Genomic DNA, 72,089 nt, shown 5'->3' on the forward strand with positions numbered 1-72,089 from the left:
TTTCTCCATGTCTTCATCATTTCTACACTTCATATCTACTTCACTTCACATCTTTCACTTCTAAATTATCATTCTACTTGATTTGACCTAATTTTCATACTTTATCCTTCGTGATCAATTATGGTCAAACTGGGGCATTCTGTCATTTCCTTATGGTCACTCTTTGGTCCTAATATATATATATATATTCATCATGAACTTTTCTATATCCCGATTTACTCATATGTAGCTCATTTTTGCATACCCTTTACCTCATTTTGATTTTGACCCTAAGGGGGCAAAAATACTCTATCATCGCTTACTACAACTATCTATTTCTTAGGAGCATATATGTTTGATCTTTTCATTTGCTCTCAGTCTATCTACTTTTCTTGGTGTTAGTATTCTTCTTGAGTTCTAACATCACCTATTTCCTAGTGTTCAATACTACTACTATCATGTTGTACATTCAGGATCTGCTATCTCTTTTTGCATTTCGTTCTTCAGAATCAGAGATCTCTATCTATTGTTGCCTACTTAGCTTTTGTATTCTTTGACATCATGTGTTCCTAGATCGATCACACATAAGTCAAAGAGGGGCAAATTTAATCACCTAAAAATAGTCACCTAGACTATTAGCACCCTTCTCAACATTTTGGCTGAATTAGTTAATCATTTGCTTAGACCAAATTGCTAAAAATTAATTAATTTGATTATAACCTATAGTTTGACTATGCTATCCTAAGTTCATTATTTGATTAAAAGAGCATGTCCCCTTTTAATTAAAGAAAAGGCCCCATTCTTCTAACCCACTAAATGTGCAGACATAAAACATTATTCCTATTTCAAAATTTTTTTAAAAGGCTCTTTTTGTCTCACATGTAATATCAACTCTTTGTTTATTGGTTGAATTGTTTGTGCACGTGGATCACTCCTATTTTCAAACTTCACCCTTGATCATTCATCATTTGAACTCAATCTCCATCGTCGATACATCTTTAAAAGAAAGAGCTCTCCCCTTGTCAAAGGATCCACACTCTTGAGTATGGTTATGTTGCAGGTTTCTCGTTTGAATCCTTGAGAGCTTTGTGGAGAACTTCTACTTCTTATCTACTTTCTATCATCCATGACATTTTTAATGTAGTTTCATATAACATAACTTCCATTTCTTGCAATAATCTAGATCACATAGCTTACATAGTTGGTTTTGTAATACTCTCATCTTGTTCAATATAGTTGTATTTTTTATTTCAAACTAGTTTAATCCATACTTACATTGCATAATTGAGGAACTCATTATAGAAACTTGCATTCTTGCTCTTGTCTCGAAGAACCTCCCATTGCATGGTTTACTAGTAAGAAATGTGTTCTTGAGGCTTAATTGAGAGCCCATTATATGCTAAAACACACTTCTTGCACTCCATGGATAGAAAGCTCTAAGCTAGCTACCAAGCATTCTGATCTCATGGAATCAGTTGAATAGAAGGGTTTAGAGTGTAACACATTTTGAGTGTATAGTGTTGACCAATCTTCTCTTTCCTAGCTTGTGTAGCCTTTGATGTGTCCTGCAACCTATACATGCAAACTTTGAAATGTGTTAGAAATATGTTAGATTATATAAATATAAAGATCACTAATTTATGCATAATTAAAATAATACCACCACATACCTATTTTTGTCGGGTGGTGGGTTAATTCATTTATCTCTTAGTCTTATCTCTTTTGCATCTTCAATGATTTTATTCCACTCTAGCTCTAAAACCATAGGAGGACACTCGTACTTTGGGTTGAGCTTTAGAGCCCTTTTGTATTGGTCTATCATAGTCTTTAGATGTTTGCAATCTTTTTTAAGAATTTGGACTCTGTTCAAAATATTTTGACCAAAGAGTTCCTCCATAGTTTTTATGATCTGATCTTTTGATTAAGGGCCTTGCTCATTCCACATTTTAACAAAAAACAAAATTGTTAGATAAAAAAATTAGTTCAAGCTATGTACCTTGAACATATTACAAAAAATAGATGAACGAAAAAATGTAGCAACCAATTATATCAAGCTACATACCTTTTACATAATGTAGGCCCAAATATCTTCAATGTTAAATCATAAAAAAGTTCCATAAAAATGATTGTTTCCTGCAAAATCGTCTATTGAAAATGAGTCATGAATAAGTAAACTACAATTGCACTCTAAATAATTACAATTTTAAAGTACTCGAAAGCTTAGGCAATTTCAATGGAATCATATCTTTCTCGGTCATCAACGATGATGCCTCCAATGATCCAGTAGAAGTAATGCGGGCTGCTCTAGGAAAGGCTAGTAAATTATCACCAGTAGTGATATCTATTATATCATCATGAGAAGGTGTACTTGTCCCTACACAAAGTTAATCAATGTCATACTATGATCAAATGAATAAGACAGTACAAATCAAATCATATTTAACACATAACAAAATGTAGCAAAACAAGGATTTACCAGCTCTAGTTGCAACAAGTGTGGATGTTTGCATGCTCCTTGTTGTTGATCCTACAGTGGTGATCTTGGAGTGTTGGCTGACCTTGTAGAAGGAGGCATATGCACATTATCATTATCTAGAAAAAATCACACACACACACACACAATGTATTGTCTTTTTCAAATATAGATTGCAAAAACATGACAATAGTAATATAAATCTGTCAATAATAATTGTGAAGAAAATAATATCATTTCTGATGATTGAAAATTGAAATCACATAACTATAGGAGCTATATTGGTACCCTTATCAGGTGGAACAACTCAGTGAGTTATTTGACAATGAATATAACTAGTTTGAAGGAATTAAAATCACACTCAACTATATCATCCAAAATGCGATAGTATATGTTTTCATATTGTTGAGGATGCATGTCATTTCTAGAAAAAATATTGGTGACCAGAAAGATTGCACTTACCCTAGAATCACAAGTTCTCTTAGTGTCATCCACCTTTTTAATGCAAAATTTGCGTTCATTGTAATACATAGCTTTGTGGTGCTTGATCTATTATTTTGCAAACATGTCAAAATTATGCATCCATCTATGAGTTGATATTAAACAAATGGACCCTGATAGATTAACACTTACATAACTTTCTAACTCTTAAAGCATTTGCTAGATGAATTACCATTGGTGTAACATTGGGATCTCCATTACGGTGAGCTTCTTTAACCAATAAATAAACACCTTCCCATGTTAATGAGTGACCATTTTGTTGAGATTGTTCAATTCATACCATCATCCAATCAAATTTGTTTGCAATATACAAATGAAGTGCATACCACTCATTAGTAACTGCATAAAATAAATAGACTAGTTCGAAACAACTTATATTGATGATGGATAAGAATTAATTAACTACAATAACATCTTATAAGTACCTCTACTTTCCTCAATCTACCTTTCCCCATCAAGTAATCCCCTTCGAATATGTTAATGGAGTTGGGATCCCAAATGTGATCTACATGAATCTTTGATGCAAACTTGGGAAGATATTCACTAATGTACACTGCGATCTAGTATACCATATATCCCTTGACCATGGAACCCTCAGGATGTGCTCTTTGTCGAACCAAGCCCTTCAAAAATTTCACGTATCTCTCAACCATCCACATTGACCTAGTTGGTATAAGTCCACACAATTCAATCTCCTCAACTAGATGTATGAGGTAGCGTTCTTGTGCATTGAAAAAAGTTGAAGGTAGACACTTTTGCATCTCACCCAAAAGCTGGGGAATTTTTCTCTTCCAATGTTTTATGTCTTTTTTTTAATCAATTTCTTTAGATGACAACCACCGAGAAGATATTCATCATGCAAAAAACATATTAACTAGACTTTGCAAAAAATTATACAATAAATTATAGGAAAAGAAGAGCAAGACAGAAAAATAATATCTATGCAACAAATCTAACAAATAATACTTCTAACCTCATGTATTTCTCAAGATCATATATAACGTGTTTGACACTCATGTTGTGGAAGTTGTGTGGGCGTGGTAGAGGTAGAACGTACTGCAATAATAAAAAAATGATATTTTCAATATATTATAAAATAAAACAATCAAAAGTACATGTTATTGTAAATAGAGAAGAACATGACTTACCTTGACGAAGGTTTGCCAATCATGTGTTTTCAACCCTAACCCAAAATAACCTTTCTTTAATATGAGATTGCTTATGTTTGCAGCAAATCGTGTGGGAAATTTAGTTTTTTTTATGGCATCAATTTGCTGCTGCGTTAATAACCAAGGAATGCCACTCATATTAATCCAATTTCCATTGCTATTTGATTCAAGGAAAAACTTCAATGCATGATTGGATTCATCAATGTAATTACAAATTTTGACCAATTTTTCTTTGTCACACCGCTCATCCAATATTTTCCATAGTGTCTCTATTACATTCTTTCCAATATGCCTAGCATCAAACAAATGCACGATTGGAAGGTGCTTGGAGTACAAACTAAATTGTCTAGGATATATTTTAAGTCCTTTTGGAAGTTGCTCATCAATGCCTTGACAACCTTCATGAACATCAATTAAATCATTACTAAACAAAAGACAATATCCAAATTTTAATTTCATACAAAAACTTGCATAAGATGGAATGACAATACCTCGATGATTCATTCTATTATATTTAAACTTCCACATGTGAGGTGTCATTCTTTGTGGCTTTGATGTTGTATCTTCTTTTCCATTGAAAATATGTTTTTTCAGCAATTTGATACTTTTCATTTTTGTAGAGAAAGTGTTTATGCTCATTGAACACCTACTTTCCTTAACTTTTTGAATGACGAGATTTCATCTTTAAACCATAAATTGGACATGAAAATTTTCTCTTTGTCTGAAGACCTACAAGATTGTGTATAATTGGATGACATGTTACTAGAAGATTCATATTTACAATTATCACACACAACTTAAACATACAACGAAAATGTGTTAGCACTATTACATACCAAAAATATGTGTTAACAGTTTTACATACCACAAAAATATGTTAGTCCAGGTGCATCATGTTTTGTCCATACAAGCATTACACAAAATTGAAATTGTCTTTCATCAATTGGTCTAGAGATGTCGTACATAGTGACCCCATTCCATAACTCCAACAACTCATCAATCAAGGGCTCAATATATACATTCATATTTTTCACTTGGTACTTACCTAATTGAATGAACATAAACAAAATATAATTATTATGGCCATTTTGATACTATATTTATAAATTAATTTATATGACTATTAAATGGAAAAATACCTAGTACAATCATTGCCAACATTATGTGCTCCCTCTTTACAGACATCCAAGGAGGAATGTTATTGTTAATAACAAAAACATGCTAGACCGAGTATACAGATCTCATCTCTCCAAATGGATTGACACCGTCTGCAGCCAATGAAAGCTTCAGATTATGAGGTTCTTCTTTAAATATTGACCACCTATATTCTATGTCCTTAAATGCAGAACCATCTGCATGCATTCACATAATGTCATCTCTACTTTTATTGTATGCATGGTAATTCATAAATTGTGTCAAGCTAGTGTAGCTCAATAATCCTTGCAGACATGGAATAATGAAAATGTATCAAAAAACCTTGCAAGGCTCCTTTTTGGTTATTTGATTTGATCAATATCTACTAATGTGACAATCAGGGAATTGTGTAGCAAATTCATGTTGTTTATGATATATAATATGATCATTGGGACATGCATGTATTGTTTGATACTCCATTCCAATATCTTTCATAATGGCCGATAATTCTTGATAAGAGCGAGGTAGAATATTTGATGGTGGTAACAAACACTCACTTATAAACCTATGGAAAAAAATGTTAATATAAAGAACATTAACAGTACATTAACATAGAAGATGAGACAAATGACACTATACCTTAGCATACGTGAGATTGCTACATTGGATATACCATTCATAACCTTGAAGTTTATCATCAATGATACAGTGGAGATAAGTGTTGTTTGGGAGCCTTTGTATAGGGGATCATATGCCTTTTCAATTATAGGTATATCAAGGTTCTCTTCATCATCATAATTAGATGTGCAACTATCATCATCTTCATCATCTTCATCAATTGCACCAGTAACATCATCTTTAATCCTGTTCTCTGGCACATTATTAGTTGCACTAATACCAACATCTTTAATTATGTTCTTCTGCCTCAGGATCATCTTCTTCTATGGGAGCATTAACTTCCAGTTTGATATTCACACCTCCATGTTCCACCAGTTTGAAATCCACATTCACCAAAGGACAAAAATCCTTTCCCCCTTCAATGTGATCATGTATCCTACAATGTCTTTGAGCTGTTGTATTAGAATTCTTTGATTCTTTAAACCCTTGCATTTTTTGCAAGGACAATAACATTTTCCATCAGCTTTTCTTTTGAATCGAGACCACAATCTAGCAATTGTCACCTTATTTTTTTTCTGGATTCATATTGTTAGGCATGGACTTTATTCACAGGCAAATATTCGGGCTATAAAATTATATCAAATCTAAACATACAAGCATTAGCAGTATCTTGTATATAATAAAAAATAATAAAATAATAAAATATTAATATCTCTGCAGTAAGGGTGGCATCTAAAAAAATCAAATGAAATATACAATATAAATAGATACAATAATAAGAAAAGCTTTCATTAAAAAAAAAAAACTATTCAGACTTGGATATTCCACTTTGCATTAAGAAATAGGTAGTATCTTCATGGAAAATCATTCGCACACATAGATGTCATATGTTTTCTTTGTAGTAAATATCATTGGTACACATATACGTTGATGTAATAAGGATGTGTTGGCACCATCCATTTTCATGTCTTGTGTTGGTTTTATCCTTTTGTGTGGACAAGGATCTTTGTGGCCATCTTATAAACCAAAAGTGTCCTTAGTTCACTAGGATGTGCTTTCTTGATCTTTGTGTGTTTTGAAGTCTAATAAATGCAATTTTTTAGTTAGATATGTATTCACCACCATTCCCAAGGGTTTGGAACCATTTGACATTTATTTAGGAGTCGTAATGCAAAAGTTGTCATGTTTTGCAAAATGTTGCCAATGTAATTTTTTAAAAACTTGTCATGAAAGTGCATTTCAGCTTCCCAACATTCATAAGCACTAGAATTCAATTTCAATAGATTAATTGAAGAAATTTTAAGATATATGACATCCTACCATAGGAGAACATCAGATTGTATAGACCGTGACAACATTTTATGAAAGAAAACCTATTTTTTGGAGGAAAGCTTGTTCTGCACATACTTGTACGGATTGATTGGATCAAATAAGTTTATGTTAATTTGGAGTCTTGAATCAGCTTTCATTTGCATCTAGTTTGATCCAATTTGGTTTTGGTTCGAGGAAGTTACTGCATTTTGCTTGAGTGTAGGTCTGAAACCATCAAATTTAGGGTTTGAAACAAATATGTGGCCCTAACTTGCAAGTTCATCATTGGAATCCAATGCTACTTGATGAAATACAATTTATGACACTGTATTTTATGATTCCAAAAGGCAAGGTTAGAAAAAGCTTGTTTTCTATTTATAATCTGATGCCCTAGGCTAAATAAGCCCATGTATTTAGCCTAAAATGAACTATTTTGAGCATGGTATCATCATAGGGAGGTTGTGTGTTCTAATATTTAGATGTATTGGATCAAATGAAGTCTTTAGAAGATCACCAAGCCACTGGATCCATTTCATGGACCCAATTTGAAACATGTCTATCAAGCCCTAGCTTAACTTGATTAATTAGGCTAAAGCGTTGTTTGTAAGTGTTCGTGTTGCAAGAGTGAGATTGGTTCTTGGTATTTGGGGAAGTGAAAGTGTTGGACCTGAGTAGGTTGAATCCACCACACAAATTTCAGAGTCCACAACCTTACCCTTGTTTTTGAGGAAAAGTTGTTAGGAGAGACCTAGTTGGAAAGAAGGCTTAAAGCCACAAAATTGTAGTTTGTGTGTCCAAACTTTGCAAGGATTTTTGATTGTTGATATTTGTGATAAATCCATCATTTGAACAAGTCTAGAGTGCCCTAGGACTTCAGTCATCACTTTGAGTGTTGTTTTGACTATCATGGAAGGCATACCCTAGGAGCAGAAGGGAAACCTAGGAAAAGAAAAGTGAAAATTTAAATTAATATTGGAGTTGCATGTTTAGTGTTCATTGTTCCACTTAATGGCATACTTGTGCATGTTGGAAGATTGACCAAGGTCATAGAAGTTTCTGTTGTGTGCACTCTGCATCAATCTGCCTAACTAATACATAACATTGAATAGTTATGATGTCTCAATCATAACTATTGGTCAAGATATGGGTTAGTCAATGCTAGGGTTTGACAAATTCATGCATTTTTATGTTTATTAGGAGTCTTCTATGTTTTGACATGCATCTGTAGGTATTTGAAGGCATTTAGAGTGAGAATTAATAAAAGTTGCAAAATTAACAAAGAAAGTTGTCACACAACAATTTTTGTTGCTCAACAACTTTTGCAACTTATTCTATGCATCGATTCTATCAAACAATTTTTTTAACAGAATCAAACAAAACTTACCTTCAACAACGCTAATCAACAATGATTCTCTTCAACTCGCCCGCACACCCATAATTTGCCACGTCAAAATGAAGTTTCACTTTTCTTTTTTTCTTTATACCCCAACAACGTGAAAATTTTGACAAAAGTACTTAAGTGTTGTCGACATTTTGACAACAAACTTAAGTTGTGTCAAAATTTTGACAAACAATTCAAGTATTGTCAAAATTTTGATTTTTTGGGATCATATTTAAAAAAAAGTGAATTTGTCAAGCCAAATTGACCAGTTGTCAAAAATTTAGGTCGAAAAGGGGACCCAAATGTGTGCACACACATGTATATACACGTGTGTATATATACATACGTATGTGTATACATGTATATATACACATGTATACGTATATACATATATACATATACATGTATACACACACACACACACATATATATACACACATGTCTATGTGTTTACATATATACACATGTCTATGTGTCTACATATATACATATAGACATGTGTATATATACACATAGACATGTGTTTACATATATACACATGTCTATGTGTCTACATATATACACATAGACATGTGTATATAGACATATATACATATAGACATGTGTATATATACACATAGACATGTGTTTACATATATACACATGTCTATGTGTCTACATATATACACATAGACATGTGTATATATGTAGACACATAGACATGTGTATATATACACATACATATACATATATACATATACATATACACACACATAAGATTTTTTCAAATTTAATAACAAAAATTAAATATTAATACAATAAATACAAGCTATAGTTTGTGAGGCAATGGTGCAAACATATTAAATATATATAATTTTTCTTCAATTTTAATAAAATAAAATAAAATATCAATACAATAAATTAAATAAACTATAGTAACATTATATTTATATAGTAAATTACAAATTATATTTTATGTTAAATATTTCTTATATTAAAAATATGTAATTTAAAAAATATTTAAATATGAAATAATTTTAAAACATAGATTAATAAATTTTTAGATCTTTCTAAATTCAATTTTATGAAAAATATCAAAATACTAATTAAACTATGTTAAATATTATTACGAGTATACTTAATTAAACTATGTTAAATATTACCATTGGTTGATTTTTCTATAATTATTAAATTTATTGTATTCTCTAATTAACTAACTATTATGACTTAGGACAAATACAAGCCATTATGTGATACATAATTGAAGTTTTAAGATTAAATATGATGTCACATTTTGTTGAGATGTATGAAACAAAAATTTAGATTAAGTAGTTATATTAGAGATATTTTTATTAGTCTATTAATATGTTTAAATACTTGTATCTTTTATGGGATAACATTCATAGTGTACAAGTAATGTTTTGTTAGCATTCTAATATGTCATATGATTTGTTAGAACATGCATTTTATTCAATTAGAGTACTCATGATACCAATTTTAATCTCACAATTCTTAATTTTTTATTATGAAAAATATTAGACTTTAAATTAGCAAATGTAATTAGAATCCGGAATATTTCATCTCATATATTATCTCTTTAAGATCTTTTTGAATTTAATTTGATAAAAGTATATTTTTATTTAGAAATTTTTTAAAAGTGACATTATTTTTACATTTAATTTTTTTTTATATTGTATTTCATCAAACATAATTTTAAATTTTAAATTTTAAATGAAGTGAACATGTATGATATAAATAATTATTAATTGACACTTTATCATATGCGAACAAAATAAACAATATAGTAAAATATATATTTTCTAAATATATAATTTATAACTGATTTTGAAAAATATTATCCTTCGCAATGCAATCATGTTTATTATTTAGCTCCCTTCTCCAGCGTGCTCGACCCATGTGCCCAAGCGCTTATGTCGCATATATTTTTCAAGTGAATGATCAGGAGAGTTCTCTTTTCAAATTTAATTTTTGTTCAGCTTCTTTCGCAGAAGCTCCATAAGACATTTTGTCAAACAGGTGACACACGAGCTACCCTGTAGCGTACCTGGCACGAAAATTTGGCATACCCATAGCCAAATTTTGGCAGCCATTAGAAAGCTGCAGAAATGGGAGCTTAAGTTTTTTCCTTTTGGGTTTCGAACCCAATCTGTACAAAACGAATTAACAAACGAATTACTTCTTGGTTTAACCCTAGCGTGTACGAGAACGTTAGGGTTCTGAGCATGGAGTCGCCTGGGAATGGTGAATTCGTGATCGGATGGCGGCTGTCCATTAAAACAACGCTGGGCGAGGAGTTAGAAGGCCAAGTTGTCACTTACGACAGAGGTTCCAATATGGTTGTTCTTCATATCCTTCTCAAATTTCTCTGATTCATTGTAGATTTTTACTTTATCTGAATTTAGACTTTCAGGGGTTTATTTTGTATTATTTGACATTAGATGCTAATTTATTTTACAAAATAATTACCAGCTTACTTCATAAGAGTTGATTCGTTTTTATTTGTATGATTGGTTATTTTCTGTTTAAATAACGATTCATCAAAATCTATGTTCGTTAATCCAGGGATATGAGACATTTTTTTATGGTGGGAAATAAAGGGTTTCAGTATGGAAACTACATAATATAGAAGTCTATGTTGTTTAGTGTATTGTGATTTCCGAAAGTCATTTCGTATCAAGGTTGCTATTAGGAATGGCTAAGTGCAACTGACTAGGTGCTTTAAGCTTATATGTGATTAGTTTCTGCACAGAAGGATTGCAGAATATCAAACAGTATCTGTGACTGCAAAATTTAAAAGAGTCAGTAATTGATTTGGAAAGTTTAGAGAAATTAGAAAATTGTACTTGTGGATGTTTGCAGAGATGCGAGTTATGGTTTAACAGGATGATTCTATGCAGCCGATTGTTGTGTAGTTTTTTGAGTTTTAGGAGGTCCTGTGTAGTTTTTAAAACCAGCTTATTGTATGATTTGTAATTAGTGGAACATCGGTAGTTTGGAATTTGAAATTCAGTTATAGTTGAGAGAAAGCGGCTGTGAGGGCATGCGGATCTATGCATGTGGGTTGGTGCTGAACTTATGCAACCAATGCTTAACTTAAATTTGCCACATGTCTGAACATTTTGTTTTCCCCTTTTTTTAATACATCGTTTGAACTTTTTGGTTCAAAATTTTGTAATCAAAGAGTGAAAATACTTTGCTAATCACGTGGAATAGACAGAATTATTTTCAAAGACCAGTCATTACACCACATCTCCAAAAAAACAACGGGTACTAAAATAATTTCTTAACGGCTCACAGGACCATCTTGTGAAACTGGATTTTGGATTGTAGGGCTCGAAGTTTCTGTAACATTTTCATAAGTTTTGACTTCGGAAATTAAATGATATAAATTATGCTACCTAACAATCTGTGGGACCAAGAGCACTACAACTGCCACTCAAGTGAAGAGGTCAATATTGGGAGAGTGCTGCTTTCTCGTGGAGTCTAATTTGTTTTTCATGAATTTTGGTCATTAATTCTTTGAGCTCTTGTGGTTTTAAGATTGTGTTTAGGGTCTGGGGATTTTAAGATCCGTACTAGAAATTATAGTTTCTTGAATGAAAGCTAGAGTTAATAAGATCTATAGAAAGATTGTCAATCAGGGAAAAATGCTATTATATAGTTATTTTACTGTACAAAATAACTTGTAAATTAAGGGATGACACTTAGATAAGATAAGATCAATTTATTGATGTCTAACAAGAGATCAACAAAAGGGTCAAAGGGACTGAAAACACAGAAACAGGGAAACACAACCCAGCAGGAGCACCAAGTGGTGTCCTGGGAAAGAGCAAACAACAAAGCAACAAAAGGGAACAACAAAAGAACTAGAGGTCCTTTCTCTGCGAAAAGAAATCCAGCAGCGAAGGGTAAGGCCCAGGACGACCAATAGTCCTGGTCTGTTTCTGAGTACCACTGGAGGCAGATTGCCGCTGTCTGGTGAGCCCATGACGGGGTCTCACTTAGATAACAACCAAAACTTGAGCAGGTCACAAAGTGCATTGAAGTCGATGGTTTCAGTTATATTCCACATTGCACAAGAGTGAAACTGCTGGGAATATTAGTGGTACTAGTGTGGAGCTGGATGCAACCACATCAAGTTGTTCCCTTGCACCCTGATTCATTATTTGGAGCAGAGTTTTGATTTTTCTATTTGCATGTGGAAGGGGTAGCTGTTGATACATGATGTCTAAGATTCAAAGTTCAAACTCAGAAGTGCACTTCTATTCTAGCAAAGCAATGAAAGCATGTCTGCCACAAGGCAAACTTATGCTATTATTAGAATGGATCATGAATTTTGGAAGACCCATCTTTTTGCATCTGGGGAGGCTAAATAGGGTTAAACTTAAAAATAACTGGGAAACTTTAGTTTGAAGACCAGAATCTAGAGTTGGATGATGAACAGAATTTGCACTTTCTTTCTGTATGTGGTAGGGATCACTTTTGATGAACTAGACAAGGATAAAGGTCATTATTTAGAACAAGGACCAAACATGTAATGCTAAGAATGTGCATTCTCTCTTTGTTTGGGCTTCCAACACCTCTTTGTTATGAATCAAATGAAATAACTGATTATTACAGAAAGAAATTATAACAAAAAAGGGCTTACTAAATATAAGACAATATAAAAGGAACACTCTCCTATGAAAAAATGAATGGCATCTCAGGACAAGAGGACTTTCAACTGGAAGGCCAGTATGTATTTTGTATTTAGCTAGAGTTTAGTTGTCAGACTCTATGCTTATTACTTCAAAACAGTTGCTCTCTTCCAAGTCTTAAAATCGTTTATTTTACACTTGGTTCTTTTTGCATTTTGGAATATTAGATTCTCGTAATTTTGTATAACTTTCTATAAAACGTAAAATTTTGCAGCTCTTCATTATTCTTTGCAACTCCTTATGACACACATTATGCTTTATAGCTAGCTCATTATGTTGCATGACTTTTACAAGGTTTTTTTCGATAACTTTTCCATTTATTGTTTTTCACGGGTTGTGTTGTTTTCTTGTCTTTCATGCTACATATGTCGTCTTATGACTAAAATCTTTGAGTATGATATCTTTAACATATAACATAAGCTTTTCTTGACCATGTAGGGTCTCAATACTCTTCTACTTCCTTATCTTTACCTATTATTCACCAATTTTTGTTCAGCTTATTTTTCTTGTGTACAGGTACAGGTCTTATTTTACTTATTTTAGGTAACTCAAATGTGTAGTTAGACAGACCTCTCATAAATATATGATCAATTCTGTTTAAATGTTGAAAGCGTTTAACTTGAATTAATTATTCTCAAGATGGTAATGTTTCATGTTTGGACTACTCCATGAGAGGTGCCATATTTGAAGGAAAAAAAATCACATGATGATAAAATGAATAATGAGACTTGTATATATGTAATGATAGTCGTGTGAGTCAACAAGATCCAAATGCTTAGATTAATGAAAGCTATGGCTGACTATGTAAAGCATCTTTTACTTACAAAAAAGATTGCTTAAAATGTCTAACGTAAAGAAATAAGCTTGTAGAATTAAGTGATATCCAACATAATAATGGTCAAATTCTACAAGATGTAGCAAAATGAATTTGGACAAATCTGTAGAGAAGTGAAGGATGCTTAATAGTTAATTCCCTAATCTTCATTTGTATTCAAGGTAGAAAAATCCTGTTGGAAATATAAGTGGAGTAACTGAGAGGGGAGGGGTGAATCAGCTACTACTAAAATAAATCCCAGATCCCTTAGATGTCAGTACAAAATGATCTCTAAAAACTGAACTCTGTCATTGCTCGGTAAACACATTGAAAATGTTGTAACTTGGTAAATATCGAGAATGCTCAACAAACACTTAACATAAAAATGATCTCTAAAAACTGAACTCTGTTATTGCTCGGTAAACACATTGAAAATGCTGTAACTTGGCAAATACTGAGAATGCTCAACAAACACTTAACATAAAAATCTTAAGATGTTATCTGTGATTACTTATTACTTTAACTTAGTTGCAAACATATAAAAGAAATAGCATGAACACATTTGACATCAAGATTTAACGTGGAAACCCAATTTGGGAAAAATCACCAATTGCAACTAGTTACTATTTTTCACTCCTTTGAAGTGAGCCCTTTTAGGAGCCAACCTTGTTAAAGGTTACAAAACACATTGTTAGGTGTGACCCTGTTAGAGGATTTAATCACCTTGTTAGGAGTGGCCTTGTTAGAGGTCTTTTGGACAATTCAATAGAAATGCCACTTTGTTAGAGGATTTACAAATAGCTGTTAAGACAACTTTGTTAAAAGATTTAGATCACTGCTACAATGGTTAGAGAGTAACAATGGCATGACCTGATTCTTGATGCAACTAAATTGCTAATTACAGATCTCAATTCTGGCTTGTATACTTGATCCTTCCTGATCAAATGTATTGTTTCAGCTTCTCAAGGATATTCTGCCTATCCTTCTTGATTTGCTTCCTCTTAGCATCATTAAATCTTCAATTATCTTCTATGCAGTCACACACTTCTAATCCTCAACTTGACCTTATATTTATTTCTTTCATATTGTCAAGTCAGCTAGAATATAACTTAGAATAATTAATATTTATTTTCTCAGTCAGCTAGAACCGATAGATAAATCAATTGAACTCAATATGCCGAAACAAGAAAATCCTTTGTTAGCCGACCCTACTCAGTAGACACTAACTCATAAACGATTTCCCTGTGTTAACCAAGTGAACTCGGTCAACACTGCATATTCGCAAAGTTCCTTTGGTAACCGAGTGAGTTCTGTTAACACTGGTTCCATCCAACATTTCCTTCATTAACCGAGTGCGCTCGATTAACACTCATCTTCTGCAGACTTTCCTTTGGTGCCTGAGTGAACTTAGTAGATACTGACTTCTGAACTAGGCAAACTCTGGAACGCTTAGTAGCCACAAAAAAATGTTTTCAATGCTCGAGTGAGCTCGGTATACACTGACTAGTAATGATATGACATTTTGTGTAACATCAAAGACAATACACAATTAATCAATTGTTTCAACACATCCATCATATTGTAATTGCTAATAGTAGATTGAAGGGTATCGTTAGAGTGGCTCAAAGCAGAGGCTGTTTGAGAAGTCATTGGAGGCACAAGAAGAACATGCTTTGCTATCATCCAAGGTTATAGTTCTGTTGGAAGTTACGAAACTCTTCATTTAGTCTTGACCATGAGCTCTGAACTAGATACATGAATGAACAACTTGCTCCCAATGTTGGGTATAGGTGACATCGATGCAATTGGAGCAACACTCATTTGTTTAGGTTACTAGAGTCCATAGAGACAGGCACAGTTGGAGTTGCATTTAGAGATTGGTGTCACCATGGGATCCTTCTTTTGGTGTGGACTACAGACTAGTGAGACTAATGATTATTTGTCACTTTATATTCATCTTTTGAAAACTGAATAAACTTTTAAGTATGACATTAACATTTTTAGGTTCCAAAAATTATGGCAATAATATAGAGTAGTTGAAATTTCAAGTATTATTTAAGTTTGTGATTAAATGTTCTACTTTACTATTTTTTTTGTTGGCAATGACACTTTTAAAGTATTTATGAACACAGCTATACTTAGCATTGATGGTCAAACTGTTAATAAAATACTGTTGTTGAAAGCAATTTCTCATTTTGTATTCTCGGAAGTGAAACTGAGCCCTTTGTCTTGTTGTTCGTGAATTATTAATACTCTCATTTTCAGAAGTATTACTAGCTTTTTAAGTCATTGAAATAAGTAATAACACTACATTTTGTCTTGTACTTTATTTCTGACTTGCCTTGCTATACGTGTTCTCCAACATGTAATGATTCCTTTAGAAGCAACCCTTTGCATGATGACTTTGTTTGCCTCAATGCTAACAAATTCTTTTGGGGTTCTGTTGAGTATGGTTTATAGCTGTCATTATGTCTATTGTGGCTTTGTTTTAAAATTAGAAGAGTTACAATTAGGTAGAGGTAACTGATAAGTTTGATATCTCCAAGGCATCTGCACTTCTGTTCTGTAGGCAACAACATTCTTTAAAACTCATAAAGGTACCTAATTGGTTTTACTGTAAGTACATATAATAGCATAAAAATCCTTTATTTCTTTGACAACAGGTTTTGAAGAAATTGAATAAGCTTCTTCTCATATTTGTCCTCATTGATTTCATTTCAACTTCTTCTCAACTTTGAACTCATCAATTTCATTAAGTTAGATGTTCAACTTTTTTTTATCACAAAAAGAATATTCCCAAAACTATCCAGAAAGACAATGGGATATAAGCTATCGATTATAGTCGGGGTTGGAAGCTTTGTACCAGAGTACCATATATTTGGTAGATGTTTGCTAGCCCACATGGCAGGAGGTACCTTTCTCATCCATTATAGCTCTTTCTATAGCATGGGGGCCCTTGCCCTTGTTAGGGCATCTTACTATAGAATAGGCACTAGGAGTATTGTAGCTTAGCCTACAACATTGGTAGAGGTTTCGCCCAAGATTTATGCAAATTTCCTTTTATATTTTCCGAAGAACTTAGCCACAATACTCTACTTGTAGCTACAATGCTAGGATTGGCTTTCGAGGCACCTTGAAAAAGTGTAGGATAGTTGAAATGGATGATGAAGAACAAGGTAGAGAATGGAAGCATTGCAAATGATGTCCAAATTATTCAAATTTTTAATAGAGTCTAAGTGCTAGATAGAACATTCAGGATTTGCTTTTCTTTTAAATAAGCCTTTGCATTTACCACCATAGCTAGCTAAATCTTGTGGATAAAGTGTTTTGGTGTAGCATTATCTTTAAAGATTCTATTATTCTTGTCAAGCTAAATAAATAACTTGCAAAAGAAAAGAAGTGAAGACCATGGTTTTTTGTTATAGCTTGCATGAGAGCATGTTGAAGTATAACATGAGTTCCATTTTTCGGTGCAAATTGAAAGACTCAGGTGATTTTGGAAGTGAACCCAAAACAAAGAGAGGGGGATCCAAATAAAAGCAACTTCTTCATGGTCAAAGAGCAAATTTGTTTTTCACAAGCCTTGAAGCAAAATGAGACTTTTTTGCTAGTGAATAAGTCAGGGATGTATTTTACTTTGGCAATAATGCTGTAATGCTTGATGTTGTGGAGATACCTATTAAGAATTTCATCATCATGGAAAAAGAGTGTGCCTTCCTTGACCAAATAACAACCTAAGGAGCACACATAATCCCACATAATAAAATCATCTTTTAAAGAACTATAGGGAGAACAATTGAATTTCTTCTTGATATGGGCCTAGTTGTTTTGATAGTCTTTAGTAAGGCGAACTAGGTGTGACCATTTGGGTTGATTTCTAGCCTTCTCAATAAGCTTATTTATTTTTGTCAAGCCTAGATGTTTTATGGCTAAAAGAAGGTGTCTTGGCATAAATTCAATGTTGCAAGTAGACTCAATTCTCATCCTTTGGGATGTGTCTTTGATCCCCTAGGATACATGTCAAGGATTGGGATACATTTCCCATACTAGAAATGGGTAGAAAGATCTCTCGAAATATGAGAAACATCTTGCATCCATTTCCTTTCATCTTCCTTCATAAAAGCCCAAAATCTTAGTTTCTCGGCCCCAAAAAGGCACAAAAATGAAACGGGAAAGAAAAAAACCTAAAATGTGTCATACAATATGATTTTCATGATTGTTGGGTTTACAATTTTACATTTCCATTGCTTTTAATTACTTTATAGTGCATACACATACTATTCTGATTTGTAGAACAATATTTGTTTCTACTCCTACACAGATACATAAGTGCCTATGCATTGTTGTGATTTTTCTATACAAGATCTGTTTTTATGCCCTTGATAGGTGCATGTACTGTGTATGTATTCCATACACCTTTAGAAACATTGTGGGACTTAGGGCACACTCCATGGTCCATTTGATAGATTTCAACTTCAATCATTTGTGCTCATGACCAAAGATGTGCATTTAATAACAGTCATGATTGAACCTTGCAAAATAATTTCTGTTCTCATACAGATAGGTGCGTGTATGAATTCCACCTTTAGTCCTCTTCAAAAGCTGTATTTTATGAATGCTATCTACTGTCATGATATGGATTGTCAAAGTTATTAAAATTTGCAAACAATAAACCTTGTTGGGTTTTCCTCCACTTACATTTTACGTGCATTAAATCTGTTTTAATTATTTATTAAAAAATTGACATCTTGAAGTAAATGTCTCCAATTTCTTTCAAAAAATTATGAACTAATATTTATGCTCGTCTATCATGCTATAGTCTCTTGGCAAGAATGATGTTTATTGAATATGCAGCAGTGACAAATTAAAATGAATTCTAGAAGCATCAATTTTTTTCATTACCACCACCTTTGTATTTATGAATCCAGATATAGATTGTCAAAAAAATTAAATTTGCAAACAATAAATTATGCTGTTTTTTCCTCCACTTAAATTTTACTTGCATTAAAACTGTTTTCATTATTTATTAAAAAATTGACATCTTGATGTAAATGTCTCCAAGTTCTTTCAAAAAATGATGAACCAATATTTATACTTGTCTCTCATACTAGTTTCTTGGAAAGCATGATATAATGAGATGTTTATTGAATATGAAACAGTGATGAACTAAAATGAATTCTAGAACCACCAAATATTTTCATTACCACCTACCACCTTTGTATTAATGAATCCAGTTTTGCTTCCAAAGGCTGGAAGGAGGGTTGATTACAATGTAGACAAGCTTAATACAAGATTTGAGTCTCTATCCTTCTTGCTGAGCTCCTTGATGTAGTTAAGAAAGATGAGAATTTCTTTGGAGCTTGAGAGCATTGGTAAAGGGCTTGGTTTCAATGTTCTATTCAATTTGACCTAACCTAAGAAAAAGGGATTGCTTTGGCATAGTAGAGGAAAACTATATTTTCACCATTTTCTCAAATTAGACATTTTCTCAAGATCTTAAGTTTCAGAACATTTTGAGCATTACTGGAGAAGATCACAGAATTTTGGCTCTGCTTCACCTCCCAAGAGAAAGTTGGCATATGAGTGCAATCAACATTATATTTGAAGGGAATAATTCCTTGGTTTTGTTGCACCCATTGTCAAAAATAATTGGCTTGTGATCAGAAATCATGCTTTGAATTATTATGTTGGTGATAGAAGGGTAAAGAATGAGAATGTCTTCTTGAATTATCCCCAAATTTTCAGTTAAACTATGTGAGTTTTTCTCTATTTAATTTGATATCATGAGCCTAGTGAAGGAAATAATGTCTTCAAAATGCTCTCAACATGTATCATGAGTGTTTGTACACTTCTTTTTGTAAGGAAAAGCTATGAGACTATAATTGTGTTGTGAGGTTCTCACACCATCGCCCCAAAATTTTGGGGACCCCCTTTTTCGGTCGCCTTGGCAAATTTTTTTGAGTTGTCCAAAAAAAATTTTTGATTTGATTTTTTGAAAATTTTACATCTTGGACGCCTTAAGGCTAAAGGGGAGAGGGTTAGATTTATTTTCACCCGGTTTCAACTTGATTTTTCAGAACGACCAATTTCATTCTTAGGCCAAACAAATTTCAAAGAACAACACTTGGCAGGGTAAAATTGTAAATTTTGTACTTAGACAATTTATTTTGAAAATTTGGATATAATTGTCTAAATTTGAATAATTTTCAAAAAATGAAATTTTGTTAGATTTAAGTTTTTGGAAAATCTTGAAATTTTTCGATGAGAAAATTAATTTTGTGATGATGAAATCAAATAGGAGAATCGATTTTAAACTCTAGAGAAATGATTTAGTTTTGTCAAAAAAAAAAAAAAAAATTGCATAGCAAAATTGATTTGGATTAAATTGCAAAAATTAGCATTAAATGGGTTTAATTTTCCTTGAAGATTATAAAATATTTAAAGAAATTAGTAATTTAAAATTGAAAAAATCAATTTTGGCTTGCCAAAATCTGATTTTTAAAGATATATTAATTACTAAATCGTCATTAAATGGAAACATTTAGCATCTCCAAGGCTTTATTTACTTTATTTTTTGCAATTTTTGCTTTAACCGACAATTTAAAAATGCAAATTTCCTTGTAGCAAAATTAATTTTTAGCTTATCATTTAATCTGGGTCAAAATTGTGCATTAATTGATGTTTTTTTCCCTCCTAGGTGCAAGTCGGCCAGCTAGAGAAGGCAAGTGAATTGGTTATAAGAGGGATCTCCTTCTCCTTACCTCATTCATTCCATCCTCCTCTTCCATGCTTGGGCGAATTTTGAGGAAGGTAGCGATTTTTCTTAAGGAAGGCAATTTTTTCCCAATTTTGGCATTCTTGCAAAGGTGGATTTCCATTGTTGGCAATCTGATTTTTTCCCTTGAAGGTTGCATTTCTGCCCTAAGGCGATTTTTGTGGGAGCCGAATTTGGTGAGAGTCGAAATTTGTGGAAGACAAAATTCTGATTTTCAAGAGGGGCTGCGGTTTTCTCCTAGAGATTGGATGATTTTGTTGGTGAAGAAAACAAGTGATAAAGTCTGATTTTTTGGCACATGCATGCGCAATTTCAAGTGGGTAAAATTTTAATTTTTTTAGCCAGGGCATCAATATTAGCAAGGGACTTGAAATTCCCAGGTCTGATCCGAAATTCAAAAGAAGACCCGGCTATTGGTAAAGATAAGTTCAATTCATTTAGAGTTGAAAGTGGTCCTTAAGCAGATTTTGCTCTTTTGTTCTTGTCTAGTTTTGTTTTCCTTGGTTCTTCTTGCATTCATCATCCACCACTTCATCATCCCATCCTAGGTTGAAGATTGGAGATTGATAAGGGTAGGATCCATGATAGGACATTTGAAGAGGCAGAAATAAGCTAGACCATCCTAGGTTGAAGTTGAGAGATATAAGTGTAGCCCATCTTTAGGGAATGGTGAGACAGAAATAAGTGTTAGTCTCATCCTAGGTTGAAGATTGGAGATTGATAAGTGTAGTGATAGGACTTGGCGAGGCAAAAGTAAGTGTAGAATCCATCAATAGAAAGAAGGTTGAAGATCGATAAGGGTAGTCCATATCACTTAGAACGAAGGGGTAGAAATAAGTGTTTAGGATGGTCGATGTTAGTGCAAGCAATAACCCTAAGGGAACAAACACTAAGAAAGACAGAGGATATGATGCTCAAAACAACTTTCTTCTCGAAAATGAGGTGAATAACCGATACCAATGTTGGTACAGTAAATATGCTACAGATAAAGGACAGACTAAAGGAAGGGCAATCCCCTTTGGCAAAAAAGATATACAGGAGTGGAATTGTACATGCAACAACTTTTCCTCCTACATTGCCTTGTCCAGAGTTGGTTATGGAGTGCGCATCCAGGTTTGATTTGATTAGCAAATCCATCATTTTCGATGAAGGGAAGAGGGTGTTGGCCAATATTGGCGGACAAGCGATCAAAGAAGCATTTAACATTCCCCAGTTCATATGACAATGGTGATGATGGATCAGGCAGCCAAATCATTTTAGGATAACCAAGAAGCTTATTTCGTGCATCTAAAGCAGGATTGGCTACACGATGGAAAGAAAGGAGTAACCAGATTATCAAAGGCTTACAGTGGCGAACTTCAACTCAAAATATGGAGATCTCATTGTGCTTCTCAGCCGGATCATGGGCCTAGCTCAAGGTATGCAATTTGAAAATTGGATGTACTTCTTTATTGATGAAATTGAAAAAGGAAAAAGAAGATTTGATTGGGCTAGGATCATAAGCAAGAGTTTAGAATTGTAACTTAGGATTGTACAAAATCAAAAGCAATTCTACATGGGGTCCTACCTCTTTTATTTGATTTAGAGGTGGTGAAAATTGTAAAGTGAATCTCAAGGAAGAGTGAATTTCAAGGAGAACAAATTTGGAGGAAGTGATTTGAAAATATTTGGGGCTAGAGGCCAAAGAGGTTAATTCAAGTGGATAAGAGGAGAACGTCAATGAGGCAAAATTTGGGTCAAGATTGGATGAGTTGAGGAAGGTTGCCATCAAGAAGAAACATTTGGGCACCCTTGCCTCCCTCAATGCCTTTATCGGATATGCAAAAGAATATGAGAAGGATCATGAGAAGACACTGCAAGTAGCAAGCAACATGATGAATTCAGCTGAGCTCAAGATGAAGCACATGCTTTGTCCTCCCATGAAGGAAGTCAACAACAAGCTAGCCAAGTTCATTGCTTCGGCTAAAAGATGAAAGAAAGGGGTAGAACTATATTATAAGATCATTTTATGTAAGCCCAAGTGGCAATTTTTCTTTCTTCTAGGGTAGGACAAGTGTTTAATTCTGACTGGCTACCATTTTGGTGCCTTCTCATTGGTTGCCACTTTTCCTTTTTGTTCATTGGTCCATTGACAAGGTGGCGTCTTCTCATTGGCTGATGGGGTGGCAACCCTAATTAGGGTTTCAGGATCCAATTTGGATCGTTGATTTTGCTTTTGGTCTCTACCGTCGATTGTAATTTTGGCCTCTATATAAGGCCATTTTGCTCTCATTTGTGAGAGAGTTATGTTGGAGAATTGTTGCCAAAATACTATCAAAATTGTTCTCTATTCATTGTTGTGGCTTGCATGGTGGATATACATGATCATTTTGGTGTATTGCATGGTTCTTCTCATCTCTCAAATTAAAGTAGGATTTCATTTCATGTTGTTAGAGTAGAAGTAGATGGCTAATTGTATGGTGATGTTAGTGAATGTTTGATAGGGATCTACAACTAGGCCACTAGCATCTTAGCCGCTGGTTAGGGAACCTTGTGTGGTAAACTAGTTCTCTTTTCCTTTGAATCATTGCATCAATGGAGGTGGAGCCACTGGTTAACTTTCATTAGATTTGATCCCCGGTCCATTTGCTAATCTTTCGATTTATAGGAGTAGGAGTAGAATAGCAAGTAGTTGAGTAGTCGGATTTCACTCTTAAGAAAGTTAGGAAGGTAGAAGTCATTAGAGGCATTATTGCCTCCTCCTCACGCAATCAACATTCTCTGGCGCTACACCCTCCACCATCACTATCACCATCAACATCACCTGGCACTCATACAAAATCATCACCATCTCACCAAAAACCCAAGTCATCCTTGAATGAATAACGTAAGACCACCTACGTGATTACTAGCAAATCACATCGATATACTGAGTTAGTATCCACAAGTGTAAGGAACATTGGAGTTATTCTCATGTCCCATGAGTATTAACTTTTCAAGAGAGGAATTGTGTGTTTGATACTCTGTATCAGATATTCAATTGCTAATATGTTATGTGGTATAAAAACTGACATCAACAAATTGCTAGCTAGAACCATATTGTAAGGCTTTCAAATTTCAGTTCAAGAGGAGATAGAGAGTCTACATTCCCTCTTGTTAATGGGAGAATAATGGCATAAAATTTGTTAAAGGTGAAAGAAATCTCCTTTGATTAAAATGAGAAAACCGATAATCTCTTTGTAACCATCAATCTTGTTGAGGCAACTAGCATGCCAAGCAGTGAGCAGGCCTCTTGAGGCACTTTTAACAATCTTGACATCTTCTTTAAAATTGTTTTAAATAGATTTTCAGAAGTTCAACATGCTAGGAAAGTATAGTTAGTTTCTTGCACACCTATCACAATAAGAGAGTGATCTTGGATAAGACCTTTGACTTTTGAGTCAATATTCCTTCAGGGCATTGCTCAAACCTTGACAACTCTTGGAAAGAAAAATCATTTTGTAGCTTTTTCCCTTTGAAGTTGCCTTGCAAAGTTGCTTAGGATTCAGCCACATATTCCTTTGCTTCGTCTATTCTTAGTGATTCATTTTTCTTCCTACCTTGGAAGATGATTTGCTGAGAAAATGATAAGGCCTTGTCCTAGGGGCAAGAAATCTTCAATTGTTTTGGCTTTGATGATTGTGTCTATGTCACCTAGAAGGGTTTCGGGTTGAGTGCTGGTGAGGCCTGGTGATCCAAGAGGGAAATGGGAGAAGCATCCTGATTATCTTGAACTTGAGGTTCATCCACGGGCTATTTTCCAAACTTAAGAGTGGCAAATTTGTTAGAACATTGAAGAGTTTTGATGATTGCATCTATGTCACCTAGAAGGGTTTCAGGTTGAGTACTGGTGAGGCCTGGTGATACAAGAGGGCAATGGGAGAAGCATCCTGATTATCTTGAACTTCAGGTTCATCCACGGGCTATTTTCCAAACCTAAGAGTGGCAAATTTGTTAGAACATTGAAGAGGAGGGATTGATCTAGATTTTTTGTCATTTTTGACCCTATTTTTACTGTGCTGTCAAGGATAGGCATTTTTAATATATAATATTTATAATTTTACTGGACATTGCTGAGGTGGCAAGCGAGGAGATGGCTTTCAATTGTTTCTTAATTTAGCATATGCTTGCTTTTGCGTGTGCTTCTTAAGTTAGCACATGGCTGCTTTTGTGTGGACAACAGAATTTCATTTTCATTATAACTAGCAATATATATGTAATAGTGTAGCCCTTTAAGCACAGAAAATGGACAAAATATGATACATTATGAAAGTATTTAAGTAAAATTTCCTCAATCAAGCAGCCCAGAAGATACCTTTGAACGTAATTGACTGCATACCAAGCAGTATTTTAACATGTAGAGTTGGTTCATGAAGAAGGATGATGAATTATGAAATATGAACTGTGTAAAATAGGACAGAAATTGTAACAGATATCATTGCAGAAATCTGTAAGTATCAAATATACTTCTGTAAATACATGTGTGGAGTGGCTATGACAGCATAGTTGAAGGATTGTAATTTGTAATGGTGCATTATGAAGCATCTTGTAAAGATCAGAGAAAAGCTGGAAGCACTGTTGGCTGCATGTGTATTATTTGTTTTCCTCAAGGACCGTCAGTAGTGCCTGACAAACAAGCATCCTCAAGACTTCAATATTCTTAAGACTTAACTAGTTCCTGTCAAATGGAGCTTTAGCGCCTTGCTTAATCTATTCAACAACAATTTCAAAAATCCATCATTGTGGCAAAGGGATTCATTTCTAGTAACTTGATATTTATCAGTAATAAAAAATTGCCAGGCTTTAGTAATGGGTAAGATTTAAAAAAAATTAGAAACTAAATGATAGCCAGTGTCTAATAAAACATGTAGAAAAACAGTGCTGGATACTATTATGGTACTACCTAACACGTCTCATTACTGATGTACACGGGGTCAATTATTGGAAGATGTCACGACATCTGATTACATCATAATGACACTTTAAGCATGTACTGTATCAAACTATATTTAATTTAACAATAAAATTTGTAATGGAAATAAAAAATGCTGTAATGCTTTGTGTTGTCAACTGATCACTAGTAAGCTTCTGAGTTAGGTTGAATTATCGACAAGGTGCACATATAGGAACTGGTTACCACTTGGCAAAGAAATTCCTCTGATATTCTACCTCTTGCTATAATCAAGCAGCCTCTTTGTGAATTACATAAAAGCAAGGGCAATGCTGTCAGATGGACTTTTGAAAACATATGGGATCAACAATCTGCAACCTAGGATGGTCTTCTATGCCAAGCATTTTGTTGAGATTCAGGATGGTATTATTGTTCGCCCTGCCTATCTATATCGGCGCTGGAATCTTGCCTTACGGTTTTCTTTAGGCTCATTCAGAGTTGGTTCACACTGCCTCAGGGCTCGGAGCGATCACCATATGGATTGGGCTGATCGAATATGTCAATTGTGTACTTTGTTAGAGGTTGAGACTGAGATCCACTTCATTTTTCTATGCCCTCTTTACTGTGAGATCAGAGGGAGATTTTATTGCCTTTTTAGAGACTGTTCTTCTCTTTCGATGTTCTTTAACTACATTGACCAGTGGTGTCTTGCACTTTATCTTTAGGAAGCCACTCACCTTCGAGAGATTACTCTGTAGTCTTTTATACCTCAGGGGCGTACTTCAGATCAGCTCATTATTGCCTTTTTCTCTCCCTTGTCTCCTCCACAGGGTTTGAAAAGGCCTTCCAGTACTTCTCATTCCAGATTGGTTAGACATTGCACTAGTCTCTCTAGGGAGCGACAGTCCTACAGGGTTTCCACACGACATTCTAAGACTATGGATCGTTCACGGGTTTATTCCTCTATTACTAATTTCTTTGTGACAAGGAAGGACCCTTAGGCCTTACCTTGTCTTCTCTCTTATTTTGTTTCTTGCTTTTGTTCTTTCTCAGTCACCGTTTGGTGCTTCTGCTTTGGCTTGCTCTTCTGTTTGTACGCTCAGTCCCATAAATCTAGTTGGTTTCTCGTGGACATTAATAATATTATCTTATCTTATCTATCATGTTGACCCTTGCAGGGGGCTGTGACACAGTGTTGCCAAAGCATTGTGGAAAAAGGATATAAAAAGCTTGCAAGTCCCATTCTATCTTGTCATGAGTTTTTTTTGAGGTTCCTCCAGGAAAAGGACCATTTGGCTAGTATAAATTCCAAGCCAGCAAACCTGGTTTTGTTCCATCTATATTTAATTACTGGCTAGTTTTTCATGTAAATGACCATAAAATCTATGTTATGGGGTTTTTCAATTATATCTTTTAGGTTATATCTATTTAAATAAACTTATTAGCTATCTTATTTATTTAATTAACATGTAAGATATTCAAATTTTTACATTTTTTTCTAATTTAAATTCTTATATAATCTATAAATAGAATATTTATAATTCAGAAAAGTTTTGAAAATAAAACATAAGGTTTGAGAATAAATATTAATTTATGTATTAATTATTATAAATAATATTATGTTAATCAGTTTCTTTGCTTAAGCAATCAGGTGACGCAAAAAAGAATTGAGCACAGGATTTTGGTAACATATGGTTCACCACATCCATTCAAAAGATGATTTATACATCTTTTTTTATCAGTGAAAAAACCATTTAATTTTTTTTTTTGAAACCATGGTCCAAGAAGTCTGCAGTCCATGCAAAAAAACCAAGTCCTTTGATAGAATTCAAAACACAGAGTTTTGGCAGTCGGGCAAATTATGTAGGCTTCTGGCAATTGCCCTTCTCAACATTTACACACTTTTGCCTACCTCCTCAGATTGCCATTTCAGGAAGAGTTGCACCAGTTTTATTTTCGATAAGTGCATCTTTTTTTGACAATTTAAACTTTAACTTTTAAAGTTAGTTTCCTGCATATGTTTATAGAGCTTGGCTTCTCTGTCCATTGGTCAATGGAGGTGGTCAATGCAACAGTCATGCTTAGCTGCATTAATGACACTGCTTGCATCTTGTTGAAGCTTATATGTTCTAGCCACTGTGGATAACCCCAATGCGTGGCTGGGTGGCTGTGCCACATTGTCAATATTTATCTGGCCAATAGATTGATCAAGATCCAGGAAGGGCCCATCTGCTCTTGAATGCCACCACATAACTCACTGCCCCTGCTGTAATACACATCCATAGAATCTGAAACATCCCAGATTCTGATAATGTTTCATGTCTGATTTAGATTTAGATTTTTGCTCTCAAGGAAAAGTTTCTCTGAAAATAACAAGTCAAGAATGAATCCTCATTTCACCTTTTCCTCCTTTTTTAATGCTTTTCCTTTTTCAAAGTAATACTTTATTTTATTTCTCTTTTAGTTTACTTCTTTCCCTTCAAAAGTGACTGTACATTATAATTTGTCATTGACATTATTATAAAGTTACTTTATAATATAAAACATGTCCAGCTGCTAATTAATTAAATTTAAATAATCCATAGTACTTATGACTGTTCAACAATTAAATTAATTAATTTATTCCCTTGTATCCACCTATGACTAATAATCTCCTCTTGGTGATCACTTTGGCAAAAGGGGACATTCTAGAATCCAAATCTACAACTTGGTTTTTATTTACTTCTCTACATACTTTGCAAAGTTCTACACCACCTTCTTTGCACTGTCTCGGCCACAGATGATGTTACTTTGTGTTGTTTTCTTTGCCACCTTGGCTTTTTTTTCTCCTTTTACCATTTCTTTGTTTGAAGCTTTTGCCATTTTCATACATGCACTTAAAAGCCGTTGAGCAAATGGCATCACTTGAAGTGAATGAAAATTGTTGAGCATAACAACATTGTGATCCACTATAATAAAGAATGATTCCTTTCATTATTGATAGATTGTTCTCTTCTCCCATCCAGATACACTAACTTCTTCCATCAGTTCCCAAGGTGAATGGCTAAACACTTTGGCCTCCAAAAACCACTAAAGTAATGATGTTAAGATGAGTCTTTTTATCATTTGAATGATGCTCACCCTTAAATTTTAATAAACACCAATTAAATTGTGGCACATGAAGAGAATTTCCGTGACATCATGATGATGCTTGTGTCACCCTACTTATTATCAAGTTTACATTAATTTAAATATAATTATTCCATAATAGATTATTTAATAAGGGTATAAATACAATAAAATAGTTTAAATGTAAATTGATAAATGTTATAAAGCTCAAGAGTTTGATATTAAATAAACTCGCTAAAGATGACCATTAAAAACAATACGCTACCACTTTAATACCGTCCCTTAATGGTCATTGTACTAAGTACCCTACTGAAGAAAATCTGCAGGTCTTTTGGTTACAGATGCATAGGAGGCTGCTCCCTTCTCATTAGAACACTTTGTGACATGAGTTTGTTGCTGAGACCCTCCTTGAATATGCAAAACTTTTGGATATGACCTAGATAACTACAAACCATCCAACCTAATGTTGGGAATCAAATGTATCACCCTCGGTACCCAAGGGAACTGATATCAAACTGAAACCACGATTTTGAGGAAAAATTGACAAACCATTGTGTAGATAGCCCGTGCAACTATAGGTGTGATTCAAAATAGTTGCAAGAAACAATGATTTGTGGGGAAAAAATCATAAAATATCTTCAATGATTTTTTAACAAAAAAAAAAAAAAGACCTTGATATCAGCAGCACCAATCATGTTTTCTTTTGGAAAAAATACAAAAATCTAGAAACAAAATTTTGGGATAAAATTGAAAAAAATCAAACATGTTTTTTTAGGAAAAATCAATCGAAACCCATGACAAAATCCAAGACAAAGCAAAATAGAAAATTTCATTTTGGACAAAAAATTGTAAAGCCCTTTTACAAAATGACTTTTGGGTAAAAAAGTCGCAAAAATCCACAACTATTTTATGGACAAAAATTATAAAATCCTCTCAAACTTTTTAAGGAAAAAAAATGCAAACCCACAATATGTTTTTGGATAACAAAATTATTAAAGCCCAATAGAAGTTTTTAAAAGAAAAAAATTACCAAAATTAGAAGGACAAATATTAGAAAATCCACTTATCTAAGGAGAAAAATATTAAAAAATGCTAATTTTTTGAGGACAAAAATTAAAAAACCCAAAATAAAACCTTCAAGTGGCAAAATACTAGACTTAGTGTGGTAAAATAACCCCATCATGACACCCATGATTTGAGAAACTACACATTCAAGCAAGATGCAACTCATGAAAAGCACATGCAAGAACATGCAACCTACATGACCTTGGGCCTTTTGTGTGGGAGTTAGACCCAATCTTGCTTTGATACCATGCAATAAAACTTAATATTTTTATATTAAACAATGGGGATGAAGTCTCCTTGAATAGAAAAGTACAAGATGACATCTCTAAACAAAACAATCATTATTTGAATATGAAACTAAACTCACTAAAGATGACCACTTAAAACATTATATTATTATTTTAATAATAATAAATTTGTAATAGTAATTAATATACTATATTGATATCTTTTTTGATAAAATGATATCTATTATAGAAGGCTATTAATTAGACAGCGGGGAGGCAAAAACAATAAGTTTCAGACATTGAACAAGATGAGCCTTTGGCATGGGTTAACTAGAGATGGAAGTTAGTAAAGGCTGTTGAAATCATATGTAATTTTAGTATTTCTTTTGGTATCCATCTCTCCATTCAAATCATTGAAGAGGATTAATGGCAATTTTTAAAAAAAATTTGGTTGCTTGGAAACTAATCCGACTTGCTCTATCGGTTGTTTGAGGATCACGAGATGGACAATAACTTGCCTCATTTCTCACATGGACATGTTGGATTTTAACTATAATTTTAGGCATTTTTTTGGTGATATATAGGTCTTTTGTTGCAAAAATAATTGGAAGCATAAGTTACCATAGGGGCATGCATTATGAGACCTAAATAGAGGTAAAATGCCAAGGAAGGAAGACAAGGGTATCACAACACCCCCAAGATCAATGAAAGACCTAAACAACTTCCACAATAGAGAATAGCAAGATTGCTTCAACGATGCAAGATCGATTGAAATAGTAATTGAGCATGCAAATTTACAAGAGAGACCTTGCTTATAAAGACAAGATGATAAGGTATGTTGACAACTACCATGATACAAACATTAAATACATGATGCAAATATTAAACACTGTGACCAAAAGTAAATAATCAGAATGGCTCCATTATAAGGAACTTCTAGAGTGATACCTGGGACAACCAATCTATAACCTAAGTAATTTGAAGATTTGAATAGGTACCCACTAAGAACTAGCTAGGTAACAACCTCGTCCCTCGCCCCCTTAAGTGTAAGTTAGGGAGAAGATTATTAAGCAATGTTTAAGTTGCAGGGTTTTGCCCCTATTGCTAGTCCATTTTGAATGCAATGCCAATCCTAGTTTGGAATGCTTGGGGTACAGCTAGGGTGAATAACCAAAATTTGTACTATGTGATAACCAAACCAAAGTTGTTAATATGATATTGTGTGACATTGTAATTTTAATTCATGCTTCTATGTAGGAATTAATGGCAAAACCAACCCAAAACCTCATTTCAAATTTTTGTTGTATCGATGTATTGGGTTCTTGAACTTGATAGGAACTTGAATCCTAACCTATTAACTTAGTGCAATATGAATGCAATATGGGCCCCAACAACTAGGCCATGTTAGGTACCCAAGTACAATGCAATCTCTCACAAATTGAAAAAAGGGAAAAACCCAATGAATGAATCTTCTATCCAAAAGAGATAAAAGAAGCAAATGATGATGCATGGAGGACTCAATGGTATGTCTAAACGAATGTATATAATGCATGTATGGCCAAGTATCCCACAGTAGCAAGAGAAAAGAGAGACAACATATTTCTCTTTTCAACACGGTTTGAAAGTTTATGGTCAACTTGCAAAAGAATAAAACACAAAACTAAAGAAGTAGGAGGTGAACGAGCAGGAAGTTTAAAAAACTAAAGAAGTAGGAGGTGAACGAGTAGGAAGTTTAAAAAACTAAAGAAGTAGGAGGTGAATGAGTAGGAAGTTCAATACTAGTCTCAAGAACACCAAACTTGAAGTGACCAAATTTCTTGTCACAAGCATGGTTCACCCTTAATGGAAGAGTATGAACATTAGTCAAAGGATCATCATTGGTAGGAGAGATGGAAAAGGAATAAAAGTGAAGTTTTCATATCCCTAATGTATATATAATCAGGAGTGATCTAACTTACCATGTGCCTTATGAGTAATTTGATAGACTGAAAACAGGTTAGTGGTCAAGGAGGGTGTACAAAGTACATCATTAGAAGATCCCTCGTACATGTCGATAGAAACATTTCCACAAACCTTCATGTATGTATTGTTACATGTGAAATTATTAGGAGAATTAGAAGGCTCAAAGGAAGAGTATATATCCATTGTAGATGCCATATTATGAGATGGACCTAAATCAAGAAGCCATCTCCCAATTTTAGGAATAATAGAGGCCGAGAGTACTTTACTTTTTCTCTACAAATTGTGTGGTCCCTGACTATTTTGATGAAGATGCTGAAGGAGACACTAATGAGGGCAGCAGGATGTTGTTCTTCTAAAGGTGTGTAAGCTCATCAATCTTCTAATTATAAAACCTATGCTCATCATGTCTTGATCTGTTACAAGAAGCATATTTCAACTTCTTTTTTGATGATTTCACTTTTGAAGGGGGCATGGGTTCTAGTGTATGCTATTGAGGATAATCCTTATCTTGATCATAGACTTATAATCCTTATTTTATTTCTTGCCCTTGCCACTTGAAGCCTTTAGATGTGGATCTCTTGCATGATGTGCTTGAGAGCTTGGTGGAGTCAATGTGCCCATTTGTGCCAACTTTGCTTGTTCCCTTGTGAGCTGAGTTGCAACACCATCAAGAGAAGGTATTTTGCAAAGTAACAAGAATCGGAATCGGATCGGAATCGGCAAGGCCGAATCAAATCGTGAATCGGACATGAATCGGAATCGAATCGGCCATGAATCGGAAAATTTAAAAAACCCTTGAAATTTAGTGAGTAACTTATTTCATAAACCCTTTATCGCTGATTCGATTCACCGATTCACAAAAAATCGTTTGGCTTGAATCGAATCGCCAAATCGCGTGAATCGCATGAATCGCCGTGATTCTTGGAACTATGGTATTTTGTGTGCACTACCTAGAGCATCCATAATAGTATTAAATGTAGAAACAAACACTAAATAATCAAGATTTAGCTTAGAGGGAGTAGATAGAATCCTTTTTAGTAATCCCATATTCTATCAACTACAATCTTAAGAGAAAAGAGCTTTATGAAGAAGATCTGGATATTGTCATAATCCCCAGAGTTCATTCTCTAATCAAAACTTCCTAGCTTATCTTGCTTACCAACAGTGATCTCTAAGGTGGTCCAAACATCATTGGTAGTGTACAAGATAGCATATGATATCTAAAGATTAGGAGAAATGGACATAGTAAGTGTGTCAAGAGCTTTATCTTGTCTAGCAGGCCATTTTCTCGTCTACAAAAGGCAGGTTTTGTATTTTAGCCTAAAGTGTTTCTCTTCAATGGCAAGTTCGATAAGAAAAGCTTTGGATCAAATTTTCACTCATGATAACTACGTGGGATTAGAAGTTCTACATTAGGCAAATCCATTATAAAATCAGAACTAACAGCTAATTACTCCTCACAATTCAACCAAGCAATCCCATTGTTCACAAGAATTGACACTCTTATAGACTAGTTCTTTCAATTGTCAACACATTCATTTTCCCCTTTTACACCCTTTCCTTATAACCCTTTCTACATATTGTCTAAAAAATGAAGGGATATAGAAAACATATGTATAAGCATATTATAGGGCAATAAAAATAGAAAGAAAAAATAAAATGTCTGCTTTAGCCAAAAAAATAATGGATGAAAATAATTGTTCGAATATGCATATTGACAACAAATCAGGAGCAATACAAGTGCTAAGTAGGGACATGCTTCTAATGATGACATGCTTCTAATGATGGAGGAATTGAAGAGAAAGGAAGAAAACAATAAAGAAATGAGTACGTTGGTGCATTGATTGCAAAATTGGAGATTGCTTCAAAACCATTTGTTCCAACAAAATGTTTTGTAATATTTGATAAGTTTTAGTCATTCTTTAAAAGAGTGATAGTACAATTTGAAGAGTAGAAGCACACAAATACTTTTCATACTCAAAGTACTCCAATAATGGCACAAAATAACATGAAGGTCATGAAGACACCATATGTAAATATGGTAAATTAATTGGTATCCAATAAAATTGTTGTAAGGCAAGTGCTTCGATTTGCGATACCAATTAAAACAGTGGGTCTATTACAAACTATTTATGAACTCCCAAACACTATAACAAATATTGCATTTGTGAGGGTTAAGGTAGTGGGAGAAAATGATGAAGACCCCATAATTTGACCACCATCTTTGGTAGAAAAAGTGATTGATCCCCCATTATAGATGTTTGACATGTCAAAGTGACTAGATGATCATCTGGCTCCACTTTTCAACTAGTTGGAGTCGCTTAACAAGGAATTAAGGTACTTGGAGTTGTAATGGCCAATAAAGTACTTAGTGGCACTAAAATATATTTATTAAAATTTGTCATCATCTCATTACAAATGAAAACGTGCAATTGAAAACAAAGCTAGGGAGTGTATAATTGATTTAAAATCCATGTAGTAAGTGAGGGAGCAACAACCTTAGATTCTTTAGATTTCTTAGATTTAGATTTTGAATAAGAATGGTTAGAGAAGCATTACAAGCATTCCATAGGGATGAATGGCAAGGGAATATTGGAATTGCAATCATGTACAAAAAATGAAACAAATTCTAATGGGTTTGTTGTATTGGGAAATGGTAGATTATGAAATATTTTCATGAAATTGCAATTTTTTTGAAGCTGTATAAATAAATGAAGTAACACATCCTTATGCTTTGACAAGAAGCAACCAATTTTTTATTGAGGTAACATAGTCAAGTGATCTTTGAATTGTTGAATGATTCATCTATGCTGGGTGAAGCACATGGTTGGGAGTTGATTGTTTATTCTCAAAGGCCATAAACTTTACATTTGATCAATATCAATGTTTTGGTAGCAATATTGAAGGAAATCAATGAAATTAATGAAGCATGACTCCAAATAATTATTTCAAAAATAAAAATGATTTGGAGCTAAGAAATATTTGTTTCAACAAATGTTACAAAAGAGCCCATTTGCATATTTTTGCACTACATAGACCAACCATAAGGAAATAATGGAAAGGGGAAAAATATCTTATAGTTTACGGGATAGAAAAATATTAACTTTGGAGAAGAAAATGATAGTAGTCAGGTCTTACTTTTACTACCATATGATCATACATGCCAAAACAATCTACCAATAACTTGACATTATTTGTTTCCTCCTTCATATAGTCTATGAAATTAATCTTTAAAGGGCAAAAATAAATTATAAATTATAAAATCCAAGTTTCATCATGTGACATTATAGACTTAAGAATTAACATTTTATTGAATGTTGTACATTTTTCTCCGTCGTTCTTTATTGCATGTCCAACTTTAATGTGTCCTTACCATATATGTTTTGACCAATAGTTGTTATTCCTCATCATACAGCCCCTTAGATCTATCTTTTTTTCAGCGTACAACTATTATAGGAACTTCAGATGGTACTATAAATCCTTGCAAATATTTTCTCTGGTACAACTCCTTTAAATTTTTCTCATGGTATAGTGCCCCATTTCTACCATGCCTGTTATGTCTCATGCTTTGTGGACATCTATTTATCAACCAATTGTTTAATTTGCTTATTCTTCTGTTGATGTACATCCTGCTTTTTTGTCCCCTTGACATTGTATAACAATTCTCATGCCCTACTAAAATTAGAAAAGTTGATTCTTCACCTTTTTCTACCTAATTTGGTGATATGGCTGTTGTTGAATCCTTGTCTATCTAACCTGTTGAATCAATTAATGGATTTTCTCATGTGTCTGAACAACCCAACTTATTTGGCTCTTTCTCAAACTATTTAATAAGAAGAAATATAGTATCATTCATTTGGATTGATGCATTAGATGAAAGAACATTTGTGGCATATGGGGATACTGAACAAACTATTGAAGCACTTGCAAGACTGTTTGGGTTCAATGATCCAATAAGTGGAGCATTGTTAAGTTCAATGTACAGTTAAATTGGGTTCCTTTTTTGTTTGGTCCTACTCAATTCATTAAATTGTATAGTTGGTGGTGAGTACATTCTTTGTACGTTGGCTTACATCTTGGATATGCTGGTTCATTTCAATTTGTTGATGATCCAAGTTTTCTTTGTTACTTTTAAATTTCTCCTTCTTGTTGAAACAATCAGTCTAGATCTTTGTTCCTCTTTTGTCATGTAATTTTCACTAGTTTTGGAAAGCTCATTAGGCTATTTTGGTCGCTCTTGGGAAGTGATAACACAAAGGTTTCTCCTTGTTTACAACATGCCACAAGTTTGGAAAACTATAGCTAATGCTATTTCATTGTTTGGTCTTTGTTGTTTTGAAGATGACTTTTCATTTACGGTGGTGGGAGGATGCATACAATGCTTTTATTGATTTTTGTTTATTCCAATCTAACGTATGTAATATGGATAGAATAATATGGCTGTGTCCTTAAAATTTCTTCATTCATTCATCGAACTACGTGTTGATAACTAATTGTTTCTCGGTTTTTAGTTAGTCACAGGAGTTGGTTGATGGTCGGACTTTGCTTGGCAACTGTCGGCTCTTTAAATAAAATTTGCATGGTCAGGAAGAGAAGTCCGATCCTTGGCTGACCATCTCTGGTCTACTTTTTTAATAACTTCATGTGGGAATCAAGATATTTTTCTTTTTGATTTATCTGTTCATTATTTCAAAAAATAGTCTTATCAGAAAGAGGAGTAAACATAAATGAGAAGTCCTTAAATCTATTTTGATCTGGAACCAATGCCACTTATAATGGATGCCAATTGCCATTTTGTGTGCAGCCTCACAACTAAATACAGAGAATTCAACATGCAGAAGACAACTTGCATCACACACAAACATTGTAGCACAACTCAACTCTGGAGAAACCCTCAGATTAGCAGAAAACTGCAGGAAGAGTCATCTATGTTCCTCATGCCATTGATATAGTCATACACGCATAGACATCTCTTCATGTGATTTATGAGAGTTTAACTGAGCTTCATCACATCTGCAGACTATCTTGAAGGTGAATATGACTTGTAATGCAGTCACAGTTGTGTGTATAATTGAAGGACTTATATCTCTGTAGATGACAGAATATACGCCACCTCCAGATGGACTACTACCTGAAACAGTACTCCTGTTTACACTTGTAGCAGTCCATGAAACTTGTTGCATCAACCTCAATTGCTACCTTTGTTGAAAGATGAGTTGTTGCTATCACCCATGTGCCATAGAGTCTTAACAACTCTCAAAGGGATGCATATATTAGTTGCTCTGCCCTTCAGCATCATACTTTACTCTGTTATCAACACACACACTGCTCACATGTCTCAGCTCTCCATTCTACATGGATAGCTATGGCTCTACTTTGATAGTCAATCACTCAGCTCTCCACGAGCAACATCCGATCTGTTCTGTGCTTGTTCAGAAAATTACCAAATGGTTTCCCACTTCATTTTTATTTAGAAGTTTCTTCTTCCGAATCAATTTACCTTACCTTTGTCTCCACCTCTTCAGATTCTGGTGCTTTTCACATGAACAGTTGCTACCAGTCACTGCCCTTGAAGATCAGAAACCATAGCCACAAAGCATTGTTGCCCAGTCAAGTTGTAACACTTATGTCAGGGTAGAAATTAGTTGCCTGCCACAATATAAATTATCATCTGAGGGAAAATAAATTCTCACCAAATGTCCAAAGAAATCTGACAGTCATGGCTTGTCATGCCCCTTTCATACCTCAAATATCAATACATCAAAAAGCTTCTAAGACTTTGTTCTAACCAGCATGATTAGACAGCACTCAAACAGCAGTAATCTATTGGGAGGAGCGATGTTTGATGTAAAGCAAGAAATAATCTCCAATTTTTGCTAAACAACATTTAATTAGAGAGTGCTTCTATCATGCTAACTATTGATTAGGAAATTAGGGGGTAAAATGTCGACTAGGAGATTAGGTCGAAAAGCAAATGAAATAAATGAGGCAATCATGAAGGCCATATTTTATGCAAATTGACTAACCTACTTAATAGAGAAATCAATTAGAAATGCTAAACATGAAAATAGAAAATCAAACTAAACACATTCCATTGATGTATCCCCATTGTTCTTCTTGCTTCTCTATAATGTTGCTCTTAGAAATTTGATGCATTAACATACTTGAAAGCCAGAAATGATTATCATATGATAGTGATTCAAGAAGATTCAAAGATTTATGGTTGAAGGAATTGGACAAATCGATTGCAATTTATAGGCACATTTTGGACAAACAAGATCAACTTGGAACTTGAGACTATCAGTGGCTATGATCGCATTAGAGGACTTAAGTGAGGACAATGGGAAAGCGTTATTATTAAGTGGAGAGGAAATGGAAACTAGGAAGAGTTAAGTGGAGATAAAATGGAAAGGAGAAGTGTTAATTGGATGAGGAAAATGGAGAGAAATGGTGTTGAGTGGAGATAATTAATAAATAAAATTTATTTATTCTTCCACATATTAGCAAGTGAGATATTGAAGTGTGGAGAAAAACTAGAAGGTGGAAGAATTAAGTAGGGAAGAAGATTTGGTAAGTTGAGGGATAAGTGGAGACAGAAACGGGAAGGTGTAAAGAGTTAAGTTGGGTTCAATATAGATAAATAGAATTCATTAATTTTACCCAAATTTGATAGATAATTAAATAAGTTTAGAATTTATTTAATTATGAGGATTTTTGGATCAAGGGGATTAAATAATTTAAAAAAACCATTAAAACATGGAAGAACAATTGGAGGAATAATCAATTTTATTAAATAATAGAAAATTACTTAGTTTAAATTTTTAGAAATAATAATTAAATAATTAAAAGCTATTTTATTTTGAGGATAAAAGAAAAAAATCAGTCTCAATTAAATATTACTTAAAAAAAAAAAATTTTAGATGAAAAGTTAGTAAAAAGTGTCATTGCAAGCCTAGGACAATTCTCAGTGTCTACAGTAATAACAGCAATTTTTTGCACTATGCAGGGGTCCTATTATCTTAAATAATGAACAATAAAGGGTGCAATTAAGTGAGCAAACAGATGGCAGTAATGGCACATCCTTTCGTAAGGAGTAACAACTCACAAGAGGTGCCTTTCTCCATAAGACATAAAGATATAAAATGGAAGGCTATGACGGGAGAGGGGGAGCATCCAATCACTTAGATACCATCAGCAGCATCAGAAGAAATAAATAAATATACTCAACAATATGATCAATCTAATGAATAAGAGATAAACAGAGTGAAGGAACAGCAGAAATAAATCTCAATTTGTTAGTATTCGGATCAGTATGTCACTTGTTAATATTCCAATTTTCAGGGGTAATGTATATATCATCCCTTAGCTTTATATATGTGTACATATGCACATCTCTTTTATATATTAATAAGTTATAAACATACATAATGGCACTGCAATAGTCCATTAAAAGGGATAAGGAAGGAATCTAAATGAAGGGAGAGCTGCTTTAGGGTACCTTGTTACAGTGGCGAGCTGGGAGAATAGCTATCAGGTCACCTTATTGCACTGTGAAAGGGAGAGAATGGCTAAGGGCACCCTATTGTAAGTTTCCTTCCAACCTTTACATTGAGGGACTATTGCCAAACCCGAGATCTCCAACTATGTATGAATTGAGGGGGATTGCATAGAGGGAGAGTGGCTGTCTTTAAGGCACCTTATTATGCCTCTTTATTCCATGTCTGAGATTCACATACAAACCATATTTGTCACTTATTGATGAATATATAGTTTCCCTGCTCTAATGATAGATTTATTTTATGAATTGCATCTGCAATGTTCCTAACTTGACTACAGGTTTCCAGAACAGGCCTAGCTCATCTAATTCTAAGTAAAGAATGTAGCCCTAACTATATTATATGTCTTGATTTATTTGATTTCGTGAATTTAGGGCACAATATGGAGTGGTCCAGCAAGGGGGCATTGCAAGTTTTTAGATAATGACACACATGTCTCAGCAAGTTATGAAGTTGGATGTGCAGGCAAGGAAGAATAGTGGATGTTGCTGGGTCATATGCATAGGGTAAAGCAAATGGTTACTACTAGAACTGCCAAAAATTGCTTGCACTAATGATGTTATTGCCTGCTCTAATTTATACTGTCTAGCAAAATCTAAACTGTTGCATGAGAATGTGGTCACCCATCTAAATTGCTTGGTGGAAGAATTGGGCTTTGTTCAAGATTGTCAGACATATTTGTCAAATTGTCACTATAATCATGAAAATCTTAACTGTTTGACAGTTGTCTACCCAAATAGAGTATTTTGAATGCTGCTCGGAACTTTGCTTTCTTGGACTTTGTCCTTCCAAACTTTTCCACTGCCAACCACATTCACATGGCACTTTGTCCTCCTATGCAACTGCTGGAGATTGCTGCTTTGTTAAATCGACATGCTCTTCAGGGTTCAAAAAGCCACATATCACAACTGTAGCATTCTGACAGCAATATTATCAAGTTTTGTTTGTGTTCTTCATGATTACCACTAATTAGAAAGAAAAAAGGCTTAGGAGTAATGCTTATTACTCCTAACGCTGCTATGAGTGAACTGGTAGCAGTCTTAGCACTTCTGATACCTGCTACAAGTGACTGTGTAGCGCCAAGAGGTTTATCAAGCTGCTACATATGAATTTCTGCCATGCTACAGGTGATTTGAAACTTGCTACTGGCGTCATTCAGCTTAATCTCTTTTGTTCAGCAAAACTTCATCGACTTTTGGATCAATTGTTTTTCCTTTTTTCCCCTTTAGTTTCTTGTTTGTTTTCTTTTCCCCATGTGTTCCATAATTATTTCAATTAACATTTGAAATCGTGTCCACATGATAATGGTCACATTAAGCAGTCTGAATTTCTAACATAACATGATCTAATTCTGATAATTTTTTTGTGATTATGCATCTTCTGTAATTTTGGGTAGATATATATTTGAAATAAAATTTGGATATTAACAATTCAGCAGAAGCAATGATATCAATTGAAGGATTTTTTTTTTAATGAGTAGCAGTACCATTCAGATTGAGAAAAAGGATCAAGTAGATCAATTTTAACTTGGAAACTACTGAGCTAACTCTTGCACAGAAGGTTATAATTTTAGAAAGAGGCTTTTTATTAGAAGGTAATATGGCCATTTTAAACAAAAAGTAGATAGCTGGCCTAAGGATAGGAAGAATTGGGCCTGCCCAAGTCTCAAAATAAAGTATTGTTGGTTGCCTATCTGCCTATCTGAATTCTGTTAGAATGCTACCAATCTAAACTACTTTTTTTTCCCATACTAAATATGTTTCAATGGAAATAACAACACAGTCACTTGGGAAATATGTGGAATCATTGTATACACTAGACCATAATAACCATGTTTGATCACACAGGGTCGATGCCCAGTTTGGAGCCTTTTGAACCTGCCAAATTTATTCAGCCTGGTCTGAATGTTTTCATTTTTATCTGTAAGCTTAAAATTATGACAAAGAATTAAAATGTAATAAAATATAAAACTTAAGCACTAAGATGGTAGCGATTCTTGTCTTCACTTTTGTTCTCTTCCATATGAGCCTCCCATTTTCAAGAGGGCTAAGGAAGCATATGGTTGATGATTTTCTCACAATTGGATTGATTTGCTGCTGTTGGCTTTTGTATTTCTTTTTCTTTTTTGTGCTGCCATGGTGCATGATTTTCTTTCAGCTTCGATGTGGCATGATGTGTACAACCTCTGTTCATTGGGACCATTCAAGGCACACGATATTGGGTGCACTAGCATTAAGCACTTCATGTACACTAACCTTCACAGTTTGTTTTGTTGAATTTATTGTATAAATGCAATGTTTAGTTGAGTTGATTTTTATTTCAGTCAAACTATATAAAACATATCTAGTTGGGTTTATACTAAGTGAATATGACTGAAAGTTAAAGATATAATTTTTGGGGATGACTTGGTTTATAAGTTGATATAATTTTAGTTTTCTATGTTGCACTCATAAATGTAAAATATTTAAGTGTTCTATATAAATGCTATTTTTTTAATAGAGTTTTGCAAAAACTACATAATATAATAAAAGAATGCATTCATTGCATATTTATGTCTGATAAATTTGAGCTCCGCATGCCCTTAGCCCAATGAATTTTTAGGTGTATTTTAATTTCTAGCATTTGCTTTGCAAATCAAATTTTTTGAACCTGTGGTTTGTAATCCTTCTCAATGAGCTAAGCTTCTCAAACATGGCATCTAACAAAGATACTGTATCCATTGGATAACTAGGATTAGTGCATGATTTCCACTGGAGAGTTCTATACCTGGTGAACATGTAGTAAATTTTGCTACTATGCTTGACTGCTATAACAATTTGATACTAAAGATACTTGTTTTGTCTACGTATTTAAACTGTGGATAAGGAAGTTTTCTACTGTCTAGAGATTTGATTTCTTAAGTCTCTACAGCGAAAGTTAGACTAAATTAGACTGTTAAGGAGAGACTAAACTAGACTGTTAGGGAGAAGCTTAGTTAGACTAACATTATCAGTTTATTTCTCATGTGTGAACTCAGATTTTTCATAATAGTACATGAGATATGTTTTGGATCTTTGTTTATTATCATTTATGTTAACATGTTTGTTGAAGTTGATCTGATCGAATCTTTTGACATATATTGCATCTAATGAACTCTAGTTCAATTTTAATTTTTTATTACATAAATATTTTTTTTGATAGGTTTGATAGGTAATTTTTATTACATAACATTACTTCTTCATATCATGCTGTATTGTGCTGAAATGATGGCTGCTAGGTTTATTACCAGATCATAACTTATTTATGCTGAACTTTTTTCAAAGTGAACATGTTTTACCATGTAATCAAATTTAATGCTCTTCTTGAACATCTGATAGTGGGAATTCTAACAGTCACGGGAAGGTTAAGGAATCTAAACAAGATAAATGACAATTATTAGTCTTGAATAGAAGTGAAGTTATGGCTAAGTGATATGATTTTGTTGTCTTTGGAAGGCAATGATGCAGAAATATTAATAATTTTCTTTATTGTCAATCGCTGAGCTTATGGATATAAAGAGAACCTCTTAGAATTTTGTATATGCTACCTGGAAATTTTCCTTAACAGTATTAGCACAAGAAACAGGAGGAAGTGGGCCTCGTCGTAACTTCCGCTTTTTGAAAGCAAATTACATCAAGGAGTTCAATTTGTTGAGTCAAGAAGAGGATCCGCTTGATCTTACAAATGCTTATATTGATGTCAACAATATTCATGCTCGAGAGGAAGCTGCAATAAGGTAGCACTTTTGCATCTATAATGCCACAGCAGCCCTGACATAATGCATTGGTACTGATATCTGTTGTTAGCATTGGCAGTAACTGTTCTTATGCATTTCCATTAGGAGGCTTAGAGTTTCTAATTATTGGAGATTTCTACAGTACTTGTTAATGTAGCTCTGGATATTTTATTTGTGATTATCAGGCAAGCAGAAGCTGAAGCAGAGCGGATTGGCATAGGAGTAACTCCTGAAGCACAGAACATTTTTGATGCTTTGTCAAAAACGTTAGTTTCCATGCTACCAATATTTTATGTTTAGCTTTTATATGTAGTGGTTTTTCATGCATTGATTACACAAAATGTCCGGATAAAAAACTAATGAAGGCCACATGGAAAGATTGAGGAAAGGTGGTTGACTTTTCTTTTGATTCTTTGAATATTTTCTGAATCCCATCCTATTATTGTCCCTTAACATAGTCATGGGAAAAGAAAGTTGGTTATTATTTAAAAGTTTGCAGCTTAACCCAAAACTCACTTTCAGTGGTAATTAAAAATAATGATGATGACGTGACAGCATGTGATGAAATGGAGATTCTTGTCCTTATATCCTCTGGGTATGTCATCATTGATGCAAGTTAGTCTTAGATACCTTGTGCCTATTACCATTTGCGAAGTCTGGTCTCGATCATCCTGCAATTCATCATGTAGCTGCTTATTTACCAGGGATTGCAAAGTATTCTTTTGAGAATATTCCTAACTTAAATGAGAACAGTGTCTTCAATTTGGGATTGTGTGCGGCACCATAGGGGCAATGTCCCTTGTGGGGGTCGAGAGGTAGTGCCACTTGTGAGCATTTGTGGGCGTAGTGGGGTGTGGGGGCAGTGCCCTTGGTGTGTTCCCTATCATGATACAGGGATGGGTTGAGGCACAGGGCCTTGTTGATCCATGTTTTGTGATTATGCCAACAACAGAATTCAATGCTAAGATTGTAAAAGATCATACAGGTTACTCCAAGCTTCTTTTTCTGTCAGGTCTTGATTTGTGGATAACCTTAATGATTGATGTGATGTGTCAGTACCGCAAAGGGACTTATGTTTGAATTGTTCTTCACTCTTGCTGACTGGAACTTCATTGGATATTGTAGTCTCGTGATATTGCTTCTTTGAATAGACACAACTAAAATGGACTGAAATTAAAGGTGAAGGTTTAAAGGATCTAAATCTACTCCTAAGGACAATGAAGTCAATGGATAGTGTTCCAATGGACAAACTCCCAATAACCAAGCTCAGCTTTGCTAAGATCAACTACAACTCCACTAGAATTGGTGCAGTCTTCTAAGGGTTATTCAAAGAATAATCATAATACAATGAATGCCATCATACTGAGCAATGCACATTTAATGATAGAAGTCAAGCATCCATAAAAGAGGGCTCAAACTAACTTTACACAACAACTTACAATCTGCAAACTACCAAAAGTATGAGCCCAAGGAAATTAATCAAACACCATTACATTTCTTCGTTGAAATCAAAACACTTTATCTAACAAATCTACACTACAATGAAATTGTGCAAGCACCAAAAAGCATCAAGTAATCACCATGAAAGCAATAATGAAAACTTTATTATCTTGATAACTTTTAGCAACAATCATTAAAATTTCCTCCTTTACAAGTGAGAATTGAGGCCTTTATATAGGTCTCAGATTACAATGGGTGGCCAATATTAAAACAAAATAAGTGGACTAGATTTTGTCACCTTAACCCTAACTAGGGTTAGGGCAAGAAGAAAGAATATCAAATTAATGAGTGGGTCCACATGAATCAATAGAAATACACGTCTACCAAGGTGGGGTAATAAGTGTCCATTATGTAAGTCCATTAAGCAAGAAAGTGGGGTGAAATGAATGTCCACTATGCATTAAATGTCATATTCCTTGAATAGATTATTCTTGATTTGCTTTCTTAAATAAAGTGAATTTTGATGAGGAGACCTTTGATTAGCTGGTGAAGATGGCTAAGTGCCATGTTAGCATTTTGGGTGCCATGTAGGCTTGGGTCTTTTCGAACTGTATCATTTTGCAACCAAGATTCAACTTTGACTACTTTTGGACTTATCCTCCTTTATTCATTTTCATGTTTCCATGCACTGTTGTGATGTAGAGACTAATCAGATTCGAAGGTTAATTTTTCCCCACTTTATTCGGCACGGTTTTCCCCTAGATTTTACTATAGGGGTTTGGGGTAGTGCCCCCAAGATAGGGTCAAGGGGTAGTGCCCCTTGCAGGGTCTTGGGGTAGAGCCCTAGATGCGCTCCTTGTGGGGGTTTATGGGGCAGCGCCCCCGAAAGCTTTACTGACTTTATTATTGTAAAAGGCGTCGGCTGCTATTTTTCTATTGGACGACTTATTCTAGCCCTAATTTTGTAAGAATGTAGGATGAGATTGTAGCTTCTTGCGGCGGTATTGAGGTGTAAGGGATTACAGATTGTAATTAGGTTGTAATCACTAAATAATAAGAATATTGGACTTGTTGTTTGGTGGACGTAGCTGAGGGATTGAGTGAACCACGTTAAATCTTTGTTGTCGTGTTCTCTTTTGTGCGATTTATTCTTTTTTAATATTGGTTATATTTGCATGTAATTGCTACTTCTATCTTGTTAATCCTAACATGCACTACTTGGGAATTTTCCTTCTTAAAAAAGATTGGACTTCTTGGATTTCCAAAGGAACTTTAAGATTCTGTATTCTTTTTTCTTCATTTATATTTGAACTTTGATCTTTGAGGTTTTGAAACTTGAATGCCTTGACTTGGATTGCTTGAAATTTGGATGCCTTGAACATTGGAATTGAAATTTTAAGACAACTCATCTTCATATCTATTTTGATCCATACTTGATCATTTCTCTCACACTTTCAATTTTGGGCGTTTTCAAGGATGTCATGGAATTTTTGTAACTTAGTCATTTGTGTCAACTTCGTGTTCCTTGGACCACACCTAACCAACACAGCCATTTTCTTGCATTGTCTTGTCCCTTTGGTCCAGACTAGGTCACTTTTTACATTGTTTTCTCCCAAACATGGGTGCATTTGAGTGGTCATGATGGAATTTTCATTACCTTGCCATTTTCTTCGGTCTCCTGGAATTTATGCCTATCGGTGCATATGGGACTTGACGGAAGATTACCTACTTTGAGTGCGATTAATTGCTGCCCCTAGATTGGCGCTCATTGGCTCATCTGAGGCAAACTAGTGGATTTTTCACATTGAGCTAAATTTCTTGGCTTTAGTGGATTTGTGCTCTTGGGCACATTTTATAGCACAAGTGAAGGATTTCATGTGTTGGGCGCCAATCCTCGAGTGTGGAGGATTTCTTCCCTTCGGCACAAATCCACCATGCCTTTGGTGGATTTTGTTCATGACTTAGTCATTGTTTGAACTTTCCTTGCATATAAAATATAATTTTATTCTTACAAATATGTATTATATAAATACATTCAAGATGTTTGAGAGTGTTTTCAGATCTCTAGGAGTTATAATGGAGATTCTAGATTTTAGAAGATGCTATGAATTTTTGGACTCAACCAAATTTCAGTAATTGGCACGCTTACAAATTTTCCCTAACTTTTATTTTTCTAGATTTCTGATAAATTTGATATTGGATCAAATATTTCCGAGAATTTCCACATCTTTTCATTTGATTTCTATCGTTGCTGTTTGAGGACATAGTAGGCGTGCAGACATGGTTTTTTCATACTTACTCAATTTCCTCATTTCTTCACCTTCTTAGACTAACACTTAGCTGTATTTCATTACTTTCCATTTTGGGCTTTGATGGGATGGATCAATGAATTTTCCCATACTGGGTAAATTTTCATGCCCTATCCTCTTGAGTGTCTTTTCATGGCTTTTCAGAAATGTTTCCAGACTTGACCATTTTCACACTTTTTCAGGTCTTTCCAATTTCAGACGTTTTTTAGGGACATCCTTTAGACTTAACCATTTTCATCACGCCCTTGCAATTTGAATGTTCATTTTAGACAACCACCTCATTTGATTACTTTTCCATGTATAGAACTGGGTACCATTTTCCCTCCTTAGCCAGTGCTCATCTGGCATGCCAAAAATAAGTCTGGCATGCCAAAAATAGAGTGACTATAAATAGTAAGTTTGTTTAAATACAAAATTAGGGTAAATTGGGACACAACGAAACTTACTAAAAATAGACACTTCTAAAAATAGGAAGCACTTCCAAACTCAAAATAAAACCATTCGAGGGCGTAGTGAAACTAACTAAAAATAGAAATCTTCAAAAATAGCATGTCAAAATGTTCAAAATTTCACTGTCATTCTTTCTAAAAGATCAATCCTCATTTACACTTGAACTAATTCACTGACAAACACAGTTTCCATTCTAGGAGCCAAACATGGGCAACACTTTTCTTCTAGACTTAACCAATTTCACCAATTCTCATTTGAAAGTTTGAAACACAGGGAACCTTAGGGGACTGAGCCAAGAACTACCAAAAACTAAAGCCAAAAAGAGAATGCCAACAGGAAAATTAGGGGGTGACGTGTGAAAAGGTCACAACAGGTCCGTACTACCTTTAAAAGTTTAAAACCATAAAAACCTTCATGACACACCATTTTCACAATTTGTCCCTTTTGGGTTAACATAGGTATGCAGACACTTTTGTTGTTTATTAAAATAACATTATATATATATATATATTTTGGATCAGCCCTTGGGTCCCTCTTTGTTGTGTTCGCATGGGTTTGGTCTATGTTTCAACAGGATGTATCATGGCCTCACCATAACAGATCGCAAAACTGTGCCTGTAAATAATAAACTCTAGGCAACTGGACAGTTAAGGTCGACCAGGAATACAGACATAAGATAAAATAATAATAATAGCAGCAATTACTTAACAGAAGGCTGACCCAGGGAATATCAATGACCCACATAGAAATATATAAAATGCACCACTTTGAGAGGACTGACAGGATTAATTAAGGGCCAGCATTGTTTTTAGCAGCATAAATTAAAGGAAAGCTGGTAACTATATAAGGGCAGCGAGTGTATTTGAAAGGGTGCATCCCTTTCGAATGAAGAGGCATAACTCCCAGTCATTAAATGTATAAAAAGGAGGAGATTGGCTTGAGAGAAGGGCTTGGAAAAATAATCATAGTAACAACAATTGTTTGATAGAGGGCCAACCTGGGTAATATCAACGACCCACTTAGAAACATTTAAAATGCAAAACTTTGAGAGGACTGACAGGTTACTGGCCAGCATTCCAGTACACAGCATTAATTAAAGGAAAGATGCAAATATATAAGGTCAGTGGGTCTATTTGAAAGAGTGCATTGCTTTCTAATAAAGAGGCATATTCCCCAGAAATTAAATGTAGAAAAAAGGAGATTGGTTTGAGAGGAAGGATGGAAGAAGATCAATTGCGATTCAGGCTAATACAAATTACAAAATCAAGTTGTTAGACCAAATCTTATTTATGAATTTCAGAGCAAATTAAGGTATGCCCCAATAGGGACATTACAGGTTCCCTCTTAGATGGTCGATGAGGGACCACAGGTGAACCCAAAGGGGAACCAGCCCAGATCTGGACCCAAAATGAAATCATAAGGGGTCCAGAAACACACGGCAACATTAAACATTAGGAAATGTACAATTGCTGGGAGTTTTCTTGGTGGCTGTGGTGATGAGGTTTTTCAAGTTCTGCAGGTTGTAGCAGTGTCAAAGTTGATTCTGCAGATTGTTTCAAAATTACCCGTCTGTGACACAGACACTGCTATGCTCCCTCTTCATTAGAACATGCTTTGTTTTATATCAAAACACCGAAACAATGGAAATGACAGGCTTTCTCATCCAATGGTTGTAAAGTATCTTTTGCATGTTGGGAGTGGCCTTAACTGAGAGCTTTCAGAAAGATCCTAAAGAGGTCTAATGTCTAGTGGTCTGTTAAATGTAGAGCTCATTCCAGTAAGGGGAAATCTGGTAAAGATGTAGGTTCTGATTAGTGAGATGGCTTAATACATTGTTTTGCTAAAACAGAAGATTTAATTAACCAATAAAAAAATCATAGCAGTAGCATTATGACGCTTTGCATAAGTATGGACATCATAGCAAATTCTTTTTTCCAATCGGAGATCATGGATCGCTGTAAACCCAGCATTTACTTAAAAATTTAATTATCAATATAATAAATCGAGTTTACTTCAAATAGATATGTAGGAGATGTTTTAATAGTTTAATTTTTTTAAACTTCTGACGTTTTTGTATTATATGGATACTTTTAATAAAGTATATAAGTTTTGATATTTTGAGTTTTTAATTGACATTTATATAAAAAAATATAAAATATAAATATATATAATTGGAAATTAATCACTGTTGGTGAACAGGTTCCAAAATTTTAAACTTCTCCTTCCCGAACTGGAACAGAACTCTGAGCCCTGTGACAGTGCGTGTATATATATATAAATAAAATAAATGTATTGGAATATACTTTATTTGCACAAAAAAGTACAAAACCAAATACACAATGTTAACTGATAATTGAATGTCAGTCGTCAACTAAAGAAATGTCAAAATTGTATGTATCAGTGTATCAGCATTTGACAAGTACTAAGATGCATAGTGCATTAAGCCACAAGTAGAAATGAGTAGACCCTTAGTGTTGGAGTCAGAATGACAGTGGTCAAGGAAAGTAACATACAGATTTTGACAGTGGATATACTGATGGCATGCCCAAAATGTTTGTTACAGTATCGTGTAAATTAAATGTTACTATTGTTGCAGATAAATCATACTGCTTCGCTCATGTAAGGTTATGAGTTGAATGGATGCCAGAAGAGTAACAACTAAATAGCCTGCACTTTCCTAGAGTAACATAAATGTAGGAGCTGCAAACACCTCACAGGCAAGAAGGTTAAAGCATCTTCACATTTAGTTATTTCATACCTCTAGCGGCACATCACTTGAACAGGTGACCAAAACCTGGGCTGGGCAAACGGAGGAGGGTCCCATTCCAATCAGAACCTAGTGTGGGTCCAGTATTTCTTCAGAACCTGGTAACATAGCTAATTTGCTCTTGATATCTCCCGCACTTCAAGCACCACAGCATAAAGACAGGAAGCCTTACATTGGGAACTAAATGATAAATGATGAATAGTTATTATGAATTTATTGTTTATTTGATTGTTAGATGGGAAACATATAAAAATTCTACAAGAATACAGAAACCTAGGTGTTCATTTGGATAGGGTCACAGGCTTTAAATTTTGATTGTAAATGTTGCAACATTCAAATGTATATGTTTCTGGCAATGCAACTGCTAAGAGTCTAGTTTAGAGATGATGTATTTTAATTTACCATCAATAACTACTGTCTGGTTTGGAATCTGGCTAGTTCAAGCTTGATTTTCCTATAATTGCTGTGTACTCTCTTGAGAAGACTATCGCATCACTTCGGAAGCCTAAAGAGTGGCTGAAATGATTTCAGCTGGAGAGAATCTCCTTTCTCAAGGGGTGCAAATGTATGTTAATACACAGTGACCAAGCCACATCGTGCAATTGCAGTCGCTTCATCCTTTATCTGCAAGCTGTTGATAAAAAATAATACTGCAATTCTCAGTAATATATAATAGTAGAATCCTTTACTACAGTTCATCCCTTTTAAAAAACCATCCCAATAATTATAGATTTCCATACTGGTTTGGGTTGAACACATTAATCACAGGTTGATGTGGATGTAATTCTCCTGCTTGAACTTTCATGTTTGCACTTATCAAAACTGATTGTTTCAAGATAAATTTGCTATGTTCTTGTTTAATTGTAATGGAATAGGATAGATACAGATGTGAATCCCTATTCATTGAAGTAATAGTAGTCCTGCATCCTTTGATGGCTTATGCTGCCCTATTACATTCATGTTAGGATTTCTGACATTGTTCACCTTTACAAGAAATCAAGGATAAAGATCCACGCTATGCAATCATCTCATAATTTATGTGCATCTGTTGATAGCACCACAATTCCCATTGTAATTTGTAAGTTAAAGTCCTTACAAACACTCGTACAATGCCTCATATGCATACACCTCCGCTAGAGTGAAGATTAATAAGTACATCAGGGGTAGCATCGATTTAATTTTTTGATGTCCAGGGGTAACTGGGTCTTCTTGGAACTTTCATAGTCATGCCATAAAAAATCAACAATGTTAAGTGAGAGTTTGTTCGTCTTTGCCTAATAGTTGCAATAGGATACAAGATATGAGTCCTCGCTCATGGGGCACCAATCATTATTATGCATTTATTTAGTCCCATTCCATGCATGCTATGAATTAAGTCACGAAGGCCATTACCAAGCCTAAGGTTAAAGATTGCAGGGTAACTAAATCTCACTTGTTTTTAATTGTTTATTTGTGAGCTATATTGTTGTCATATTGAAAACTGCAAGTCTCAATAATTGAAGCACAACAGAATTAGATTTATCATTGTGGCAGCCACAGGCTTTTCAAAGACACCCAAATATGTAGTCGTTTTCTGTAATAGAAACCCGGGCAAGACACAGAATGTGCCTAGTTGACTGTGGTATGTTTGCAATTGCCATCTACTTAGTGGCTTCAATTTCTATTGTTTATTGGAATGTTTTCAGTTGCACAATTGCTACATTCTTCATATGATGCAGTAGCTTATAGTTTGTATGCTGCCCTCAAATGCCTGTAGTTACACTATATATTAGAAGTTATCTTGTATGTCCTTGCATATTCTGAATAATGGCTTCTTTCTCATTGTTCAGGCTTCCCGTTCAGTGGGAGAAAACAACAATTGTTGTACTCAATGAAGTGCGTGTAAGCAGCCCATACCTTCCAGATAATGTAAAAGGAGGTGCTCCAGCTCTCAATGATAGAGTAAAAAAAGTGGTGAGTGCTTTATAATGATACGTTATTGTTCTCCAAGATCTCCCAATAATTGACCTTTTGAGTATGGTAATTATGTTGTTTTTGGTTGGTGATAGTGTTAATACATTTTCTGACTTATGTTCTTCTGCATGTAGCTTGAGCTGGAAAGGAAGCGCTTGCAGGCTCGTATTTCTACACAGTAGTAGTACTAGCATTTAGTATTGAAGATTATCTGACCTATTGAGAGCAAATAACTCTCAATATTTGGAAGTTGAACTAATTGATTGCGAGAAAACTTCACCGGTTTTCTATTTGATCTACTCGTTCTCCTCTAAAGGATGCAAGTTGTACTTCCAAAATTATCTTTTATTTGCAAAATGGTCATTGGGACCTACTGGAGAATTCGGTACTGTTGAGTGGCTTCCTGAATTATACTAACTGTAATATGTAATTTGGCCTCCATTCTAAGGTTCTGAGACCCAATTTCACTGTTTTATATAACAACATTTTTTGAGGCTAACGTGGGTGTATGGGTACATTTGTTAACAAGCAGCCACTCCTTAACATCTTATGTTAAAATAATAGCTTTTTTTGTTTCTAGATTTTGAGTAACTTGATTACATTCCTGCGCTTTTGATAATAGGCCGGGAAAACTCAAGTTAAATGCATTATGATTTCGTCATATTGCATATCTGGATCTTAACATAGGAAAATAACAGTGTAACACGGCGACGCATCCCCCCACCAAAATCGGGCCGCACTCGAGACAGGGGGATGACGTCTTGGGTGGCACTGCTCAAAGCACCACCTCCGCTAGAGATGGCGAGATGTCCCCAAGACATCTTTGTGTCCCTTGTGGGTGAGGGGGGACGCGAGGGGGACGTTGGGACGTCTCCTGCGGCAACAAGATGGGGGACATTAAAAAATAAAAAATAAAGGCATTATTTTAGTATTTTTTGGTTCTATTTTTGATATAATGGGACATGGGGCCCATTCCTTCCTCCTTTGTTCAAAAGCCTTCTATTCTTTATTTTTATTCACATTTGCATTTCTTCTATATTTGAAGATTGATATATGTTGTAAATTTAAAATTATATAATTTGACTCTCTTTCATTTGCTGATGTTCAATTTTCATTGTTAGTCATTTGATCATGGATCATGATGTTCCAATTCAAAATTTCAATGCAATGTTCAATGTTTAAGTTTTTTACACCTTTATATCTTATATTGTATAATTGTAGTACATCTTTTCATAATTAGCATTTTAAGTACCATATGTATAGTGTATACACCCTAGCTCCCCCCGCCGCTGTTCCCAAATCAAGGCCCCTTTGTCCCTCTGTCTCAGAAACTTGTCCCCTCGTCCTGCTGCCCCCCCGTCTTGCAGGGCAGTGTAACTATGGAAAATAATAATTGAACTTTTAAGGAATCAATGCATAAGATCTATTTGACATAACTTTTATCACCAGTTACATCCGTTGATGAATTAGGGCAAACATTTATAGATCATACTAGTCTTTTACTACCACACCTCAAGAGGAGTTTGAAGATTTAAAATATTTTACTTCATTGTAGTGTTCCACGGGGATGCGTCCCCTATGGTTTTGGGGAAGTACCCATACCGGGGATGAATGGGGACGCGGGGATGGATTTTGGCCTTCCCCTTTTTGGCAAATTTGGAAATGTCCTTGAAACGACCAAATTTTTTTGGCTGGAAACTTGGGGATGGCCAGCAGTATTGGGGACGGTTTTTCCGTTCTCTATCTGTCCTCGAAATTGCTGTCCCTCCCCTTTTTTCCAGCCAATCTGGTAAAGGCAAAACAACCCCAAAATTTTTTTTTTTTTCTAATTTTTGTTGTTTGTGTGGCCCCTAGTCGTCTTAAAGACATAATAAAAATATGCAATCCATATGTGGTCCATTAAAATATTAATTTTTTTACTCATTTTTATATTTGACATTCTTGCTAAGAGGAAGAAAAAAACATAAGAGCAGTAGCAGCAGTGAGGAAAGATTGTGTTTAGTATTTGCTAACTATTTTTGTTGAACTTCTCTTTATTTCATTATGATTTCAGCATGATACTTGGATCTTTTAGGCATTTTTATTTTATCTATATATGAATGCGATATTGTAATAATGGAAGTACTTAGTATTTTCCATTTGATAATATTCCATGTATTGATCCTCTAAAATGTCTATGGTGAATGGTTTATCAATGTTATGATATGCATATTTGAATTTTGTCTTTATATATAAAAAATCCCCAGTGTTTTTAATCGCCATCTCTTGAGGTCCCGTCCTCTAAATTTTGGCTTCAACCCATACTCGTACTAGAAACATGTCCCCATCCCTGTCGTAGAAACTGTGGAATTGAAGTGGAAACGACCTGTCCCTAAAATATCCAATGACCCTTAAAGTGGAATTGAATGCCCTAGAAGTTATATGAACATTTTATATTCAACAAAGTCTGACTGCTACAACCAAATACCTTTGTAAACAGAAACGAAGTAGTCACAAAAAAAAAATTATTCTTTTTTGACATTGAAGGAGCCTTAAAATGGAACTAGATCCCTAGCAGTTGTCTAAGACATTTCATATACAATAAAGTTTGATTGCTATAAACAAAATGCCTTTGTAGCAGAAAAAGACACTCAGAAGTAAATATTTTATTTTATTGACATTGAATTAGCCTTGAAGTGGAATTGAGTGCCCTAGAAGTTGTATACACATCATATACAACAAATTTTGATTGGTACGAACAAAATGCCTTAGTAAATAGAAATGAAGCATCGAGAAGTAAAATTGGTGCATATACCACTTGAGCTTTGTAACGTTTTTGATACATGCTTTGTTGATGGAATACAAATTGAAGGAAATGTTGAAGTCATCTCTATGTACATTATTGGAAAGCTGTGTGAAGGCTACTCTTTGAACAATATTTGATTTATACTTATGATGCAGTCCTAATTTGAAGATCTTAAAATGATTATTTTGAAGTTGGTAATTTATTGCCAAAAAAAAATATTGAATGACATGGGCCTTACAATAGTGGAATAATTTAATATACGAGGAGATCATAGCAACTTGATGGATTAGCTTAAGTCTATGTTTTATTAGTAGTCTAGGTGAGTGGAAGTTACAAGACCAGCTAATTATGGATGTAGGCTGAACATGGGCTATCCAATGGGTATGTTGTTTGGAAATTCATTTATATGGTGGTAATGATTCAGAAATCACTGCTTAGTGGTTTTTACAGACCAACTTTTTTCATATTAATACATAATTATGATTATTTATGATGTAATCTGTAGCTTCTCCGAATTTTATTGTTCTATTAGAGTGGTCAGCATTGAGCTACACATTGTGGTAGCACAACATGTTATATCCTCTGGGAAAGCCCTTGGTCAAGAGCTTTTATGTTAGTTGGCAGTTGAACTTTGGAGCAATTAGTTCAAGTTGTTTTTTGATTTGCAACATTACAGTAGAATTGGATATTTTAGCATGAGTGGTCAGAGCGGTGATATAGGCAAAGCTAGAGTTGATAAAGATTGTGATTGATCACAGATTGGCATTGGTGGATGCATGCAGTATAACAGTTCTAGATTTGATATTGACACAGTTTAGTTTACACAAAGTAACATATAATGGTTTAGTTTTTTAACTTCTGTTTTACATGTGTGATAATAGTTTTTGCCATAAGCAGAGGGCAACTGATTTTGTGATGGTTTTGTTAGTAGAGGTTTGTGACAGATCATTGGACATGAGTCTCTTACTGTGAGGGGTTAAATACTTGTATGTTAGTCGACCTCATCAGGCGTACTTTTTAACATTTACACAATGCAATGAAGTGCCAATGATTGAGTGTGTGCACTGACAATCCAATGTCAATTTCTCAAACAGAGGTATCTGTTATTGTTTACTTGTAACGTTAGTCGACCTCATCAAGCGTACTTTTTAACATTTACACAAAGTAATGAAGTGCCAATGACTGAGTGCGTGCACTGACAATCTAGTATCAATTTCTCTAATTGAGGTATCTGTTATTGTTTACTTGTAATGTTAATAGACCTCATTAGGCATACTTTTTAATATTTACACAAAGCAATGAAGTGCCAATGATTGAGTGCGTGTACTGATAGTCCAGTGTCAATTTCTCTAACTGAGGTGTCTGTTATTGTTTACAACAGTCATGTAAAATAATGTTTGCCTACTACCTATACATGTAATAGTAGTAAAAGTATTTTGAACTGTTCAATTGAACACATCTAGCAATTCACACAGTTCATGGAATACAAGATCTATCATTACAAGAACAATAGAAGGCAGTACACAAATGGATGAATATATAAATCATCATTTTAATAGTAGGCATGAGCTTTCTACAGTGCATGTAGTATGTGCAAGAGTTTCATAGAAAAGCTTGTATATGCATTTTGAATCGATTGTTCAGTTTGCAGTTAGTGATCCATCATTAGGAAGGGAAAAGTTGATTCAAAAAGGATATACAGTTTTTCCCAGAAACTATTGCACATAATTTCAGTTTTATACCTCAAGAATGTCACTATAGGAGACAACATATTTAATGTTTCATTTAAGATGACTTTTTAGCAATTGAAACAGTTGATTTACACTGCATCTAGAGTACTTGGGTTCCCCAGAAACATCATTTAAGCATCATTGTTTTCTCTAGTTTGTAACCAGAGTTCAGGGATAACACACAACTTATGGTGAATTTCACTAAATCTCAATGTTTTTTGAGTGTAGTTTCTTTTGTCAGCATCCAATACTAATATTGTTGGGAGGAACTTGCTCTGGTACGTACAATTTTTTTTTCTTTCCAGTAGATAGATTTGACTAATAGCGTGCATGTGAAGGAAAGTAATTTAATATGTGTTGATATCTATACTATCAGGCAGTGGTAGCATCAATGATCTTTTGTGCGATATAGGCTTACAAAAGTTCAATAGGATTTTAGACGCATAAACAAAAAGCTGCCATCAAGGATACAAATGAAAAGCCAAAGAAGTATGTTTTGCATACAAGGCTCAATAGCTCAGGTTTGCAAAACCCAATGTCTTAATAAAATTTTCCCTAGGTTCTTATCTATAGTTTTACATAGCGAAAGAGACATAAGGATGAAAATGACAGTGACGAGGAATGCTTTGTTGGTGGTGGAGAAGCTCTTTAAAGTGGCTCAGGATCTTGGAGATGGTAGATAGGAATACATCCCTCCACCCTGCACGTGCTTGTCAGAAATCATGACTCAATAGAGGAATTGTTGCAGGTGTCTTAAATCTTTTGAATTTTAAAAACCTCTTTACAGTAAAAACCCATCTTAAATTCTACTCTCTTGATCATGTGGTTGTAGACCATTGGTATTACTAGGGTGCTGAAATCGACGAATATCACTTTCTTTTACTTTTCTTGAATGGCTCATCTTGCTCGAAGTCTCATGAGTCATTGGTCTACAAGCCTTGCCTAGTTACCTTGATTTTTGCCTAATACATTGAATTGACTATCTTGAAAGTTCCTTGAAATTTTTGATTAAGAGAATCCCAATGTTGATGAAGGTGATGAATTAGACACAACTATGCTCCCGATAAATTGCCTTGTTGTACAAAAAACAATATGATACATAGATCTTTTTGGATGGCATGGTCATCCGATGGAAGTCCATCCCATTGACTCATATATGGTCCTTTTGTGTCTTTCTCTGCGTGGCGTGTGGGCGTCTAATGGATTTTTTCATTGAACTGACCATAGTTTAAAAACTCTGCAAAAAAATTGACACTTTTATCGAACATTTGGAAATAAAAAATTTCTTAAAATATTCTAAAATCTATTATAAATCTACTAATATATTATATATTATAATATAAATCTATTATTTAATGATTATCGGTAAAATATATAAAGTATATACTAAATTTAAAATACAGTAAACTTAAATTACTTTTGTCTTTAAAATTATAAATACTTTAAATTTATTGTATTACTATTTACTATTTTCAATTTAAATAACTACATTAAATTTACTATATTTAAAACTTAATAAAAATAAATTTAATATAAATCTTTAATTTTTTATTTTATTTTTAATATTACCTTATAATCTAACTTTAATAGTTCTTTGATTACATTCCATTGTTCACCAAATAAAACCCTATATTATGCAGGCAAAAACGTTACCATTTTAAATAATATTTTAGGTCAACTTTTTGACTTTTTACTTGGACAATTTTTGTCTTATTTAAGTGTGCGATTTGGCGGTTTCTTCAAACAAAATCACAGTGGTTTTATTAAAAATTTGTTGCAGATATTGTGCGATTAAATCACCTGGCATAGCAACTCGCGAAATATCATGATTTTGACGTTATTTCACCATTTTTTTGAACTATGGAATTGCCAACTGATTTGTGCATTTTTAATTAATTATGTAGTTGTATAAATGCCTAGTAATGGATTTATGGTGGAATTGTAATCGTGGACTATTTTCGTAAGAATTCATACTAGAAAAGCGACCTCATTCGATGCAATTTCATGGATCTATAAATGTTACATCGAGTTAGATAACTGTTTATGTACCTTCGATTGACCATTAACATTACTTCACCATAGAGTTAAACATTTGAAGTGATTTAACTATAGTTAATCGACAAAACATTTAAACGTTTCTCTGATTTTGTTTGTACGTTCACATTGTAAGACAATTGATAACATAGTTTTTTCTTCCTTCGACGTAGCCTTTCTTTTGCACGATTGCCACCTCTTACAGTTTAATGTTCCTTTGACGTAGAGATAGAATTCACATTTCTCCTTCGATGTATCGTAGGCCTTGATCGATAGAATTACTATTTGTTCCTTCAACGTATCCTATTGAATGCCTAATCGTGGGTCATATTGTTTATTAGTAAAGGAGCCCATGAACATGTGAAGTGTAGGTTTGGCACCATCGTGACCACATACAATTGAATGTTAAATAAAGCCGCAAAAGCGCGGACAATACTGTTCTGCACTCGACAAATTAATAAGTAATGGTAATAGCACCTGCGAACGACTATTATCATCCTTGTGGCTCTAACAATTTAATTTTAGAACATCTTGCGAAGAATACAAAACAATAGTGTTCTACACAATTTAGGTCTTCCACAATATTAATTAAAATGATCTTAGATTTCAGTGAACAATAGGATTTTACACATTCATGGCCTTCCATATTTATAATTGTAAAGATCAAACACAACGACGATGAGGAGAGTTTCTCACATTCCCGGGCTTCCATTATGGAAAATTTAAATGATCTTGCGTTCCTGCTAACAATACAGTTTCACACCTTCGCAGGCTCCAACGATACTCCATTCCACTGAACAAAAGACTCTCTCATCTTTGCGACCATCCATATTTGGATATTAAATGATACAATGCAGCATCATACAATGCAGTTTCGTGTCTTTGCAGCCTTCCATAGTTTCATATTAAATGAACCTGCCATTGAAATATTTTTGCACACAACAATATAGTTTCGCACCATCTTGCCCTTCCATAGAATTGTGGATCCATGAACAAAACCCTAGCTCGATACGAAATGCAACCTTGCGACGAAAACCTTAGTCACTAGACTTGTTTTATAATTCAAATTATAATTTGACTAGTCACTAGACTTGTCACTTGAAACAAAAGACAAATGCGTAAATTGAACTTTGTTTTCGTATCTATAAATTGAACAACGAAATGGATATGTATTTTCAATATACTCTCATCGCACGATAACATTAAACTATTACGGGTCATTCAGACAGTTTCATTGTAACTATTCATTGATAAAGTTGTTTTTCTTTCGTTCGACATATTCTTTTGATTGCCTAATGGTGAGTCCCACGCTTAAATGGTAGAGCAATGATCACGTAACTGTGGCCTCTGAGAAATGAATGTTATAATTGAACTGACGAACGCGCAAATAGCATTGTTTCGTATTGAATGTTTATTTTACTTGCGAACGCATGATGAAAACTGTAATGCACCATCGCTGCGTGCGAGCAAGTTCATGTCATTAAACCAGTGTCCCAATGAATAGTAGTGTTCGACATCATCGCGGCCTTCAACAATTTGCATTTAAGTGATCCTATGAACGAGCGAATGGAACATTTCAATTTATACGATCCTGCGTACCATCATTATCTATCATTGAGACTTAGGCAGGGAGTGATTGTGTAGAGCTTAGCATGTCCCATCTATCATAGTTGTTCATATAAATCCAAAACCAATGGAATATTAGCAGTGGCGATAGATCTTTACACTTTTTCTAATTTTGAAAATGATTTGGTCATGCCTTGCATGGAACTTCAAGGAATATTTCAGTATGAAAAGATGAAAATAGTCTAATTCCATTCTTCCTCAACAATTGATGCACTTGGTTCAGAACCAATCGAGAGGCTTAAAGTGTGTAATGCCACTGTTCGAAGGTAGTTACAATGGCTTCTTTTGTTGCCCTTAGCTGCGTGAACTATGAAAACAATATCTCACAGTAGATTCAAAACCTTTTCAGGGTTGTTGACGATATGCTTCATCTAATTTCGTCAATGCTGGAAGCGTCTGTCCCACTAAACAGACACTAGTGTGATGACACTGTTTATGCCGCTCAACTAACTACTCTTGTGGATATTGTCACGTCTAGGGAGAAGGTTCTTGAATTGATTGTCAATTTTGTAAATCCACTCAACGGAGATGCTGTGGGTAGTGCTATTCTTGGCCTTGACCAAGGATGTTTGAATAGGAGGCTCAAAAATTATTTCGATCCTTACCTGTATTATCCTTCGATAGATGGGAATGTCAGTGAGACATCCGAGGAAGAGGCTGATACGTCGTCTGTTGAAGATGATGTTGTGCAGGTCCTAGATGAGGATGCCATTGCCTAGTACAAGAGATGATTTATGAGGCTTGCGTTGAGGATGTACAAAGAGTGTGTTGCGGAGAAATTTGTCAAGGTTCAGAACTCTGCAATCGTCGATATATTGGTGGCTAGATGATACATCCACGAATAGAGTGGTGGCTTTGGGGGAATTAATATCACGCCTATATCAATATTTATGTTGTAATTGATGGTTATGCTTTATAGTTTGTAGGCGGTAGTTATTCTAGGGAGCCTGTATGACCTTTCAGTTATGTTGGAACATTTATACCAGTGCTTTCAGTTGTTATTGGGATGATGTGCTTTGTGTTTGCATGCTTTCCTATCAGCACATAATGTATGCTTTATTTCATTTGGACAAATGTGATATTTGAGTTATGTTTGCATTACAATCTTTTTTTCGAGTTCGACTAGAAATGTTCGACTTCATTACATTTATGTCTCTTATTGAATGTTATCTGGTGGTTAGAGTATTATTGAAAACACGTTATAGTTTCATGCATATTTACATAATGTTTTCAAGCAGTTGGGTAATATCGAAAACACATAACAGTTTCATCTACATTTAAATTATCTAATCGAACAGTTAGGTAAATATCGAAAACTCATGAGAGTTTCATCCATATATATATGTTTTTTAGTTTCTGTTTTCAATGAAAATATAGATTTTAGATAATACCAATTTTTACTTCTATAGGTTTTATAAAAGAAAATATTTATTGAAATATAATTTGGAACAACATAAATTATTTTAAATTCCATGAAAGTAACTAGGTTTTACTATGATTTGTATATGTAATTATAGATCTTAGACAATTAAATATATAAGTCAAAGATACGATTCTTTGGCATAACAAAACAAATGCTCTGTAATGTTGATATTTTGTAAGGTGCTCGAAAATGTTACGTTGTTTTGAAAAACTACACTACGTTTTCGTGCTAAAGCTTTCAATTATTCTAGTATGTGTTAACATGCCTATGCATTAATTCTTAATTATGATTACAAATAAAATAGTTTAAAATATGCTGTGGAACAGTGTTGCTTGCAGGGATGGAGTAAGATTATCTGTGAGTCTGATTCCCAGGTGGTGGTGAACATGCTTTCTTCGCAAGAGCTTGAGGATGTTAGTTGGCAACTGGCCACTGTTGTTAAGCAGATTCTTTTCTTCTCTTCCTCTTTTCAGTTCATTAGGTTCACGTATATTCCTCGTGAATGGAATAGAACTGCTGATTGTTTAGCCAAATGGGTTTCTAGTCATGATCCGGGTTGGAATATTAGGGATAGGAGGCAACTGTCCTTTGAGATGGTGCAAAAATTTGATGATCTTGTTGCTCAGGATCGAGCTCCTTGTTGAACTCTCCTTGTTGTATTCCTTTCTGTCTTAATAAATTTTTACCCCTCTTTTTCTGAAAAAAAATAGTTTAAAATCCATGACACATCTTGTTTTCAGCCTTTATTTTCAATGTAAATAGAAAATAGTAATAAGTGTTGTGTGTTATCGTCTTGTTATGTGTCATCATGTTGTTGTGTGTTATTTTGATGTTTTGTTAAAAAGGAGTATGGATAAGAACGGTTTTAAGAACGGTTTAAGTGAACCTTGGCAAAAACCAAGCAGTGACGACAATATGAAAAACATATCATATATTGTTATGTCTCACACACAACATTCTATTTTAAAGTCAACTTGAAAGTCACCTTATGTCTTCTTGAAGATAAAATAAGAGAAATAGTCATCTTTGATCCTCACACATCAATTAGAATTGGACAAATAATGTATAATATATTTAAATTGATAAATTTGTAATCTAAAGATATGTACAAATTAGTATTTATGTAAGTATAAAGAAATTTGAAAATAATCAAAATATTTGTTTCTACTACACATTGCACATCAATTAGAATTGAACAAACATATGTACAATATATTTAAAGTGATAGAAGAATCATCCCACTTTTCTTATCTAAACATATGTATACATTAGTATTTATCTAAGTGTAAAGCATTTTGAAACAAAAATTAGACACAGTAAGTAGCAAGCAATCAAAATATTTGTCTCTACAAATTGCAGTACAATACCAGATAATGTGGAACAAAGTTTAAAGATGTCTTAATCGCAATCACATTTTCAATACTACTCATAAATTAGAAAATATACATGGCTCATTGAATGCTAACAATTCAAGTAAAACCCTCCATAAAGTATGGTGCAAATGACACGAAATAAACAATTACAAATAAATAGTAAAATGTCATCTATGGTGACTCAAGTCGTGGAACATGATCATCTGAAATCTCAAAGGGGGAGTGGTACTGCGTCGAATAACGAAAGCCTTTGTGTAATCGAGAACAATTACATTATTTGGAAAATATTGATAGATTTGGGCACCAAGGGTCGTTGATAGCACATGATTAGGTTGTGTGGTGCCTGCCTGGTATCTAAATCCACATGTTAAACAATCCTTGGCAGGCTTCTCAGCCAAAACAAAATGGAGTGTAGTAGAATCCTTCTTTGCCACAACATGGCCATCCTGTCGATGCTTTCTGAAAGAATGAACCACCACCCATTGAGAAATATGGTAAGATAGTGGTCACCCATGCTATCAATGGTCACTAGAAACTACCAGCCAATTGGCAGTGAATCGTGACTAGGAAACCTCTGGACTATCATCTAAATTATCTCATCTAGGAGTCCTTTGATGTATGCAATTTCAAGCTAGTTTGCACTAGACGCATGCAAAACTTTGCACAAACAAACAAAATGAGAGTCATTGTCATTTGAGAAAAGGCGTTGCATGTATATTGTAAATAAGGACTATTATAAAATCTAAAGAGATCCATTTAGTTTGGATAGAAGAGTATGGCATTACCAGTGATGAGTTGTTCTTGTCAGAGTGTTCATTGTGATATGGATGGAACTTGACTAATTTTTGCAGTGTTTGCTGCACATGCCAAAAGACGAAATGTCAATGTTAGTAAATCACATTACTTATAAATTTAAATATTTTACATGTTTCATTACAAGTCAACTATGCAATTTTCCCAAATGTTATACAACATGCATTTTCGCAAATAAATATAAAATGTGGCAACATTTTTAATAAGATGCATTAAGTAAAATGGAAAGTACAAAACATACTGCTTTGGCTGTAATGCACAAATATTAATGAACATAATGTAGAATGTGCTCACTAGTTCACAACACCTTGTTGAATGTCTTCGCCACTTGCACCGTCAAATGACAATCGACGTCGAGGATTTGTACACACAGATGTCTGACCTTCTTGCCAATTATATACATCAATTTGTCACAAAGTTTACAACGAGAATGTAACAAAAAGATGAGATGTAATGAAGCCTAAAGGGATTGGGATTTGGTGCATGTTTCCCACAAATGAAAATCCAAATGAAGTGCTCACCAATATTTAATGAAGTAGATGGAGCATGTTCGCTGACTTGGGCTACATGCAAGGAGTCCTTAGTTCTCCCCCTCCTATGTCCCTTAGTGGGAAACATGAATGACTGGGAAGAATAATCGTCATCGGGATTGTCACGCTGAGCCACATGCTATCGTTGTCGGGTCCGTGGGACTGCTACCTTGGTTGGACTAAACCATGGGTGCATCTGTACTGTGCCAATTGCAGATGGATTGGTGTTGGGAGTAAGATTGAATGGAAGAGCACCAGACATGTCTAGATCATTCCAAAACCGCTTCACGCATTTAGAGAATGTTTTTGATTGTTCGTCTATCTGTCGTGTTATTTGCATCGCATACTTCAACAATGCCATGGATCCATTCCACTCAACAATTCTCTGAAAAAGGGATTGGACGTTGTTTTCTGTTTGAGGGACGTTTGAAGTCAGTCTAGCAGGGGGAGTGGTCTCTACAATAATTTGGGTACTGGATTCTCTGTCCATAAATTGGTTGAATAATTCTGCGCACAAAAATTGTCTGCATTCCAATTGTTATGTTAGAGACATTCTATAAATGGATGAATCCAAGGTGCAAGCACAATTACATAGAAGAGTAGATGACGATAACATGTATACTTGCCAATAATCATAGGTGAAACCTTCAATGCATGTTTGCATGTGTTACCCTGCAGGGCCGAAGGGGAGTCACACACATACAATTGATCATCGCATGGTTGCCTGACAAGATAAAAATAGTTGCACGAGTTTGGCTTTTTCACAAAATAGTATCCTAGTCTTCTTTGTGCTCTATAGTTATGAAACCAGAGTCTTGTAACTTCTCCTTCTGCCTGTAGAATGGTTCCATCCTATATACGAGCGTGAAGTATAGATGATCTATCTGACGTGTACATTTCTTCTGACGATTGCAACGGTACCACGTTCTCAATGTGCAATGGTAAGATTTGATGACAACGTTTGTGTCCCGCTTTGCATGTGGGAAGAGTTTGCACATTTTGGCCCACACTTCTGTGAGTAGAACAGGGGACAATAATTCATGTAAACTCAGTCTATTGAAGAGAACATTTTTTTTAAAGTAACAAATAGTTCCAAATAAGATACAAGAATGTCTTACGTATATGACCATCCCCTTGGCACCATGTCCTCAATAAATATTCTAAGAATTCGTGCTGATAAGAGAATTCAATGAAAAAGTCATGTAATATCCTATAAGCTGTATCCTTTCTCTCACCCATTGCATTCATAATCATCCCGAGCTGTTCAACCTTCGCTCTATCTTTGGATGCATACTTACCACATTCTTCAACCATGCCCGATGAACGAGCCCAATGCACAGAATGAAACGACATTTGAAAGCAGCCCTAACAGACATGAAGATGATGTTCAATGGCTTTGCTGGGGGCTAACTTGTAAGATATACAGGTGAGAAAAGTTCAAACATGCAGTCAAAGATAAATACTGTTACACTTACCGAATGGCCTGTATCTCTACACTAGCATTATTGGTTAAGGAGGCATTAACAATCCAGTCATTTCTAGCCTCCTTTCCTCATCTATACATGATAGAAATCCACCCTTCATTGTCCTCTATCTTGTTACGAGATAAGAGAGAAAGTGCAATTAGAACCCTTGACTGTTGGTTGTCAAAGACGACAAGGCTATATAGCTGATACTGCAATGGAGTAAGAAGTTGACAATGGCTTCCAACATGTTATTGGCAAATAAGAAGTAGAACATAGTGATAGTACATGCTAAGAAATTTGAATGTGTCTTACCCCATATTTTTCCCCCCAAAAGTCAAATCCATAGATATTAAAGATTTGTGAGAGTGTCTAACCATCATATCAAGCATCCACGGGGTTTGGATAGCCATAATGGAAGATGTGCCATCTTTAAATGGGTGCTGCCAATAAAAGAAATTAGTTCTGTCAACTTCTTTCTATTTTATAATACTAATTAGATCATTGACATGCTTTTGTGCTCATCTAGACTTAACTCTCTTCCAAGCATTCATACATCCTTTCGAGTGTGGAAACTATCCCTCCTTTATAACACACCTGAAAAATATGGATCACTCAGATGTCTATCCATTACAACATCCACACTCACATCCATTTCCAATAGGCCCTCTATGCAAGGCTCATTGCTTGAATCATTAATCCCATGAAAATCTAAACCTTCATCATCTACGTGTAACATATTGATGTAGCTGATAATAATGACATCTGGTCTACCAAATATAACTTTAACATTGAAGTGGAAATGACACCCCTTTTCTTATTAAATTCACAAGGGCGTTTCTTTGCTAGTGATTTCTTCCTATTATCTTCTAGCCCAAACAAAAACCAATAGCTGCACATAAAGAATAGTCATCTGTAAACCATAAAGGTTATGCTACAGTTTCATAACAAACACAAAGTACCCAATTGTCTCTGTAATCACCTAGAATACATCTTGACTCTTCTTTCCTTGTACTATTTATGGCTGAGGTCCCTATGAGTCACATAGATGAATGCACTTTCCACATCATCCCGCTTTGATTTCCCTACGATAAATGCGTCAAGTCTGTGTAGTGGAATTGATGCACACAATTATATTACCCCATCTTCATCATACCTAATCAGACTCCACTCAATTTCGTCCATTGAAAAAGGTTTGAGTCCATCACATCCATCTTGCACTTCAAGTTGGACAAGTAGGTGCCACTTACAATTTCTCCCCATTCCATGAGACTACAATTGAGAAGGTGAAGTACAAAATATGGAAAGCCACATAAAACACAGTCAGTTGTATACAACTTCATGATCATTGTCTTCAAAAATTGGCTATAACCAAGTCAACTAATGTTTATTGCAAAATTTGTTCATCTATAGTCATGGTAACAGTAAATTTATAAGCATTCTTTGAAACTCATATGTTTTATGAAAAATTTGTTTCTCTATGATAGATGAATGCTTGTAACAAAAAGCGTGATGACATAAATAGACATTGTATTGTGATGCAAGTCAATTTATCATTTGCCACATCTTACTAAATAGGGTTTGATTTTTCTTCTTTTTCATCATTTTTTACCCTATGTTTAATTTTAAACCCTAGGTCCATCTTGTATCTTATATAAATCTAGAAAGGTCCATTTTAAAATTTTTTTTGACCCTTATTATTTCATTCCATAGTCCACAAATTTGCAAGAGGTATATGGTTTTTCATTATCTAGGTTGTGAAGTCCTTAGGATCATAATATCTTGGCTCTTAGTTCAAAATTTAAAACTATGGCTGTGATCTACCAATATTAACGAGTGGCTAGCTTTACAATGTGTATTTGGTCAAGAATCCTAGAGTGGGTCTGTTACCTCGCAAGGGTTTTGATAACCATTTTTCCAAGGCAATGATGTTGCAGTTGTTCCCTTTTGTTATAACATAGCATGTTCTCTGTGGTTAAGTGGAAAAGGTATATAACAGTTGTGATTGGAAATAAAAGGAAGCATGTGTAACATCTCCACCCTAATGCAACTTACTTGCCTAATTGACGCGATGTTGTGATAAAGGTAGAAAATGTTAGGAAGTACATTACGAGGGTAGAGTTCAAATGGTAAAGAGGAAGAAAGTAAGTGTTACATCACAACAGTTAGGTTGTGTTGCCAATAATTAGTTTCAAAGTGGAGATAAACACAAAATGGTTAACTGTAACTTGGCAAGGACTAAAAGAATGTTAAGATAGACTGTGGCGAGGCTATGATATTCATGAATTAGAGGACAATGACTTTGCAAGACTCTGAGGCAATTAAGGATAAAGTGCTACGAAGGGACAATGACGGTAATTGTAATGGGTGAGTGCGGCATCACAACTTTTACTTTGAAAATTTAGAGCTAGCTATGTCTGAAGGAATAAGTAGATCCAAACAATCAATTTAACATCATTGCTGTCAGAATTTTTAAAAAAATCCCAAATCCCAAAACTACTATCATGACGAGGTTTGGAGAGGTTGGGGATCCAAGTGTCCTAGCACAACTAAAATCTTTGATAAAAAAATTAATGATTTTCAAATGAATTCATACATACAAAATTTAATGGAAATTAAATGTCATAAATGTTGGCTCTTTTATTCCCTTTTAGGGAGGTGTTACTGAGTAGTTTGCAAAGTTCACCATTATAGAGAGTTTCCCATTTCTCAGAGCTTGTAGAATTCATAGACAAGGGTTCTAGTGACAATTGCAGAAGTAAGTGGTTCTAACATGGTAGAAAAAGGATCTCCCAATGTTGAAGGAAAGGTGGATGAAATTTCAGCATCATCCAGTCAAACAAGACAACAGAAAGAGAGCCAATTTTTGGAAGAGTGACTAGATTTTCTACTTGGTTCTTCAAATACACAGTCAGATAATGTGCATGTGGTGAGACCCATATGCATTCTGTAGGGATGCAACAGTCCCAAACATGAATGGTTATGAATTGCTCAAGTTCTTTTATAACAACAGACTAAAAAACTCTCCTGCTTCAAATCCATGGGAGAGGAATTTAGGGAGGATGATAGTACCAGAAGTGTTCATGGATGTGTATTTGGTGAAGACTCTCATTAAAGCATGCAACCCTACTTCTCAGTCATTCCACAAGGCTGATAGAAGTATATTATGTAGGTTGGATAGAAACACATTCATTGAAGCTTTCAGACTCCAAGGAGCAACGAGACAAGAAATTGAGTTAGAGATGCTGGAAATAACATTTCAATCTTAGAAAAAATTCTTCATAGGAAGAGTTATGCTAATTCATATCCCAAGGTGCAAGAAACATATGGGAGAAATCCCAAATAAAGTAGACAAGTTCATGCCCCTCGAATACTTCTGCAGGTATTTTCAAAACACAATATTTGGTGTGAACAAGATGTTGGGTGTTGATGGGACAATGAACACATCTAGTGCCTCATATGTGATGTCCATAATATACATGACCAATTTACGAACGTGTGATATGATTTTGTAAAACACATAATAATTGTAGTGCATAACGAAATTGTAGCTGTTCAAAACAAAGATTTGAATTTTTATAAGTTTCACCATTATTCATTATTGATGCATCTGCAATTGTACACAAATATTGGGCACATCAGTCCTGATTTCATTGAGAAAACTGAAGAAATGGGAGAGATGCTCTCAGTGCAATTGTGGAGCAGTTTATGGAACAAGTTTTATCCTTATGCCAATTCTATTTCATTTTATAATGATTTTGTGTTTCCAATGATGAGAATGGTAGTGCCTAATATGGAGAGGGTCCCAAGGGTAGTGTGAGAATTTCTTAGGCCTACTTTATGCTATGATGAAGTCAAATTGAGTCATATTTGGGGCGATATTTTCTTGTTTGGGAATACTACCATCATGAGAGTATATGGATGCATCCACCCTCCCCACATTCTACTGAGGTTTGTACCTGAAACGTTGGGAATTTTAGAATTTTTTAGGCAACTCATTCTAATGGACAGAGAGCACCTAGGCCAAAATGTAAAAAGGTAGACTTTCTTGTATAGAAATCAAAATAGAAGACTTCATAATTGGAAAACAAGCCATAGATATTATTGATTCAATTCTTAGTGGATATAAGTTCCCATGTTTAGTGGCTAGGATTTATGATCCATATGATGTGATTAGGATGGTCAGGATGGCAGTGGCTAGGATTTGCCTCGAATTAAGCCCTTGTGGGAGGAGGATCTCATAAGGAATCACTTGTTTGAGAATGTTTGTGCTCAGAGAGTGCAGAAATGGAAAGATATTATGAGAGTTGAGGATGAAATGAGGAAAGTTGATCCTTCTTTTCATGGTTTTTATCATGACAAAAAGTATCTAGATAGATTTGAAACTTTCTTAAAGAATTATGAGAAAATTATGGCACAAATTCCTGAAGAAGCCTGAGGGCAAGGAGAAGAGATGGTTAATCCTGTGTCACCTAAACCTAATGTGTTCATTGAGGAGGATGAAGATGAAGAGGGTCCTTTAGAAACATCAACATGGACCAAAGGAGAAAGAAAAAAAGAAGTTAATAGAAATACCTCAAAAGGAAAGAGAAAAGGATTCTTAGATATTGCCTGGAAAGAGCCACTATTTTAGTGAGCTAAGGCAACATTTCTTGATAAAACAAGAAGCTGGGAATGAATGGGCTCCTACTGAATTGAAAATGGCTGCCAAAATGTTGGATGCTAGAATCATCCAGGCACAAGAATTCTTGAGAGATGATGATTTTGTAAATAGTGAAGAAGTTAAATGTTTCTTGTTTAATTTGAAAAAAAATCAATTATCTCTAACTTTGCAACAGTAGATTTTGAGAAAAAGATTATTGAAATGGTTTAGAAGTTGGAAGCCTATGATCTTGACAGTGATACTGTCAGTGTGGAGCAAGCTAGACAATTTGTAAGGAGGTGTGGAATGCTATTACTACCTGGATGGGATTTGAGTTCTTCTTTTATGTTGGACCAAATTAGGAGACAAGAAAAGTTAATTTATTTCAAAGCTTTTGGCCTAGGGGGGTTGCAAAGAGGATCAGGGTATACTATAGATTCTTGGACTATGGCTATATGGAGTATATCCCCTAAAATAGACAAACCAAAAATAATGGACATAAAAGATACACCTCAAGGGAGTTTGACTTTTTGGAATGTAGATTCTACATCTCATGGCGAGGTAAGTGGTATGTTGAGGTCAATAACAACAATGAGTGTAGATGAATTGGGCTAGGTTCATGATCAACTTGCTCAAACACTAAAGAGCTATGTTTCCACAAGAAAACAATATGAAGAGGAAATGAAAATGACTATGTGATGGAGCAAAAAATTACAAAATTGGAAAAATAGATAACAAATTTGAAAAAGGCTATCAGACTTATAAAAGAGGTCAATGATAAGGAAGTATAGACATATGATGTGGTAAACCAACAAGTGAGCATATACATTGATGGAAGAGGTTTCGAAAGATAGAGACATATGAATGCAATGAAGGGCATTTTATGCCATAGGATTGATGTTTTAAAGAATGTTTCTCAGAATGTACATGCCACTTTTATTTCTTTACAAGTTGCAGAGCAATAATGTTTAGAGGAACTTTCATTACTAACTCCTTTGTATAAATAGTGGGGCCCATATATTCAATTCTCTAAGAAATTAATTCACATATTGACCTAGAAAAATGATTTGCCAAAGGAAATTATTATTCAAAGCAGAATGATGATTGGCAAGGCAAGGGAGTTAGATGGATTCTTTACTAGTAAGTTGCAATTGATAAAGATTAAGATGAAGATTATTGCAGAGTGCACATATGGTCTCATACCCACCATTATTGACAGTGACAAAAATTTAAGAGATTGGCAAGAGCGGGCCATAAGTTTTGAGAATATCTTAAATAATGAAAACTTTGTAGCTTATTGCAATGGAGATGTGGATGT

General features: G+C 34.5%; 1 protein-coding gene across 1 annotated transcript; it reads left to right on the forward strand.

Moving 5' to 3' along the window:
• Positions 1-10,491: 10,491 nt before the first annotated feature.
• LOC149558859 (RNA-processing, Lsm domain-containing protein) lies at positions 10,492-52,851 on the forward strand. Its single transcript, XM_089832873.1, has 5 exons — positions 10,492-10,911; positions 43,273-43,433; positions 43,619-43,699; positions 52,229-52,352; positions 52,487-52,851. Exons 1-5 carry the CDS (start codon positions 10,789-10,791, stop codon positions 52,532-52,534), a joined length of 537 nt encoding a protein of 178 aa, XP_089688999.1. The 5' UTR covers positions 10,492-10,788; the 3' UTR covers positions 52,535-52,851.
• The last annotated feature ends 19,238 nt before the right edge of the window (positions 52,852-72,089 follow it).

The sequence above is a fragment of the Cupressus sempervirens genome, chromosome 5 (genome assembly GCF_028749045.1).
Source record: "Cupressus sempervirens isolate cs-2001-9-10 chromosome 5, ASM2874904v1, whole genome shotgun sequence".
Lineage (NCBI taxonomy): Eukaryota > Viridiplantae > Streptophyta > Pinopsida > Cupressales > Cupressaceae > Cupressus > Cupressus sempervirens.

Excerpts from the sequence above, each read along its gene's own strand:
- LOC149558859 (XM_089832873.1), top strand. The coding sequence starts at position 10,789 with ATGGAGTCGCCTGGGAATGGTGAATTCGTGATCGGATGGCGGCTGTCC. Across the intron at positions 10,912-43,272 it reads GTTCCAATATGGTTGTTCTT|CAAGAAACAGGAGGAAGTGG; the intron begins CATATCCTTCTC and ends ACAGTATTAGCA. Across the intron at positions 43,434-43,618 it reads CGAGAGGAAGCTGCAATAAG|GCAAGCAGAAGCTGAAGCAG; the intron begins GTAGCACTTTTG and ends TGTGATTATCAG.